This window comes from Carassius auratus, chromosome 22 (assembly GCF_003368295.1).
Source record: "Carassius auratus strain Wakin chromosome 22, ASM336829v1, whole genome shotgun sequence".
Classification (NCBI taxonomy): Eukaryota; Metazoa; Chordata; class Actinopteri; order Cypriniformes; family Cyprinidae; genus Carassius; species Carassius auratus.
The window spans coordinates 10,700,075-10,772,163 of NC_039264.1; the positions used below are offsets into that span (position 1 = coordinate 10,700,075).

The 72,089-nt window shown below is 37.3% G+C and overlaps 2 protein-coding genes across 10 annotated transcripts in view; both read left to right on the forward strand.

Moving 5' to 3' along the window:
• Positions 1-15,280: 15,280 nt before the first annotated feature.
• Positions 15,281-58,821, forward strand: LOC113039674 (fibroblast growth factor receptor 1-A). Of its 9 annotated transcripts, none has more exons than XM_026197674.1 (18): positions 15,281-15,838; positions 22,311-22,470; positions 38,438-38,695; positions 38,775-38,858; positions 39,303-39,475; positions 41,483-41,606; positions 43,163-43,353; positions 44,997-45,144; positions 49,908-50,104; positions 51,910-52,055; positions 52,158-52,279; positions 53,650-53,760; positions 54,899-55,089; positions 55,193-55,315; positions 55,593-55,663; positions 55,746-55,883; positions 55,967-56,072; positions 56,945-58,821. In XM_026197674.1, exons 2-18 carry the CDS (start codon positions 22,365-22,367, stop codon positions 57,122-57,124), a joined length of 2,469 nt encoding a protein of 822 aa, XP_026053459.1. In that variant the 5' UTR covers positions 15,281-15,838; positions 22,311-22,364; the 3' UTR covers positions 57,125-58,821. The 9 variants fall into 9 exon arrangements, with proteins under 9 accessions (XP_026053459.1, XP_026053464.1, XP_026053462.1 ...); XM_026197679.1 differs by having other exon boundaries at positions 49,908-50,098; XM_026197677.1 differs by having other exon boundaries at positions 49,911-50,104.
• A 6,978-nt stretch (positions 58,822-65,799) lies between these two features.
• The window catches only part of LOC113039675 (leucine-rich repeat LGI family member 3-like), a 10,717-nt gene continuing 4,427 nt past the window's right edge, over positions 65,800-72,089 (forward strand). The window contains exons 1-6 of the mRNA XM_026197684.1: positions 65,800-66,448; positions 68,214-68,285; positions 68,945-69,016; positions 70,657-70,728; positions 70,911-70,982; positions 71,113-71,282. Of these exons, the coding sequence (XP_026053469.1) occupies positions 66,237-66,448; positions 68,214-68,285; positions 68,945-69,016; positions 70,657-70,728; positions 70,911-70,982; positions 71,113-71,282 (670 nt within the window). The 5' untranslated portion in view covers positions 65,800-66,236. The remainder of the gene's footprint in view (positions 66,449-68,213; positions 68,286-68,944; positions 69,017-70,656; positions 70,729-70,910; positions 70,983-71,112; positions 71,283-72,089) is intronic.

The window sequence follows — 72,089 nt, forward strand, 5'->3', positions numbered from 1 at the left end:
TGTTTTTTTTTTTGCACTGTACATTCGCGCAGTATATTTAAATTCGAACACAAAATTTGGAGACAAACTTTGTTAGCTTAAGAAAGCCTATCTTAAAGTATGAAGTAATTCAAAAATCTTAAGGTTTTAGGTTTGAAGTAGTTTTAAAGCATTTTAAAAGAAACCTTTCTGTATATAGATACTAGAAAGGTTTTAGCATGTTGCTAACACATTTCAACACATTGCTATCATGTCTTAACATTTTGTTTTGATGTTTTAGCATATTACTCGAACGTTTATAGCATGTACATTGCTAGCATGATGTTGTTAGCATGTTGATATCATGTCTGAACAGTTTTAGCATGTTACTAGCATGTTTTTCCACACATTTTAACGTTTACACGTTTTAAAACTTTGCAATGATTCTAGCATGTTTAACATGTTTTATCGTTTATATTTAACATATCGCCGGGATGTCTGGCATTTTTTTAACACATAGCTAACATGATTTCATGTTTTAGCATGATAGCTTTCCTATGTAAGAGAAGTGCCCAAGCAAAGAATTCCACCAATTCCAATTCATGATGTCATAAAGGTCCATGTTAAAAACAAACAAACAAACAAACAAAATCTTTTGCAAACCCAGAAGGAGTGTCATTGGCACAGAAATACTCTGTCATACATCCAACTCGTTTTTGAAGCTTTCGTGATATTAAGCATGAGAATTCAACTATTTAACCATATAAATAACTCAGAATGCATGAAATATCCTTTTATATATATATATATATATATATATATATATATATATATATATATATATATATATATATATATATATATATATATATATTTTTTTTTTTTTTTTTTTTTTTTTTTACCTAAATACATTTTTGATCAGTTCAGTTATATCAGTTCAGTATAAATATACTTCCTCATATTTAGGAAAAAAAGGGTTAATTTTTTACAATAATGTTACATGTAGATTATTTGGCTAGCATGTAAAATGTATATTATTTATATCGAATATATTTAAAATATATATCAATACTAAATATTGTTGAACTACAATATTTCAACTTTTTGCACATCACCAAATAAAAGTGATATTAGAAAGCTGCACAATATTAGTTGATAGTTTATCTGAGCCAACTGTGGAATAGTGGGAGAGTTGTTTAAGGACTGAGTGTACAGCTGTATAGCTGTGGGCCTGTTCTAACATGTGAGGTATGTATGTGAATGACATACATTCATTGACTGTAGAATACCCTGTTAACCAGACAAAACACTTCCTTAGCCCTCTGACTTTGACAAATGAAGGAGGAGAAAGAAAACGTGAGAAAGAAACAATAGACCATAATATTTATGCCAGTGGTTGATGGTTCCATCTCATACATATGTCTTTCACAATGTTTTCCTGCTGTTGATACATACAGCACACTCTCACACATAACACTTGTTGTATTCCCACCGTAATCGTGAAAAAATCATTCAAACAAAACATTGCAGTGATTTGAGTTGACTGTCTTAAAATCCAACTGAAGAGCTCAAATGAGTCAGGAGAATCTCATGACAGCACTTGCGTGTTTTTACAGTTGGACTGGTTGAGAATCAGCATAAAAATGGCTTCTTTCAACCACCACTCCTTCTATTTTGGTCTGAATTCCTTGCTAACAAAAGATAGTTGATCCTTTGGCACTAACAGTTTACTGCCTGTTAAATTGAAGCATAAATCTGGGCTTATGTTCACACCCAGCCCCATCTTGTTTGTTTAAATGTCAGAAGAAAAAAACAAATGGGTCACGGAATAGAGAATTACATCACAGCAGAGAAAGAGACCAAACAACGTATTTCTCTTCATCAGCAGAACTTCCTTGTTATTCTAATTCCAAAGATACAATCTCAGGCTACAGAGTTTAGATGAAGTAATCAACTTGCAGATAATATAAAATTACTGAAATAAAAAGCCACTTAAAAGGCCTATTATACTTTAAAATAGGTTTTACTTTATTCTATTTATTCTGACTTACTAATGCCCATGTTAAGTATTAGTTTTATTGAATATTACAAATGTTAATAACCAATATTTTAACATTTCTAAGTTGCAATTCATGAAATGGAAGTGTCAATAGAATTTATATTAAAGTATATGAATAATGCATTTCAGTACATTCAACAATGCTCTTAACCATATTTCAAAGATGTTGAATTTTGATATTACACAGAAGATCTTCATAATTTAGTCATACTTAAGTGTGTCAATTTGAAGCATTCTAAAGTTCAATTGCATTTGAAAATGTACATTCTATCTGCATTTAATATAAATGTAAACTGTAATAATTTTTTATTAATAACCAGTAACTGTTAAACTGTATATGTATGTACCTTTTTACTGTAGCCTATATTTATTGTACCTTTTTAGTCGCTGTTTTCACAATATGCGTTCTTGCATTTAAAAACAAGAAGGATGGCCAAGCAAAGAAAGAACGCGAATACGTTTTGAGACTTTGAATCTTAACTTTTATTTTTTATTTGAAATTACATCTTAAACTATGCTAAACAGGTGCTCTTACCTGTTCAAAAGAACCGGAATGGATCACCAAAACGCTGTTTGAAGAGGCACTCACCATGCTGAATACAGGTTATATGCTTGAAAATGTTACTTTCTATCATATTGTTTATATGCAACTCAACCAACAGCTAAGGTTTGCCATAGCAGCTTGCAGACTGGACATAATTTGCATTGAGTTTTGGCACATCAGTATGTGCTTAACATCAGCATCTCTGAGCTCATTTCAGGTCACGAGAGAAGGACCATATCTCAGCACAGGAAAATGTAGTCCTGCCAAAAGAGATAACATCATGGCTTGGAGAGTAGAGTTATACACTTGGAAATCCCATGGGTACAGTTTTACAGTACAGTACATTTTTTGGTGTTGATGTGTTCATGATATTGATGCATGTTTACTTCATATCTTCACCTGTTTGGTTGGAGAGCGTGGGAATAGTTTGCATTTGCCTGTTGTTTTTGGCATATACTAATGGCTTACAATGATTTGCATTAATATTAAATGACCCATAAGGTGAGCATTATGAATTGTGCTCTTTGACAAAGAAATTTTTGCTCCTTAACAAAATGTGAAATATCGGCATGTTTTACTGGCCCAGACAACAATTTCAGGCTATTTATCTAAACACTAGACCTGCCACAGCATATCAAAGGGGTCATATGATGCAATTTAAAGTTACCCTTTCTCTTTGGAGTGTCACAAGCTGATTGTGCATATATAAAATCCCCTAAAGTTGCAAAGACCAAAGTCTCAAATCCAAAGAGATATTCTTTATAAAAGTTAAGACTCTCCCATGCCCCCCTAAAACGGCTCGTTCAGACACGCCCCCACATGTCTATGTCACTATGTGGAAATATTTGTGTAATGCAGCCCGAATGTTCACACAAAGAAAGAAGGGGTGGTTTCAGTAACTGCAGTTAGTGTTAAAGCAGTCATGTCAGGGAGATGCTGTATGTATCTAGGAGAAAGCAAAAGCACTTTATTTGGCCTTCAGAAAGTAGATGCATTTAGGAAACTTTAAGTTTACTTACAACAGAACAGCAACGCATTTTATGGACAACCATTTCATGAACCTTGGAGAGGAGGTCATTCTGACTTTGCTACTACAGTCTGGTGCTTCTGAATCATCTACTGGAAGTGTGCCTTGTTATTAGTTTAAGTTCTCTGTCACGTGACTCTCAGTTGGCCAATCAGAGCAGACTGCGCTTGTCAGAAGGAGGGACTCAGTAGAAAACAACCCATATGAGAGAGGAGGGGCATAGAGGACCTACAATAATGTACAATATTTAAAAAAGAATGTGTTTTTTGAAAATTAAAGCATGGCAACACATTCTGCTACACCAAATACACAAAATAACGATCTTTAAAAAGCATCATATGACCCCTTAAAGCCTGTTCAACAAAAACATACTGTTGCAACTGTGAAAAACTGATTTGTTGTCAAAAATATCCTAAGCTGGGTCACTGCCAGCTATCTGCTCATGCAAAAAAAAAAAAAAAACAATAATAATAATAAAAAAAAAAACACCAAACCCCTTTTAAAGCTTTTCATTTTCATCATCCTCCCAGTTTTAAAAATATTCTGTCCGGGGAATTGGTTTAAAGGCCTCCCCTGTCATTTTTCTCATGCTAAAACTGAATCTAGCAGCCCACACCCTGCACACTACTTTGTGATGTACGTATAAAAGCCTAACATCTAAAGTGTGAGATCAAGCTGATGGAATTACAATAAATCCTTTCAGGAGATTCAGATAAACTCCTGGCATTTGTTACTTTCTATTTCTTTCTCCTATTGCTAAATAAAGTTATTGATAAGGACATACCATAAACATCTCATGTTTTTAATTGCAAAAAGTTCATCATAAATATTGCACACTAATGCTAAATAAAACCATAACGTTATGCATTTTTTGGGGAACATTTACACAACACTGGGATGAATCCATGGGTTTATCATTTGCGTTTTTTGAAAATGTTCGTATTTTACACAGAGATAATAATGGTGTCGTTTTCAAAAAAACTTGCACTTTGAAACCCATTTTCAAAATGCCATTGTCAAGTAAACAAAACTTTTTTAATTTAAAGTTGAAATTTTTGTTGTGTAAATTCCCCCTTAGAATTAAAAAATACATTAAGTATATCATGACAATATTATTAATTTTTGAAATGAGAATGAAACCAAATGTTCCCAAAGGGAGTTTTTGTCCAATAATGAAACTCACTCCTGGTGACAAATCTGTTCTCAAACATTAGTTAAAAGTAACCCCCAACACACACACGCACACACACACACACGCACAATCACACTCATTGAGCTGCTCAATCTATCCCAAACAAAGACATGCCGGAAAGACACAGAAAGGCTGATGGAATGCACAATGCGGTGTTGACAGGTGCAGGAGCTTAATCACAAGTGGAGGTGGTTCCAACGTTGCTTTAGCACAAGTTACCTCATCCAAATCGCAATAACACCACCCGTGCCTACAAAACACATTTATGCAACCCTCATATTCTGTTCTCTATCCCTCTTTTGTATCATGAAGATGTTATCTTTTACAATAAGCCCATGTGACTTTTCATAAGTCTTATGAACTCACATAATATCTGTGTGTCGAGAGCATTTTGAAATGTAAACATTTTTATCAGTATTCACTGAAAGGCTTAACATCCCCTAGTGACAAAAATATACTTGAGCATAGTTCATATTTCATTTCATTATTATTTCTATTGTCTTTGAAATATGGTGAGAATGTACTGACAAATGTACCGACAAAATTCATGGTAAACCAAACTATAGTTTAATAGAATTTCTATTGAAACTTGTATGTCATGTATTGAAAAATATTTGTAATAATATACTAATTTTAGGGTTGTAATTGAGATTATTTAAAATGTAATAGTTTTTTTTTTTTTTTTTTTTTTTTACTTAATAACACTATAATTATTTTACTTCAAATTAAGTATTTCAAAAATAAATGTAGTTCTTTAAAACCTGACAAAATCTCATTAAAACAATTATTTAATTTGTACTTTAAAGTAAAAGTTTTTATTTGACATTATCAAAAAGTTTTTAAAAGTGTACTTTAGTCATTAATGCGTCCCTTTTACTTTTATTTAATTAATATTACAATATTTGTTTAAAATATAATTTTAATATTTCAAGTACACTAAAAGTGTGCATTCAATACAGTTAAGTGAACTTCTTTTTTTCCATTTTTGAGAAAAAGTCCCCAATAATTCACTGTTTGTGTTCCACAGAGGAAAGTTGGAACCAGATATAAATGACCGAGTCTTCATTTTCATCATTTTACTGTCCCTTCAAGTGTGTTTTTTTTAAAGATATTAAAAGAGTCTTGGCATCCAAACTAAATATGAGGGATAATAGTGATATCCAGTATTTTCTCAGCAAAAATCATCTTGGAAACGCAAATCGTTCAGGAAAAGGTGAGTGAGACTGTGGGAGCAGTTAGAGACTAAAAGCTGAGTATGAAAATCGGTATGCAAAAATAATCCCGTGGTCCCATTGTCCAGAGAGGGATCTTCTCCCTCTTAACTCCGGCTCATGAGACTGTGTGGTTTTCTCTTTTTTCATCTCCACGGATGAGAGGGTTTCTGTCTTTACTGGGGCCTGCAGAATTTCCTTATGCTGATAAAGGAGGGAGTGGGCATATAGGCATGGAGGACGGAGTCTTTGTGAAGCAAAGCAGAAGTCAACAGCCTGTGTTTTAATGGAAATAGTTGTATGGGTGTTTAGTGGCAGGTGTTTGTCTCTGAAAAGACAAAGACATCTTTCCTATTTGTCCTATGCAAAAAATGTGACTGTTGTATGGCCGAGATTCTGTGATTGGGTGAGGGCTGTTTCTGTTGTGTTTCTAAAACTACCAGGATATGCAGAGGTCCCAGGGAATGGTCAATCATTAAACGTCTGAGCAGAGTTTATATAAACCTCCGATAACACAAAGGCCTCTCTTTTATTGCCACTTTATGGGGGCTTGTGACTTGTGTGTGCGTGCTCTTCAGAGTTTCTTCTTGGGAGTTCCAGCTCACTTCCCAGCGGTCTGTTCAACTACATGCTACATACATGCACTGGATGGCCCTTTTTCCCCATCTCAACCACTTGCTCTGTTCCAAAACTTGTGCGCTTCCTAGCTAGACAGCATTTTGAGGGCAATTTTGTGCGTTTCATTCCATTGCAATCGTTTTTTGACCAGTGAGCAGAGTCTTGCTGCTTTCTCAGCATCACATTTTTAAGACTCAGTGTCAAGTTCAAAGAAGCTCAACTGCCCTGCATTCTTTTCTATTTTAAATGCACCTATATTTAATCCAGAGCTGCATCCAAAACCACATACTTTCTAGTATGTACTACATTTTGTTTGGACCTTACCGTTACCATTGAATATGGTTAGTATGAATACAATTTGGATGTACTACAACCATCGTGTTGTTGCTGTCACAAAACCTACTAGTGTCAGCTGAGTCACTGCTCCTCTCCTGTGGCTCAATGGCATAGTAAAGTATCAATTGAATGCTCACTTCAGAATCTCACTGGAAGTAAACATGCCTAGACAAATCGCCTACTTTTTTCAGGTACTTTAAATCTAGTGTTAGTCTTTTGGCCTACTCTGTTTTTTTTTTTTTTTTTGGCATGCTTAATATTCATATGAATTGATAAGTCTTCAGGGCCTCTACTAGAAACCTTCCGACAGGTGTGTTGGAGCAGTTGGAGCTAAACTTCCCCCAGGAGCAGAACTGGATTCCCTTGAGTTAGCTGTAGGTGTTTCTCAATGTCAAGGAAGGATCCTCGGAAGCCAGTATTTCGAGGATGCTACGTCATCGACATCCGTCGAAGGACTGTTCCAATGTGGCGGATCCTGGGAATTTCAACCAAGGACTGAGTCCTTCATTCGAAGAATTTCCCATACACAGGAAAGGATGCATATGTGTATCCTCCGCGCTCTTCGCGCTCTCAAATCACCCACAATCCTATGCGCGCAGCTTTGCTATCTAGTTCAAAAATTCAAAAATGTTGAACGTTAGCGTAGTTGGAGCGTTAACGTTTTTTATTTACGTTACCAAACATTTGTTATAACTGTAGTAAATATAAGTAAAGTTTGACATTTAAATGCCAGTACAAATTACTACCGTATTGATATTGAAAATTATACAAATACAAATGGTTAACTGAACCGGACCTGTCATTTAACAATTGGGTCATCGGCATTTATTTTATAAATAACTAGTTAAGTTGTCCAAAGTAATTTAATGATACCATTCAGAGTGTTATTCAAACGGACCTTTTCACTGACGTAATTATGCAATTACGAGCACTTGCTAGCCTGTTCCATTTACGTGTCCTCCAAATGCGAAGGAGTCTCGCCCAGCCTCTGAAGGAAGTGACTTGGAAGGATCAGTCCTGCCAAGGAAGTATCCTTGACATTGAGAAACGCCTTGTGTTTACTTCTACCCCTAATTAAATACACCTGAACCAGCTAATCAAGGTCTTTGGGTAGTAGCACACCAAATAACTAGCACTGAGGAAAGCAGACTGTGGTGTCCCTCCTCTTGCTTCGCATCGTCTGCATGGGCGCAAATAAAATTGCACTAGAACACACCAGACAGACAACTACTAGTGTATTCACCCTGCACTTGTGTAAGAGAACATTACTCTCCAAGACCAGCCGGTGGCAGTAGTCTGTATTTGGCATTTAAACAGGGAAACCAGAACAGTTAGAACTGTGCAATCAGAGTTCTGTTTCCTGCCAACGAGCACAGCTGATGGTGTCAGGCTAGAGCCAATGGTCCGAAACACACCGAAAAAACTAAGCCATTTGACGCTTAAAAACCACCAGACATTGACTGTCGGCTTGGTGTGTCCCGGATGATCACTAGGAACTTATAAGCAGGCATGTTGGGACTAAACTTTACAGGAAAATTGCCCTCCAAGAGCAGGATTGGACACTTCTGCTTTAAAGGCAGCTGATTATGTAGATATAGAGAGTAGGGTGGCTCCTTACGTTTTGGAACAGATCTATTTTCTCCATGGTCCCTCCTCCTGCTATAGGCGAAGATCTTCCATAAATTTCCACACTGTAAAAAAAGAATTTCAGACGTCTCCAACTCTATGGACTGATCACATCTAAAATTTTCAATTGGCCAAACTGAAATAGTGTACATTTCGTTTTAGAAATTCAATTAGGCCAACTAAAAAATGTAGATAACCAGTCACTAGAACTTTTTGAGGATTTTATTTTCTACAGTGCAGGAATACAGTGCCAGTTTATTGTATCTGATAGAAGCCCCATACTGTTAGCCCCCCATAATGTGCAATGTTACATCATTGTGTAGCCATTAAAATGTCGACCCTCCCCTAAACCCCAATGTTTTAGGAGATAGCAATTAATTTGAGGTGATTCTGACCAAAGAACTATCGCTGCATCTGCACTGAGGTTAAAAGTTTTAGCCTTGGCTATTGCTTCTGTTCCTCTAAATCAAACCCAGGGTGTTATACAGTGTTATACACAGATTCTAAATTATTGAGTTCAAAGACCAATGCATTGAGAGGACATTATCAGCAATCTTGAACATACTGCATATTTAACAGCCCCATTTTAACTACACAGATGGCGAAAAGGCTTGTATGATTCACCCACATACTGCACTTCGACATGCATTGTATATTTCATACAGTTAATCAGACAGAACTTGTGTGAGTGCTTAGCTTAAGAACTGAAGTGCAAATGTGTTCAATGTGCTTCCACAGAATGTCAGATGGTGAGGATGTTCTGAGGATCTGAAGAATGTCTCTAGGCCATCTGAAATGCCTTGTGGTTCTTGGCCTTGGTTATTGTCAAGATCCATTGCAGCTGGAAGCTATATGTTCTGCTGCATGGTCACTGTGTTTAGATTTCAATATGCTAATGGTGTTGGCTAAGCCAAGCATCACTTTCACAATTCATACAGTATGAGGGGTTAGCAAAGTATTAAACTTTGCATTTGATTTTAACCTGACAGAAGAGAAAACATCTGTAGATTTACGTTAAAGGAGATACTCAAGTCATAAAGTATTATAGAGACATGGGGGTGGACACTTTTGATTCGTAAGTAACCACCCAAAATATCTTAAAAGCCATCAACTGTATAGCAATGCACTGAAAATCACTCAACACACCTTAACAACCCTTTAATACCACCCTGGCAGTTGACTGTTCATCATGCAGCTAAGTCACATGGGTACACATATTTTGGAAGCTATCCAACCCCTGCTGCCAGGGCCACGAAAAGGGAGGGAAACTTGACCTCTTGTCCTGGGCAAGGCTTGAAGGGGCCAAGACGGGGTTAGAACAAGAGGTCAAGTTGTCCTCGCTTTTTGTCCTACAAGCACAGCACAGACTACAAAATCTGTATTTCATTGAAAATAGTTGTCTGTGCTTATCTATCACTCTAAACTGAAGGGCCTGGGACCCTACTGGTTGGCGCAACCTGCATGTGGTTAAAAACCTTGAGGCCTTAGTAGTCATCACATGGATGTGCAGTGGGGCCAAAAAGATCTAGTATTCAACACACATTATGTGTTAAGGGGGGTGGGAGCCCTAGTTGTCACTAAATGCACCAACAGTCCAAACTTGTATTTATTTTAGAAGTAACACCCAGAACACTTTAGAATTGTGGTAGAAAGTTCTGTGCATTTGTTCCATCTCCAGGCTCTCATGTGCAGCAGAACCTGATTTTACCTAGTGAGATATGTTCCTGGGACAACATCTTTGTTGTCCCTGGAACAACATTGTGATTAACCAATCAAACCAAGTTTATAGATTTTGTGAAGTTTACGCTTAAAATCACTGTTTGGTGCTTGCACATCAGTGTCATGCATCTATCATTTCCTCTGATTTTAGGGATTACTCATGGTTAAGGTTAGGATTAAGTGTAGGGATATGGTCAAGAATATATTTTTGGAGTAAAATTTTGTTCCAGGGTCAACAAAATATGTTCTATTCTAACATCCACATCTAACATCCACCCATCCAGTTTCCAGACATATGACCAGTTCATCGAAGAGCTAAAACTCACACCTATGCACAATTTATTGTCTCCAGTTGGCCAGTCTAACAGATAGAGTTTAATTAAGATAACATGCTAACACTCTCCCTGACTTTGTAAATCTCTTTGATTAAAAAGAGTCAGTAAATTATCATAGGGAAAAGAGGTGAGGTGAGAACAGACAACCTTTCCCTTTCTAATGAATTGTCTGGGGCTGCTGATCAATAAAAACAATTGATTTATGTCAAACAGCTGCGAAGCTACAATCCATTCAAAGGTTATCAAATATATGAACAATAAATACGTTGAAAGATGATTACCATTGTAGAGAAGAAGAATTTACACAACAAAGAGCAGTGAATAATACAAAGGGATCACACAGTTCTTTAAAGCATGTTTACTAAAGAGAGGATTTGCATTTAAACACAGCATCTCTTATTGACAGTCAAGATGATTTGCAGATTCTATTGAAGAAATGCCAGGATCATTTAGCAGGCAAATGTTGAACACACATGCCTTATCCAAGATGAAACCACAATGAGTTCATGTTGAGCATCAAAGGCACATATGGGGATACCAGAAATATATTACGGATAAACTAGATGATTGTAATATTACTTCCAGATATATCTTCTGTCTTTGTGTGCTATGTAGTTACAATAGTTTTTGAATAGCTTTACCCATTTAGTAATCTTTTACCTTTTGCAACTAGTTCTTTTACATTTTTCTGAAGAAAAACTTGCCTATGCAATATTTGCCTCTATAATGCTGTGTGGTTTCTGACTGTGCCAAGTCTTATCTACCCTCAAGTTATAAGTCTGTATAATATGATTCTGATCTATATTTGTGTCATGAAACTTTAATATACATGGAAATGTTAGTCTTTGGTCTTGGCGGAACAGATCTGCTACGGGAATATGCTACTGCCAATACATCCACAAACATGCTGCTTTGAGAATGTAAGAAATACTGCTGCACATATAACACATATCAAATCACCCCCGACATTAATAACATACATGGGATCACTCCATAGCAAATCTATACAGGTGGAGCTGGGGAAGGTGGTGGGTTTCTGAGGTACGCTGCAACTGCTACAGCTACGCACGTTGCTGAGTTAGATGTGTTCCTAGGTCAAAATATTTTGTTGACCATGGAACAACATTTTAATCCAAAAATGTAGTCTTGACCATACCCCTACACCTAAACCTAACATTAACCATTAGTATTCCCTAAATTCAGAGGAAATGATAGATGAATGGCACTGATGTACAAGCACCAAACACAGATTGCAAGCCTAAACTTCACAAAAACCATAAACTGGTTCTTCAAGTCTGCTTGGTTAATCACAAAGTTGCTCTAGGGTCAACAAAGATGTTGATCCAGGAAAATGTCTTACTTGGTAAAATCAGGTTCTGCGCTACAGCAAATACTAGTCAAATACTTGTATGTTGACCAACAAAGCTCATTGGATGCTGATGCAACTTCCATCTAAAGTTTAATGGCAGAGTTATGTATGTATGAACCGGGGCCCTCCTTCAGAGTAAATTTAAGACTGGATTCACACTAGCAAAGTTGATGTCAGAGTTCAGTTACTTTGGATGATATGACACTGTTTTTTAAGTTAGATGCGCACCTACGAACATTAGTTGTGAAATAGTGTGAGAGCAGTCATCATGCAGTAAACTGTAAAAGTGAAACACTATTGATTATGTATGATTTGGTCAAATTATGTTCCTGACAAGCGGGACCATGTTTATACCTGGTATTAGATCGTTTTTAGAGAACCAATCTATGTTGCATGGCTTATTAGTGAGCTCTCGGGATGAATAAGCCATAATCTACTTAGTTTCAAATACTTGTTTTGGTGTGCTTTCTCACAACATGTTCCTGAATAAACACATATTAAACGAGTGGGTGGCAAGTGGGCAGAGTGGTCCTGGTCATGTTTGGGACAGATGAGCCCTCACATGCTATCTGGTCTCATGCGTTTATAATGATTCTGATCACCAAATGTTTTAGACCTAGCATTTAGCATATTCAGAAACCTGTATTTAGCACTGACCACTTGTGATCCAATCACAAAAGTTGGATTTTACTGGCAGGTGTAAATAGTGACTCTGTTCATTAGAACTTTTGAAATAAGCTTGTGGAAAGAAAACCAAATTTTCAAAAACCAAAGTCCAAAACTAAGCATAGAAACACTATTTATTTTGCTGCCTTTTCGTGGGTTGTTGTTAACTAGCAGCATGTGTAAACAATTGCTGTTTCAAAGACACAAATCTACTTGGGTTCTGACCACTGACCTATATATAGCCCCTTTCACACTGCACATCGGACCCGCAATATTTCCGGAACATTGCCGGGTCACCTTCTGTGTGAAAGCAACCACGTCCCGGGACTTGGGTCGAACCCGGGTCGGGGACCTAGTAACATTGCAGGGTTCGACCCGGGACGAGCGCTGTGTGAACAAAAGCCAGATCTAATTCTGTGTCGAAGTGATGACGCGCGTTATTGCGCGACTCTTTTACCGGCTGTTTTGAAAGATCAACTTTCGCAATGAAAACATATGTGCAAACTGTAATGAAGCAGAGATCCGTTAGTTCCTCACTTTCCGCGCTGACGCAGATATCGTTTGTTTGCTTTAGTGAAAGTATAACGTGCCTAGGGTTTTCGACTCATACATTACACGTCACGCACTGATGTCACGTGTCGTTACGGGATCTTCAAGGGTTGTGTGTGAAAGCACGCACATATACCGGGTCATCACTGGCAGTGTGAAAGTGCAAAATCTATCGACCCGGGAACAATTGCAGAAACACTTTACCTGTGTATTTGCCGGAATGGCAGTGTGAAAGGGGCTTATGATCTATAATTCCATTGTGCCATTGTAAACAGAATCCAGCAGAGAGAGTAGATGGGGGGAGCAATCAAACTCGGATTCAGACCAAGCAATTTTACCAAATATGAAAGTGCTCTAAGAACATCTGGTGAAAATCATCTGTCCATTTAAAGAGCTAGCACAGTTGTTTCGGTAGCACAAATGGTGCAGGACGAGTTACGCAAAAAATGTACTACTTGTTCCCTCTTCATATCACAGACTGTCTGTTTGGACCCTCCCCCGCTTCTTTCCTTCAGTCTATCCCTCATTAGTCTCACTGAGGTTGGTTCACACCTCATTGCCACCTCCATTCATTGCTGAATTTGGTGATAAGCCCCCTTTAGTAGGTCAATGGGACCCTTTCAGATTCAAACAACTGCTTGCTTGCCAGAAGAACAAGAGGAGGTCTAAGAGACAATTAGTTAGATTTATTCCTAGACTTTGCCATTGTGGAAAATAAGCTGAGAGGAACACTTCCTCATTTCAGAGAATACATCGTTTGCGTCTTACCGGCATCTGGTCTCATAAGTGGAGTTAGGGATGACTAAACCATTTGATGGTTTAATGGGCAGTAGGGCTATATAGTTGTTTCTCTGTCGCTGGGAAAATAATAATGTTAAAGTAACTGATGTTTCAATAAAATGTGTCAAAAAAAAAAGGAAAACAGACAAGGAAACATTAGTTCTGGGGCCCTTTTGGAACATTGGTGGTGTGTCACACATTGCAGAGGCGTCTGCTGTCTCCTTCATGGACTTTGCTGTTGTTTGGAGAGCAAATTGGGTCAATAAAGGTTTTAGTAGAGAGAAAATTGCCACCTCAAGCACTCTGAGAAAACCTCACAATTGTAAACAGAACACTACTAAACAAATCAACAATGTTCAAATAGGAGTTTCAGAAGAAACTGCTTGGCTGTTTCTCAGAAAGGAATACATCAAACTTTTTCTGTTTTTACTTTTTGAGATTTTAATCATATCTTTTATTATAGCTTGACAAATGTGTCTTTGTTTGGATCCTTTGCAAAAGTTAACAAGGACAAACATTTTATGTTCTCTCCTGAGCTAGGATGTAATGCATAGGACCTTAGTGGGGCCCCTTCATTACAGAGCCAGGACAAGGGCCCCCAACAATGGCCATGCTGACACTTCAATGATCCATGGATCTCTTCTATACTATAGTACCTTCAAACTAATTGTAATTTGAATAAAACAGGAGATGTTATCTGGAGTTTGACCGAAGCTTTTCCTGCTGTTGAGATAATACATTTGAAAGCTCTTAACTTTGTTGTGGTGGTCATCTTTACTATGCAAACACAAACCGTGTCAGGGGTGTGTGGACATTGTTGTCACAAACACAAAGAATGAACGGAACAGCTTTATCTACGGAAGATAAAGAAAACTTATCAGTCATTTCATATATCTAACAATGGGTTTAAAGCATTTAGAATGTTATCATACTTATCTTAATGGGTTGTTCATGCAACTTGGACGTTATTATAATTTTAATTTACTTGGCTTAACCAGTCTGTGACTTATTTGTCTTTTTTTCTCAATATAATATAATATAATGATGTTGTAGCTACATTGAAAATATAGAATGATATTGTTTTTCTTTTGAGCTTGGTATTTTATAGGAGTTTTAAGAGGGGCTAGGTTTGACAGAAACTACAATCCCAGCATGCACTGGGTGAGCTGTTTGGTAGTCCTGAGGTGTTGGTGATGGAGGGGGAGTCAGGTCTTTCTGCTCACACTCCTCCATCCATGAGTGCGGACTCCTGCTGTGTCCTCTGAAGTGTTGGGGGAGGCCGACGTCACGGACTACAAACCTGTAAAAGATACAAAAGTAAAGTTAGTTTCCGGAGCGTAGACCAATTAATATAGAGGACTGCGACTTAAGTAAAATCGCATTAGAACGTTTTGATTAGATTTGACTTTGAGAAGACTGCCGAACGAAGTAGAGATTGGGCTAAAAGTTTTTTTTACTCTTAAGTTACCTTCTTTTCGCACGAGCTCGAACAAAACCCGCACGGGTGGCATTTTCAGAAGAAAAACAGACGAAGCCGGTCGGAAATCGCTTCGTTGTGTCTGTAAGTGATTCTTTAACGTTTTGATACTCGAACGAAATCTTGACGCGATCTTGAGGACGAGCACGCGTCTCTGCGGAGCATTTTCACTCATTTCAAACGATTCTCGGACGAGTCGAAATAAAAACTCAGTAACATCCGAGTGATTTAAGGAAGACCAAAGCCGCTACGACAGAGGAAGAAATGTGGAGATTGGTCCAGTGACTATTTTGGGGGTCTCTATTTTATGAACTTCTGAATCTGATCAGGGATTGACTCTTTACAGAAGGGATTTGTTCCAGAAAGGAAAGGGTGAGTGAAGCCTGTAAATGGATTCTAGCATGTTCGTCTGTAAAAAAATAAAATAAAAATCCATGTTTTGCTGTTTTATGGAATTATAATAATAGGCTACTACTTTTGATTGTATAAAAACGCTTGTACACGATAAAAAACCAATACGCTTTTTGAAGTTAGATTACAGTTTCATTAAACTTCCAGAAACTCACCTAATACTATTAGGTTGTTTACTTCAATTTCTTTTCTCTTATTGTCCGCTCACTATTTTGCACCGTGTCTTGTAGACTGCCACTTGTTATGTATTTTAACCAAAAGAGATTAATACAACAATAAACACTTATTATATATATTCATCATCAGATGGCTCCAAATCTCATGTTCATAGCAATTGATGCGCGTGTGTGTACTGCCATGCGCGCTCTCGCATAACATACCTGAAGTCATCCGGTAAAGTACAAAACAAAAATATTTTTCGGCAAGAGTAGCTGAAGCCACTTAACTCTCTCCTATAGATAAGGGTAAATAAGACCTTTCCTGTTTCACTTTGTAGCTTCTGTGCATAAGGTGGTTTGGTTTGCATATGCAACTCTGAGCTAATACATTTCTTTGTATATTTTACTAGCCAGAGATGGGACCCTGACAGTTACCTTTCATTTTGAATAGCACTATTTTATCGTATTTTTCTTTTTTTTTATTATTATTAAAGTGTATATTTTTTAATTATTGTTATTTTTTTAAATGCAGTATTGGCCCTCCATCTTTGAATTGCAGATTCCCTTTGCCAAAATAAATGCCTGCAGTTATCTTGATGCAAAAGGCAGGTTTGTTCCTGCAGTTGTTTATCTTCTCACAGCAAAGGACAAACAGCATAACTATACTGAAGCATGAGTTTGGATGGCACTGTGGCAGGAGGGTAATTCATAAAAAACCTTGTACAAATACATGAGATGCATTAAATCCTGGAAGCGTTTCAGTATTTTCAGTGATAGAAAAAGACTCTCCAGTTGAAAGACACATGTCTTTATTTGGGCAGCTGAAGAAATGTACCTTTCACATAGATTAATATATATTTTAATATTGTGTGTGTCTATATATATATATATATATATATATATATATATATATATCTATATCTCATTCAGCATTCTTGAATTTTGTTGTGCTTAAGATCTTATGTTTTGTCACTTTGTACAGCAAAGTAATTCTGCACCCACCTCACAGTGTCACTCCCTCTTTTCGTCCTCATCACTCACTAGATAATTTCAGAGTACTGCAGAGTAACCCCCTCTTCATTCTTGGACTGTGTAGTGCAATCATGAACTTTCTGCTCCATTGCTATAGCCTTTAGATTTACCCAGTTACATATACTACAGTTAGAAACATACTTACTTTCAGTCCAGCCTTTAAAAACTCTCTCTGCTATTAAGTGACCATTGTCATTTCAAAGAAACAGACATGCACAGATAGTTTCCACCTCTTCACCGGTGTGAAGAGCATGATGGAGGAACAGAGAGGTTTTTGAATGGCGACATGCTGGCTGGCGACGGCATGCGCTGACTTGACCTGGACTTGTTGCAAGACGGTGGAGAAATGTGAGCAAAATACAGTCAATTAGAGATGAACAGCTTTAGGCAGTGTGTGCAAGAAAGTCTGCTGAAAATAAGTTTCGTAATGAAGACGCATATAGCTTGAGTTGAGTTATCCGTTGGTTACGATGTGTTTATGTAATTTCATTCGAATCTTGAAACTAATTTACACAGAACATAAAGCTTAGTGTATGGTGCTTATGATGTTTTCAAGTCATGTCTGGTTCCTTTATTCATAAATCTCTTTTAGTGCTTTCTTTGAAAGTTTTTCGCTAGTTCTATTCGGCCACTGAAACACTGAAGAACTGTAAGCGACCTTGTGAAAATGTAGTTGTTTAAGTCCATAATTACATCAATTACTTAAATTAGAGGGGAAATCATTATGGCTGCTCGTCCCTTAGGATCTGACCAGTGATTTTACTGTTAGCCGCTCCAGACAGGTCATCCGTTCGTCTGGTTTGCAGTGAAGTTAGAGTATATTGCAAAGCATCATATTTGCATACAGGGTTATGGCTTTGAAAGTTTGAGTTGCATTAATCAAAATAAGTAAACATGTTTGTCTTGGAATACTTTGAGCTGCGATGAGGTAATGAATGTATTTGAGTCCGAGCGCAGTGAAGCCAGTGAGCCAGAATTTGTGTTTTGCATACGGTCACAAACAAGCGTTTTGGTTTGTTGTAAGTGATCTTGAAGCGGTTGCTTTACAGTGAAGTGCTCTGTCGTTTGAAAATGAAAGGAAGCCAGTTGATGAAGGAGAAAAGACGTGCTGTGCTGTGGGTGTTCTTCCGGTGGAAGTTTGTGTTGAGGGTTTGGAGAGAAGAGGAATTCTCTGCCCTGTAATTTACTGGGCTGGCAGGGCTGGGTTGGCACAGTAAACTATAGCCCAGCACTTTTAAAAAGAAAGTTACTGTTACACAACTGTCTGAGAGCTTTAGCGTGACACTTTAGGTGGAGTCTCTCAAAATGGAGAGATGTGTGCAATGCCTTATTCTGTGTACATAAACACATCTGTGAGTAAACAAAATGGATGACTTGGCCTCTGAATTCAGATTTTTTTTAAGGTTACGGTACAAGACAGGGCTGGGAAAAAAACCCCCGTTGCATTTGAATTTAAGGTGTGTGTTAAGAAAGGCATCCTTATCAGTGGCGCAATAGATGCGATGATGATGTGTTATTGCGTTTTAATGTTTTTTTTTTTTGTTGTTTTTTTTTAGCCTATCTAGTTGAGGCCACTAGATGCGGCGCTCCTGCATTGTTGATTATGAATATTGCAAGAAAACAGAGCATCAATGCGGAGAAGATCTTGTTTATGTTGAAACTGAAACTCGCGTCTCGCACAAGAGAACCGCATGTTTAGAAAGCCATGTGAAATTAATGCAAGTTCAACTTTGAAAAAACATATTCCCACCCCCCACCCCCACATCCCACTGCAAACCGTGTATTTAAATGAAAAAATGTACTCTGTGTGACTGGCTTTCAGACCTTTGTATTAAACTATGAATGCATACATGATGCTGTTTTGCTTTTATAGTTGTTTACGCAGCTTAAATAATTATAATTGGTTTACTGGTTTATAATTTGGTTTAAACATTATACACTTTTTTTTTTTCACACATATAGTCATGTTATCTTATGCTCAATGCGCCCTCTTGCAGCCTCAGGAGAAAAGCCAAATGCTTTTATTTACCCTAACTGAAATTATGCTTTTTAAATTCGAATATAATTAAAATTTTGAACATATTTACATTTAGCAGACACTTTTATCCAAAGCGACTTACAGTGCGTTCAAGCTATGCATTTTTTACCAGCATGTGTGTTCCCTGGGAATTGAACCCACAACCTTTTTTGCGCTGCAAATGCAATGCTCTACCACTGAGCCACAGCAACACTAAGCACATTTTAACAGCCCTAGTACAAGATGATGCCTTTATCGACACCAGATTCAGTATCGGTTGGGGGATCGTCTGGGTTTTTCAAGAGCACCTTTGATAGACTGAGACAGTGAGTTTAGAGGAGAATTTGAGTTTTGGCAGAGAACAGATAAAGGTGCAGGAAAGGGTTTTATAGGTAGGTAGTAAGTTCATCAGCCTGGTCCTAGTAGCCTCCCCGGGGAGTGGCAGTCTCTTGGTTTATTGGGCTGGCTATTGCTCTGGCTCCCACCGGTGCTGGAATGAGTGAGGTCAGGCGTCCCGTCTCCGACACAAACCAATGCTGTTCTCTGGAATGTTTCGCTCCAGTAGTAGGCAGCGGTAATGAGCTGGGCCTGCTGTACGCTCTCCCCATGTTCCCCTCCAATGATCAGAGGGAGAGAAAAACACGCTGGGGTACATTAATTAGTGCACTAACTTATCTTTCCTCTTGACTTGGTCTATTTCTTTTATTCCGTGGACTCTCTCTGTCGTCTGTCTGCACTATCAAAGTGAACGCTATGGAAAGAATTGAAATCTAACCAGCTGAATGTTTGGTCTGCTGTTTGTTTTACAAAACAACGTCACTTTTTTTTCAAAACACATTAAACATAATCTCAGGTAATTCGTTCGTACACCTTGTATTTTTTCCTGTTCCCTATTAATTAAATGTGATAACAGCTAAAACTAGTTTAGTCTTTCCAGCCAAGTTAACTTGACTTGTTGAATCATTATAAGACTAGACTAAAACAAAAGAGCAAAGATTTGCTAAAACGTAACACTTTTTATTAATAAAATATTGGAGGGGATCAGACATGATGGGATGAGAATGGAGAGCAAGAAATGGCTCAATCATGTTTCCCACATGCTTTTTCACACAGCTTTGAATATTAGAGCATGTGCACTAGCTGTATATACAGAGCATGTGCATTACTATAGCTCTGACAAAGATTTAGCATGCTTTATTTGAAAAAAATAAAAAGTAACCAGGAAAGTAAGATTTTGCTAACATGTTTGAATAATATTTTTTGCATCTCAGACACTGTCAGCTGTCCACTGTGTCTAGTTCCTCTTAGCTCACCTGCCCTGTAGGGAGTTTCCCATGGGCTGTGTTTGCCTTTTTTTTAATACTTCCTAAATGAATTTCAGATGAACTGTAGAGAAGTTAGGAATGTATATGAAAGTTTCCTTTATTGTAATATAAACTTGAGTTTTGTGTGCAAGATGGTGCTTAAATATCTTATTTACACCATGGCACCTTTTTTAATATAGTGAAAGCGCTCTGATTTTTGTCATAGGCTATGCCTCGTTATTGTTACACTTCAGTACATTATTTTTACACAAAGCATACTGATATTAGTAGGTCTTGCTGCCTGGATGTTTTTGGCCTGGGGATAAATATCGGTATGTTGTAAGTGTCTGGCAGGGGTTTGGAGTTGGCACAAGCTCAGAGTCTGTCACCTCTGTTTGACCGTTTGTCTCTCCATTTGTCTGTTCTTCTGGTTTGCACCAGCTGCAGACATGGCTTGGAAAATGAAACCCACACAAAATCTACGGGAACGATTTTATGTGTATCAAGTATCAATTCTTGGTGTTTGTCCAAATGTCTTGTCCTTATTAGAGCAGCTGTGAAGGTGAAAGGCTCTCATTGCATCTTATTGCATTATGTAAAATATTCGTCTCAAGGGCATTATGCACCCCCTTTTTACAGGGGAACTAGAAATTATGTTGGTGTAGAGATATGTTATTGTATAGTTACAGTTTTGGCTTAGCATGCAACTCGACCTAGTTTCTTAACCTTATATATATTCAAAAGTTTTGTTTTTCTTTTGAATTGTCACATATTTTAATCGATTTTCAAATGGCTTGCGGTTAATAGTTACAACCATATTACTAAGTCCAGTTTCATATTAGCTTTAACCGTAATAAGATTTCATTCCATTTATTTACATTTTGGGAAGACAAAATCCCAATTACAAACAAAGACATGCAAAATACCACAGCTAAACATTCTGAAATAATAACATCTGGGGAATTGTGAAGCACTGCTCTTTTCTGACTGATTTGCTCGTCGTGGGGGTGTGATGACATGTGTAAGTGATGAGTCCCGATAGTTAGGACAAATGGCATGTCGGGGTCATGCTGGGGTCTAAAACAGCATAGGGCTGACAGATATCTGTGAAGGGTTGGAGTTGTGTTTCTGTGTATTTTACTGCATGTGGTTGTAAGAGCAAACAGATGGAGTGACCCTGCATAGAACCGCTCCACAAAACTCCTCTTTACGTTCTAAAATAATGTACATCAAGGTTTATGCAATCTGCTTTCTACTTTGGCTTTGTCTTCTGTGCATTAATTTAACTAATATCAGAAAGTTCCACGTTCATTTGTTGTTCAGAGTTGATGCAAATTCAGAGACTCAGAAAGTTGCCTTCTGTTGTAGTGGAAACGTCTGCAGTTAAAATCCTTGAATTCTTAAAGGATGTACTGTTCCACTGTTGACCTTATACAGCAAAGTTATGTTTTCTTCAGCCTCATGGCTACTCCTAAAATTGATGGAGCATTTTATAAGACCTGTTTATGTCAGGGATGCTTTACTATTCTCAACTTTTGTCTACAATACAAACTAAGCTAAAAGATTTATATTGTCAGTAAATGTCCTTGGTGTGAATTTGTGCAATTCTTGAGTGCAAGTTACTCTGAAGAGATGATTAGCTGAATAGTTTAAGTATATTTTATGATTCTGAACAGATTGCTTTTACATTAACGGTCATGTGGGTGTAGAAAAATATTAACTAATAAAATCGTAGCATTTGTTTAACTTTTGTTAAATTTAGATGGTTACATTCAATGTTATGTCCAACTGAATCTTCAGTTTCAATCAAATTTTACATTATGAATGATTCATGTTGTCTTTAATCATTAGTTGTGAATATTCTTAATTGGTTTGCTTTCTTCTTTTATCTCTCCATCTCACTTCCTGTGCTGATGTCCTAGCTGTTTTTATGGAGAGCTGGGCTGGATGCATAGTTCAGATGTAGAGGATCCTTGATGATGATGATGATGACGATGACGATGAAGACTATGTTGCTGCTGATCTCAATACTGCTAACTCAGGCTCTTCAGTCCCAGGGCAGACCGGCCACCCAAGATGAGAGTAAGTCTTTTTTGTAGTACTCTTGTTGAATTGAGACTCAGTTGAAGATGTGTTAATAATAAATTATGTCTTAGACATGATGCAATTAAGCAACGGAAATAGTTTTTAAATTGGTCATATACTGCAGTTTTATTTTCAGTTTTTCCTCTTTAATCCACTTAAAGTTGTTTAAGGTTTCTTTCACCAAAAACAGGTGCGATTGTTTTCCACCCCCTGTCTGAGCTTGAATTAAACTCTCTTTATGTTGCAACAGTTCCATTAGGATTTCTTCATATATATGAACCAACATCAAGGTTTCACAATGACCTAAGGTTAAACTTATATTCAGTAAACTGTCCGCATAATACACAAAATAAATTTCTTCTTCATATATACTGTAAAGAAAATCAGAATCAGAATCAGAATCAGAAAGAGCTTTATTGCCAAGTATGTTTGCGCATACAAGGAATTTGTTTTAGTGACATAAGCTTCCAGTACACAGAGACACCAACACACAGACAAAAAAAAAAAAAATGTAGCCTAATAAATAAGTGTATAAACAATTGTGCTATAAATGAAATCAGTTTTCCAATTTCAGGTTCATTTTATGAGATTCAGCTAAAAAAAATGTAAGTCTCTTTAATATATAATTAAACTTTTACATCCAGTTTGATTATACGTAACATTTTCAAGTAGCAAGTAGGTGTTTTTTTGATTGTTTGTTTGTTTTTATTGTTTTAAAGAGTAAGTAAAATGCTGTTTTATACAATATCTCCCAGTTAAATTGAGTTAGATTTTTTTTAAATGGTACAATACGATTGTATGGCTGTCGTATGACCATATGCTTGTTCTCAAACCATGTTTGCATCTCCAATATGCTTTATGTCAGTGGTGTGCCGTGGGGAATCACATTCTACTCCTAGCTGTGGAAGTTTACACTTAGACACCATTTGTTCTCCGTTTGTTCTCTTCCACCTCATATTCAAAATAATTATTTAAACCCCTAAGGACTTTCATGCACTCAAGTCGTAGACAGAAAGTGAAAAAGGGAAACGGGTTGGGAAAAAAAAAACACCAGCTGAAATAAAACCCTGAAAAATGTGTCCTTTGGCAACATTCCAGATGAGCGAGTGCCTGTGGCTCTCACAGGCCCAAGTGTGCTTCCGTAGCTTCATCATCATCCTTTGGATTTCGGAAATCGGGTGTTCCCAGGAGACTTCTAAATGCCTTACATTACAGTGAGCACCATTATAAAGTGAGTGGTCACTTCTGCTCTGGCCGACTGTGGAGGCTTTAAATAAACACAGTAGTTATGAATTTACCCCAGAGCTGGAGGTGTGAAATAGCTGCCATCTGTACCCTCCGGCTGAGCCAAAATACCTTACTTTTCTCTTCCCCCTCTATCTCTCTTTCTCCCTCCCCGTTGTCTCACCATCCTCCTTTTGTAATGAAAAGGTATTTGTTGTCAAGAGTTGACTACCGGAGACGTTATAAATTACTGCTTTTAATAGAAGACACAGAAAGTACTCCGCCCAGCGTTGCTATTCCACAGTGGAGATCGTGTTTCTGGGAAAACGTTGCACGTTTTCTTGTGGTTGATTGCAGAGTTGTTAAGCGTAGACCTGTGGGTAGTACTCCTTATGAAAACCTGAATTGCATGAAAAAAGTTGGTAAATGTTAACAAGATTGCATATTTAATCATGTAGACTCACTGTGGGTTTAACTAATTGGGGGCTCGTCCGGGATACAAGTTAATTACTTCCTCTTGATTTTACTATTTTGGTCATTATATTTAAGTTTCTAGATATTAGTTTGAATACTTCCCTAAAATAGTCTGTTGTGACTATAGTGTAGAGAGGAAACCCCAACCAAAATGTGATGGATTACCTTTTACCCACTTAATGCTTGACAGCCAAATGGCCAGGCATGCTGATACCGTCTATGCATTTCCTCTACTCCTCCTGTCCTTTCTTCCTCCTGTCAGGACAGAGAGCACTTTTCTCTCTCTCCCCTCAGGCTTCCTGTGGTGTAAATGATAGTTTCAGCTGTTGATGAGTGACTGACACTCCAGCATTTGGTTACATTTTTTTTTTCCTAAGTGGGAATACAACCTGCACAAACAACAGGATTTCCTTAAGTAGTGTTTCAAATTTGTCTAAACTCTCTTAAATGGCTTGGGATCTGAAGACACTTTCGAAGGCTCAACATGTTTTTAATGGAAAGTGAAATAAAAATCTAAATCTAATTTAAATATGGAGTTATTTGCAAGTCATTTAAATATGTTCCATTTTCCTTTAGTTGAAATTAATGTTATGTTTTTATAACTATGGTAAATGATGATACAATATAGTTTTGTTTATATGCTAATATAGTATTGATTTTCCCTGAATTAGCCATTTTCCTGTTTAGTTTCACTGTGTGTGTGTGTGTGTGTGTGTGTGTGTGTATAATATTACATTTTTATTTGTTTTTTTATGTTTCTATTTAACTTTAGTACTTTAGTATTTTATTTCAGTTTTAGTTATTTTAAAACTTCAGCTAATTTTATTTCAGTTATTTGCCAGGGCAGAATTTCTAATTTTAAAGGTCCCGTTTTACGCGCTTTTTTGAAGCTTTGATTGTGTTTACACTGTGCAATATAACATGTGTTATAAAAACACAGTATTTTTCACACAATTCACCTATCTATATACCGCTGTTTTCACTGTCATAAAAACGGGCTGATGACTTCCTTGTTCTATAAAGTCCCTCCTTCAGAGAAACGTAACAAATTCTGATTGGGCCAGCGGTTCCTGTGTTGTGATTCGACAGCAGCTGAGAGCAGGCTGACCTCCTGGTAACGCTAGTTTTGGAGTAGTTTTGAGAAGCAAGAGGGCCGGAGCGTGGGGTGGAGATGTATTTATAGTCTCAGGAGCGTTTTTACTGAAGAGATGTGCATGAAAATCGCATTCATTTTTTTGCACAGCCCTAAAATCTAGTTAACAAAGCTAAACAGTGTTGCCCTTTGTGTAATAACTTACAGAAACTGTTAAACTCGCCAATTTAAAAAAATGGTCCATAAACAACACCTTCTCCAGACAAAGAGGGAACTGCTCCATCTTTCAAGAATAATATTTGTGCGAATCCGGCATTAAACTGATTGAGATAGAGAAAGTTGTCCTCAGCAAAATTTGCTGCACATAGTTTTACATGTGGATTATAATTTTCGGGAACCGAGTTAAACACAATTTGTAACCATTAATCTACAAGCGTCCCTGGGAAGCCCAAACAAAGATGACTGGACTCCGAGATGAAAATTAAAGTGTTTCAAACCAGGGGCGTAGATTACGCGGGGGACGTGTCCCCCCCCCCCCCCCCCAACACGGAACACGGAAATTCGTCCCCCGCACTTTTCCGGGCAGGTGTGTTCGTATAGAGGTTTTCAAGAGCTGGTGTGAATAAATTAAAATTTAAACTCAAAGGACAGGATAGTCTGCGCATGACCTGATGTTTTATTTGGACCTAGAAGGCGAGATGAACATCACAGAGCGCTAAACTCTCCTGCAGTGTGTTTCATTCATACTCGAAGCCAGAGGGCGCTTTCGCGCCGAAAAATCATACCAGGAAACTCCTAATATGGGCAACAGCGTCCAACTATCCTTGTATGAAAACAATTGTTTTCACAGAAAAATCTTTTATACAGCCTGTGAGAAAAACAGACACGATTGCTACAATATGTGTTTTTTTCAAGTCATCTCCAGCAGGTGATAAATAAAGTATATGAAAAATGCTATTATTACAGTATAAAAACTGTTCTACCTTATTATGTGATAAAATGGTGTTTGTAGTATATAAACAAATCATTATTATTTGTTATTGTCCAGCGGTTTAGATTTCTAAGCCAATTAAAAGCTAGAAATTAGAGAACAATTAAAGTTGCCTGTAGTATTCTACCAGTCAGAAGTTTTTGAAAAGTAAGCTTGTTAATGTTTTATAAAGAACTATCTTCTGTTCAACAAGCCTGCATTTATTTGATAAAGTACAGAAAAACAGTAAAATTTTGAAATATTTTTACTAGCCTATTTAAAATAACTTTTATATTTTAAATTACATTTTGAAATATATTATTGAGATTTCAAAGCTGATTTTTTTTTTTGCATCATTATTCCAGTCACACAAATTCTGATATTCTGCTAAAAAAAAAAAAAAAAAAACTTATTATGATAGTTAAAAACAGCTGAGTAGAATATTTTTAAGGTTTCTTTGAATAGAAAGTTCAGAAGATTTATCTGAAATATAAATATTTTGTAAAATAATGCCTTTATCATCACTTTTGTTCAATTGAATAATTATAAAAGTATTAATTTCTATAATTTATTTTCCCAAAAAAACTAAACAAAAAAAAATTATACTGACTCTAAGCTTTTGAATGGAATAGTGTATAATGTTGCGAAAGCTTTTTATTTCACATAAATGCTAATCTTTGGATACTTCTGTTCATCAAAGAATGCTGAAAAAAAATTTGCTCATCTGTTTTAAAAATTGATAATCAGCAAATCAGCATATGATAATTTTTTTCTGAAGGATGTTACACTGAAGACTGGAGTTATGATGCTGAAAATTCAGCTTACAATCATAGGAATAAATTACATTTTATTATTTTAATAGTAAAAATACTTTAAAGAAAGGCAAGGCTTGGTGAGCAGAAGAGACTTCTTTAAAAACATAAAAAAAATCTTACTGTTCAAAAACTTTTGACTGGTAGGCTTTATAGATAGAAACGTTATATTGTAATGATATATATATATATATATATATATATATATATATATATATATATATATGTGTGTGTGTGTGTGTGTGTGTGTGTGTGAGAGAGAGAGAGAGAGAGAGAGAGAGAGAGTCATTTCTGTCCCCCTCACTTCTGAAAAGATGGCTACGCCCCTGTTTCAAATGACATGGCGACAAACACAAACACAGCTCTTCCTTCTTCTCCGTCGAGCGCAACAACTTAGGATCACGAAGAAGGGGACCTTTAAGTTGACATTTTTCATCTAATATTTATAATTAATTATATTTAACTATATTCCAATTTCTTTCAAAAAAATATTTTCAATAGTTTAACGATATCCACACTTTTCCGTTAACTTCCAAAGAGCCAAGCGCGCACTACATGACAAAATCTCATTGTCTTTGTTTTATGACGACAGTATAACACTTTTATATAAGGTGCACTGAATGAATGCAATGACAGATTTCAAACCAGTTTCAAATCCGTATATTGAAAATTACTCAATGAGTAATGAGTTGTCACTCAATAGTGTTCCCAATATTCCTGTTATATTACTTTAAGGATATAGAAAATGTCTGATTTCTGTTATTCATGATTAATGTCCATTGATGCATTTTAATGTATGAATCTTTATTTATTCTTGCCACATCATTTTAACTCTCTTTTAAACAATCTGACTATATTGAAGGAGATGAATAAATACTTTGGGGAAACAATGGCTGTGATTCAGCATGCTGATCTCATTCCTGCCCCTTCTGCAGACCACGTGTGTGTGTGTACATGGCCACATTTGCGTGTAGGCAAGCAGTGATTATGTTTGTACAACGTGTCCATTGTGAACAAATGTCATTAGCATCCAAGACCTGATGTGGGCTATAATTGATGCAGGCTAGCATAAGACAAGGCAGGTTTATGCTTGGGGTCATGCTGCGCCAACACCTTCACTAATCACTGACTGCTAATCAGATTTGGACACAAATGCCGCGTTTCCTCTGAAATTACCCGGAACAATTGTACAAGCAATTGTAAATAAAATGCCGATTTGAGTTTTAAAAAACTACATTCTTGCCTGAAATTCTATTAAAACTACATTTCATGACACAGTAACCGTAATATTTTGAAGATTATCGGAATAAATGGTGTTTGAAATTACAATGCTGCGTGAACTCAACCAATCAGCATTCTCAGTGCTCAAGTCCCGCCCCCAAAAGTTCCGGACCTTTGAAAAAGTACTACCTCACCAGCAGGGGCTTTGTGAGGGGAATTATTTTAACCCAGAACTTTTAGATCCTGGTTCCTGTGGTGGAAACACATCGAGTACCAGCCCAAAGTCCCTAGTTCCTGGTTAAAGTTCCAGTGATGGAAACATGGCTAAAATGTTACATTTTTTTTAAATTTCAGTTTCTTTGAGACTGTGCACATTCCAGGCTGTTAATGAGACTAAACCTCTGATATCTCAGCTGCAGATCACTGGGATAAAGGAGTGGTCTTTTTTTTTTTTTTTTCTGTGACTAAGATGAACTTACATATTTTCCTCTTTTCTGTACTAGACCATCATTCTCTCTCATGAAAGGAAATCCCTGTGGTCATTCTCTTCTTGTATTGCTTCCTCTCTTGTATCCAGTCTCTCTCTGAAAGGCCCCTCTGCCCTTCCGGCACACTGCCTGAGCCTTACTCATTCGCCTCTCATTTTGTCCTTCGCCAAAAAATTTCTCTTTCACGATTTACCGCAATTAACTTGATTTTCAAGGATGTCAATCATTTTTTTGCAAAGGCTTGGAGCAGGACATAAAAAATGCAATGGATATTCCAGCTGGGTTTCTTTCCCAAAAATAAGGACTTTAATCCAAACTAATCTGGTCACAGAATCTGGAACATTAACAGCCTTGAGATTCCATGAAGAGTGACTTGGCACTGGGGTGCAGAAACCTGATTCTGGAATTATTTTATTGATTGGGTAGCATCTTAAAATAATTTTTTAACAACACATGGAGCTCAAATGTCTTAATTCTTTTCAACAGTTTAAGACCGTAACTGAACTATTTTGTTTTGTGAAAGTTCTAAAAGATTACTATTTTATATATATATATATATATATATATATATATATATATATATATATATATATATATATATTTTAGTACTTTTTTTCTATATATATATTCGTTTTTCAAACTTTGTGTTGCAGTGATGTATCGAAGTATAATGGGTTATTTTAGTGACATTGTGAGGTGTAAAATGTTTATCATATACAATTTCATTAAAATTTATTTTAAACAAATTGTCTTGAATTAGAATCCAAGAAATTTCTTAACAACGAAAAAAAAACTGCCTTTATCTATTTAAAAAGTGTAACTGAAGTAGGGACAGATCTTTTCTTACATAATGTGGCGTCATTAAACTGATTATTGAATAAAAAAAAAATAATGTAGTAGAGGGTTTTGGTTCTATGCATCAGTTATTTATTGGATGGAAGCAGATCTGAATTTGAGCTTGCAGTCAATTGTGAGAAGGGATCAGGTTTTAAACAGCCTAAATGATTGGAGAAGTTATGACATCTGTTACTGTAGCTCAAGTGGTAGAGCATTGGTTGGGGGTTCCAATCCCAGGAAACACATGTTAGGAGAAAATTGTTAGCCTGAATGCAATGTAAGTCGCTTTGGATAAAAGCGTCTGCTAAATGCTTTAATATAATATATAAATATATATATATATATATATATATATATATATATATATATATATATATATATATATATATATATATATATATATATATATATATATATATATATATATATACATACATACATACATATATTAAATTAATATTTTTAAATTAACGTTTTTTATTATTATTTTTTTCTAGTTAATATTCTCTATTCCCGCCAGTGCAGTAGTTGTGCCAGACGACATCTGGAGTCTATAGTGTGCACACTAAGCATGTCTTCAGCTTGTATTGCATGGTGTTTTGTTCTTTGAAGTGACTGATGGCTTGGTAACATGCCACTATTTAATATCCTGGAAGGAAGCATGTCGATTAATGACTATAAATCATAAAGCAGCTGTATAATGTTCTCCCTCTGTGATTCTTGCAGAATACTCTCACTCGATACCTCACAGTAAACCACTTCTCTGGTGACTGGTGCAAAATGTTTTCGGCAACTGCTCTGCTCAGTTAAATGTGCCAAGAGGAAATTACAACCTCACTGTCATGAACTTATGATCAGTCAGTGTGTCTAAAATATGAATTTCTCAGCAATTATAATTTGAAACATTTCTGGCTCACTGGCACTGAGGTCAAGTGAGGCTGTGCTGTTTTTAGGGTTGAACTGAGTGTCTTTGAATGGCCCCAGTGGACATAATGGAGACCAGGTTAGTTGTCGTAAGACTGGTTTTATGCCAGTAAACAATGTGTTTTCTCTAGCACAGTTTTGTTGTTGTTGTTGTTGTTGTTGATTTTATGTTGTTTTCAAACCCTCTTAAATTAGAATAATTTTTGTAAATTCTGTCCACCAATTACTCTATTTTTCATGTAGCTCTTGGGAGACTGGTGAACACAAAGAAATCACATTGGCATTCAGATGCAAGAGGCAGTTATATAGTGAAAGTTGATTTTAACTGAAAGATTGGTATTTTTCTTAAAGCTGCAGTAGGTAACTTTTATAAAAATATATTTTTTTACATATTTGTTAAATCTGTCATTATGTCCTGACAGTAGAATATGAGACAGATAATCTGTGAAAAAAATCAAGCTCCTCTGGCTCCTCCCAGTGTCCTATTGCCATTTGCAGAAATACATCGCTCCCGTTAAGAAACAACCAATCAGAGCTGCGGTCCGTAACTTTGTTTGTGTTCAAAATGTAGAAAAATGAACATAATAAGCAAGTACACCATGAATCCATTTTCCAAACCGTGTTTTTGGCTTGTCCTGAATCACTAGGGTACACCTATAATAAGTGTTTATATTCTGACTATTTTAGATTGCTTCGGGGGTACCGCAGCGGAGTAACCCAGTACCTTTGTGATTCTTCAGAGACATAAACAGAGAGAAGTAGTTCCGGCAACGATGTTCTTCTGCAAGACGCAAGCAGTTCTGTTTATTAACCGCTAGAGCGTCAAAAGTTGCCTACCGCAGCTTTAAATGTCAGATCGAGAATAAGTTTCCAGGTAATAAATATTTGAATAAATATAATAATTTGTTAATTATAGTTTTAGATGGCAAAAAAAACCCACCACAACAATTTCATGGTTTTTCATGTTACTTTTATGTTTATGTTTTGCAAACATTGAGGCAATTAATATAATGTTTCGTTTCATTGTAATGACTGTACATTTCTGCAGCTGTTATTATGTTTAAATGAAAATGAAAGGAGGCAGTGGTATTTGATATCCCATTTCCTTTTATTGTAAATATACAGTGAAGAAAATTGCAGGAGTCAAGGCGAGCTGACTGATGTTATCAAGTACGCTGCTGTTTGCAGAATTACCGGATTTGCGTCATAGCAGACATCACACTTCTGAGTTGATTGCACAAAGTCTGAACTACCGAGACTGGAAATCCGAAATTTGCGTACTTAAGATTGTATTGAGAAACGCGCGCAGACCTACGTCACCAGACTATTTGCCTAATTTTCAATCTTCATGGTACTTTAGACTGTGGTGGAAACGCAGAAAGCAACAGGCCTGGGGGAAAAAATAGTTCCTGGGGAAAAAAGTTCCTGGTACAATTGTTCCGGGGAATTTCGGTGAAAACATGGTATAAATTGGATGCCAAGGCTTTTTAGGTTGTGTAGAATCCGTGATATTTGATCCAGTTTGTTTGCTGGCTTCCATAGCTGCAGTAGACTGTGTGTTTCCAGCAACCTGTGGCCTGTTGTGTGAAGCTAGCTGAACAAACTCTGAATTTCAGAGTAGGTTTAAAGTTGACATAACCAAACAAATTCAGTCTGGTAGAGAGCTCATGAAGCTCTATATAAACATTCCCTGTTAATTTAGAGATTGGTCCAGAGTTTGAGATTAACTCCAAAGCACGTGCAGCAAACAGCTAATCACATGTAATGGCTCAAGTCATTTCTGTGTTGAAGATTAAGAGATGTTGTTATTAAAAATAGAATGAATTTAAATGCATTTACAAGGCAGGAATAAACTGCTGCTGCAGCAACATTTCTGCAGAAAATATTTGACTATGCAAAAGAATTAGCTGAATTTAATAATTTATATAGTTTCACAAAGACCTCAAAAGAAAATACAGGTTTAGTCATTTTAAAAGCTTTTTATATTAAAACTTATTTATAGGCAATGTATATATTTAAATTAATTCAAATGCAAGTTTAATATTAATTGCAAGTTTATGTAATAATTATTTTAATATATTATATAATTAAGAATAGTTATAATTCATATGATATGAATATAATAAATAATTAGCAGCTAAAAAAACAAATTCTTCCACTGTAAACTTTTATTTTGTAGCAAGAGATACAGGGGAAGTGGCTTATTGTGTTAGATTCATGTCCCTTTGTTCACAGCTGATTGGTCAAGTTTGGCTTTGTGATCTCTAACCCAGAAGAAACGCTGCTCTGGAGAAGGGTAGCCGTGTAGTGTAAGTTACCATGCCAAAGAAACGCGCTCAAATCCAATCCAAAGTAAACATACCTCGGTAAAAACCGAAAACAGCTTTGTGCAACAGGCCTGTGGGGTGTGAAAATAATACTGGTTAAATTGACAGCGGGTAGGATCACACAGACCAAAACAAAAACAGACTTTCTGACACAAAACACTTATTTCATGTAGAATAACTGGCTGCTGTAGCAATACGTAAAAATATTACGTATAACACCCTTGAATATTTTGCAGTAAGCGTGCCTCATTTGCCCCTTTTTATAACTTGTTTTCAGGGTATATTGACTTGCCAACCTTGAAAACTGCAACCTTGAAGTACGATATCTTGCCCTTTTGAAACTTCTTATTGTATCTAAATAAGACAAAGCTAGCTCATCTTCTTTTCTCCTTCCTTCATTCTTTTCTGCAGTATTTAAGTGGGGAAAGTTGATCCCTCCCTGGCCCCTGTTCCTGTCAGGATTAAGAGCCTGTTAGACACATGCGAAGCAGGAAATACCTTAACTAGACCCTACTGAGGTCACCATGGATACCAGCCCAAAAGCCTGCTGCGATAGGCCTCTCGCTCACTCGCCTTTATTAGCAGTTAATGGTTGTGATGGGAGGAGTTACTACAGCAGAACTAGTCAAGACGAAACCAGGCTTATGTTTGCACTCTGTTTTCTATTAAAAATGTGTCAGTAATAAGCATACCGGTAGCAGCAAAGCAGTTTTGTTTCTTAAAATCATTCTTCAATTAATGTTTTTTTCACAACCATAGACTTTGCCAGACTTTACAGAATACATTTTCTTTCCTTAACCCCTCTTTTACCGCACTGACTCAGTAGGATGTAGGCCATGCATTGTTTCTTTAGATTTACTCACATTTCCAAACAATGGTGTAAATGTCGTCTTCAGCGGGTTTGCAGGATTTCATGGAAATTTGACCTTTTTGAACAATCATCAAATCCCGATGCATCTTTGAAGGGATCTGAATGTTTTTTGTAAAAGTCAAATCCATTGTTATTGAAAGCTATTTAATCCAATTACCATTTGAATATGAAGCAGTCACCATTTGTTTTGTAAATGCGAAAATCTCACCTCCGTTTACAGATAGTAAAGAGTCACAATTAGCATATGGTGTCAGATTGTGCTTTTTGACATCCAAGTCTATTCTTTTAAAGAAGATCCCCAACAGGGATACCCCCCCCCCCCCCCCCAAAAAAAAAGGTGAAGGTGCAGACGCGTGACATAATGTTGATGGACAATGAATCAATGTTAATACATTTAGACCCCGCCCCCATCTCTTCTGGTCGTCAGGAGTGACGGGTGGGCTCAGGTGGCGGTGTCTGAGGCAATGCCCCAACCTTGCATCCTGTAATCAAATTTCAGCTCTATCTCAGAATTGGCCTGACAATTGGCCCTTGACTAATTCAAACATAGATTTGATTTCGGAGTGACTGAGGTGGGATCTTTGATAGATGTTTGAAGGTGTTTTCTCTCATCTGTAGGTTGCCAAACACTAATGTTTTGGGGCTTGATTACCATCTTTCTTTTCATGAAAGTTAGGAAGATAAATTCCAACATGTTCATATGAACATTACAGTCCTTTACAAAAACTCAATTAAATGGGAGGCTTTGGTGTTGTTTGTCTGATTGTACTGTTGAAAACTTGCTGATCAACTGTAAATGTAAAAACCACAAGGCTGTTGTTTTGCACTTCCTGCAGATTGCATAAAAATTACACACCACATAATTTGATAGGAGTGCGTAACTCAAGATGTAAAGTTTTAATACATTTATTTGAGAGATTCCTATTTGACTCATTTTGGTCGAGTTTTTCCTGAATTCAGCAAAAAGTTATATCAATCATAATCATGATTAGAATAGCCACATTTCCACTGTCGGGCCAGTGCGAGTCAGGGCTTGAAATTGGCCAGGCGGGGCTAATAGCCTCGGGCCAGTAGCGCGAGGCTAGAATAGCACTGCATTTCCACTGTCGAGCTTGAAGCTCCGCTGCACTTCACTATGACCCGCCCTTTACACACCTCTCAGGAACAATGTCGCAACCCCATCACTTCACCAACAAAGAGAAGTTATCAGAAAACTAAGAAATAAGTCACTGGAACTAGCACGATCACAAAACGAACATGATAAAAGCGGCTTTTTGTTTGCATACTTTGTTAAATATTTAAATTCAAAAGCATCAGTGTTTTACTATAGAATAAGTCATAAATTGATCATAATTAATTAACCAGGACTCAAAATTAGTCACACAGAAATAAATGTATTGATATTTTATTTATTTATTTTCTAACGCTTATGAAAATAGCCTGTTTATTCAGTCGAGTCTGTTTCTGTTTGTGTAGCCACAGTAGCCTATACGTCACATTTGGAATGATTGATAATATCTCTTTTTTTATATATATAAAAGCTCCCGAACGAAAACCATTATTATATTTTTATGATGGGCTACGTGGAGCTAAACTCTCAAGACAAGACTTATGACAGATAATATAAGTTACTAAATAAATACATGATTGTGATAGTAAACTGTGACCGTTTGAAGAAATCCGACGTCAGCTTATTCTCTGTTTACTATGGCAATGTTAATGCATAGCGTGCACAGTCTTTTGCATAGTTTATAAATATTTCTGCCTTGTATGGTGATTATAATCCACATCGGCTCAACTTATTTTAAACACTCATTGCTGACTGAAATTGAGTTTTGAGCTCAACTTATTTAAAAATGTTTTTAATTTTAATTTTGAATGTTGGTGTTATAGCTGTTAGCTTTCTGAAAAGATCCTCGGCGCTGACGCTCTATATTTTTATAAAAGCTCCTGAACAAAAACCATTATTATATTTTTATGACATGGGCTACGTGGAGCTAAACGCTAGGGACAAGACTTATGACAGCTAAAATACAGTGGGTACAGAAAGTATTCAGACCCCTTTAAATTTTTCACTTTGTTATATTGCAGCCATTTGCTAAAATCATTTAAGTAATTTTTTCCCTCATTAATTTACACATAGCACCCCATATTGACAGAAAAACAGAATTATTGACATTTTTGCACATTTATTAAAAAAACTGAAAATATCACAAGTAGGGCTTGCATAGACTAGTCGAGTGATCGACTACTTCAGCCACTAGTTGGCGCTGTCGAAAACATTCGACTAGTTTCTATGACCTTATCTATGTTGCATTTAAAATTAAAATATGTAATGTAATAATTAGGGGTGTGTCTGAAGCCGAATTCCTTATTCAGAATGGCACGGATAATGACTTCAAAACTGAATAACAGACAAATAAATACAGAAAGATTCTGCCTGAATATTCTGCTGAAGCTGGCACAGTCCGGGGTTTGCTAGATAATAGTTGAGTCAGGGGATCAGCGCAATATTGTACACAGACCTCTAAAGTCACGAGTGTGAAGTGAATGAATGTAAACTTTATGAATGAAAAGACCGCAAATCAAACACAGCATTTCTCTTGTCTCTCCATGCATCTCTCAGAAATCAGAGCTTTGCGAGAGTAATATCACCTATAATAATACGTCATACACATTCTATTATTTGTATATGTTTAAAAGGCAATGATTTAAACCTTAGGCTACGATATGATATGAATGAATAAATTAAGCACAGCGCGCTCACCAATCAAACAGCCGTGCTGCGCATCTCAGTCTCTCAGGGTGTACTCACACTAGCCAGTTTGAACCGTGCCGGTTCAGTTGGACTCGGGCGCGGTTCGCATGCAGTGTGAGCGCTAACCGTGCCGGAGCACGGAAAAGAATGCGTCACGGTTTTGCGACGCTCCAAAACCAACATGGCAGGGAAAGGGTCGCTTTGGTCTACGGCAGAGGTGCAAAACGCATTAAAACTCAAAACTGCAAAGTCCTTGCTGCACTTCAGCTGGTACCTTGAAAACATCCTCATACGAGCAGCACGATTATGTGAAAATTTTCGCGCCACTAAGGCGACACATCTGTTTAACAACAGGCTGTGAGAGGGCTGTGGACCAAACGACACAAAATTATCCACAAAGAAAACAGAGCGATGGACTCAATTGTGTTCAGAGAGCGCCGCTCTTCCTGTTTATCCCGAAACCGTCGCACCATAATGACGTAAGCGTGCTCCGGCATGAATGCTGAAACCCTATATGTGAGTGCAGGCCAGAGGGGGAGTGGGGAGGGGGGACAATCGTACTCGGGCCCGGTTCATGGCAACCGTGCCTAGTGTGAGTACACCCTCAAACACCAGTATACATTATCTACTTGTCCTACATGTTTGCATCTTTATCTTTTGCTGGTTTGCGCGGCACACTAAACATTAAGACTCCCTTAAAGTGTTTCTGCGTAATGAAAATGTGCACATTGAATTGATTCAGTCGTGTTCAGATGATCACTAAATGTTTGTCATGACATATTTCTGTTTGCATGATAAATGTTATTTTAGAAATTAATAATTATTTGTTTAACATGACATACTTGTTCAGTGATAACTATGAAAAATAAAACGTAGCTATAAAGGTCTTATCAACGTTGTATCCGAATGCAGATGCGAAAAATGTTGTGATTGTTACAGACACAAATACAGATACAAATACTGCCTGTTACATGAAAATGTAAATATGTAATGTCATAATTATAAAGTTTTGACAATAATTGTTGCATACGGCTATGAATTAATACGCGTTTATTGATAAAGAATAACTATTTAATGTCTTTTCATTTACAGTGGCATGAACCACAAGTAGTCAAGTAACTAGAGTATTTAAATAAAAAAAATTGACTAGTTGAAATCATCGTGCAACCCCTAGTCCTAAGTATTCAGACCCTTTGCTCTGTATTTAGTAGAAGCACCCTTTTGATCTAATACAGCCATGAGTCTTTTTCGGAAAGATGCAACAAGTTTTTCACACCTGGATTTAGGGATCCTCTGCCATTCCTCCTTGCAGATCCTCTCCAGTTCTGTCAGGTTGGATGGTAAACGTTGGTGGACAGCCATTTAGGTCTCTCCAGAGATGCTCAACTGGGTTTAAGTTAGGGCTCTGGCTGGGCCGTTCAAGAACAGTCACGGAGTTGTTCTGAAGCCACTCCTCTATATTTTAGCTGTGTTCTTAGGGTCATTGTCTTGTTGGAAGATGAACTTTCACACTGCTGCTTGAACGCAGGTGATAAAGCGATCTGTCATGTCACTTTTCAATGCGTCAAAATGGCATTTATTGTCTTATAGTATTATATGCGATTATTGAATGGGAGGTGTGCTACAAATAATGTTTGGGTGTAGAGAAAAACTACAGATTTTGCTGCTATTATATTTATTATATTATAATATAGTGTTAATGTGTGATTTTCACGTTAATAATGACAGCCTGTAAACTGAATGGAAATGCTTTATATATTAGAATATGTAAAGCATTTCACACAAGCATTCAGTTTCTAAAAATAAAATTGATTGATTTAAACAGGACAGTTAAATTAGTGCAATAAATTGAAGTTTTTTTCTTTCTTTTTTTTACATCAGTGAACACATTTTGCCCCAGGATCTCTATTAAATGTCCTTAATGAATTTTATTAAACTGAACAAATTTCTGCACCCTGTTCTTAGTGTTAGCCCTGATCGAGCCAACGGCGTACACTTTATATCCGGGGGACAAACTGGAGCTGAGCTGTAAAGCTATAGAGGAGATACAGGAAGTGACCTGGACTAAGGACCACGTTCCCCTGGCTGACGGAGAGCACACCCGCCTGCGCAACCATCAGATGGAGATCGAGACAGTAGAGCCGGCCGACTCTGGTCTGTATGCATGCTTTGCTCTGGGACCCAACAGCAACCACACAGATTACTTCAATATCAACGTTACAGGTGAGAAATTATGATTTGGGTTGATTTTCATATTGTTCACAACAACAACATTTTAACCAACATTTTTGTTCTCGATCAGATGGATTGGCTTCCTCAGAAGATGAAGAAGAAGATGAGTCTTCCTCAGAGGAGGCCAAGTTATCAAGTGATCAGAAACTGCTTCGTGAGTCGCCCTCCTCTCTTAGTCAATCTCTGCGTGCTCCAAACTCTGACTCAAATAGCTGCAAATGTCAATAACAGTATCAGTTTCTTGTGAAATTGTTAGGATGTTCCTTTAAAGCAGGAATTATAACAGGAAATGGTGCACATTTTTGTCTTATAAACCACAGCCGTCTTGTGGAATGTTCCTTTGTTCATTAGACTCAAAGTCTTTATTACTTTTGATGGATTACTCTTTAAGTCCCAAGGGCATTATCAAGCGAGTCAAAAGGAGCGAAACCAGCAGCCAACACCCAAATCTCACACACTTTGATCTGCCTCTTTGGATTATCATTTTAAAATAGTTATGGCCTTGGTGTTATTCACATTGTATTTTCTAAACAGAGGTTTAGAATTACCAGTCTAACTTTCTCAATCTTATTTTATGTGCTGTCTGTTCGTTGTTCAGCAATGGCGCCCGTCTGGGCTCAGCCTGATAAGATGGAGAAGAAGCTCCATGCTGTTCCAGCCAGCAAAACCGTCAAGTTCCGTTGCCAGGCCAATGGAAACCCTACACCAACACTGAAGTGGCTCAAGAATGGCAAAGAGTTCAAGAAAGACCAGAGAATAGGAGGCTATAAGGTGAGGGCAGTAGAATACAACCCATTAAAATCATGAAACATACAACGTCTTGGTTAGCTAACTCTGGTTTGGGGGTTAAAAGGGCACTCTGTCCTCAATAGATCTGTCTTCCAGACACCTCACTATAGCATGACAGAGACTGAATAGCCATGGCTTGAAGGCAGACACTGGAGCCGTGGGTTTCTGGTGGAGCCAGGTTACTCTTGCTTGGCTGTCCTCATTTTACACAACTGGTTGTGCTCAGACAGATGAGAATAAACTCCAGTGTACACCAATTCTTTCCTTTCACTCATTTGACCATGTTGATCAGGAATGTCAACAGACCCAAAGTAATTAAACTTTTCAATTGATTCTTTAGCAAAGTGTCATTCGTAGTAGTGCTTTGTTTGAGTTTCAGTTAACTTGTTTCACACTTGTGAAATGTTGTTCTAGTTATGCACATTAATGTTTTAATTTTAAAAATGTTCATGCATCGGTTGTCCACATAAAACAAATTATAGTAATTTCCTTTGCCCTAAAAAGACCAAAAACTAAATAAAATAGATATTTCACCAAAATTGAATGAAAATAAACTAAATTCAGAAGAACTGTGGCGACATTTCCAAGATTCTTGAAGAAACCTACCTGCAAAGCTAGAGTACAGTGAAAGGTTTTGGGCACTTGTGTAAAATGAGGATGCCTTTGAAAAATAATAAATAATAAATAGATTTTCGTTATCAATTAACTGCTATTAGCTAAATCAGTATTTGGTGTGGTAAACTGGCTGCTGTCAGACTCTGTGTGCATACAAAAATCTCACTGAATTATTCCAATTAATGGCAAAAAGAATGTTTGGAAACGTGAACTGAAACACTACAGCTGAAGATAGAAATTAATGGTGTAAAAAAATATTTTGTTTAATATAAATTCTAATGGCCTAAGACTTTTGCACAGTAATGTAAATATTAATTAATGAACAAAACTTGAGCACGTGAAAGATGGTCAACCTCTTTGGCTCTCGTGCATCATCAAGCAATCACAGTTAAGCTTCCGTTTGATATCCTTAAAGGGATACTCCTCCCCAAAATGAAAATGTTGTCATTAATGACAAAATTTTCATTTTGGTGTGAAGTATCCCTTTAAGGCCCGTTCCATGCCAAGAACGCTAACTATAAAGATAAGAAATCAAAATTTTGGGGTTGAAATATTTCTTTAATTACATTTTTCTTTCTTCATGCTACTTTCTTCTACATGAACATTAAAGTGATATTTTCGGCTGTTTTCTGTGTGTGTGTCATTGTAGACCTGTAGTGTCTGTGTTTCTCATCAAGGTGTTCTCCAGCTGGGAGACATTAGTCCTCTTCCTCTCCTCACCACATACACACTTTACCATCTGGAGTGTGTTTGAGCCCACTGCAATGCATAAACACATGCATGCGCACAGACAGTAACATGCATCAACATGGTTTAAACAAACTTTTGAATATAACTTAGCAAAATGCTCGCTTTTTTTTTTTTTTTAACGAGCCAAATCTTAGCGATTGTAATGCATACATTCATTCATCCAAATGTGTCTTTGAGCTCCAGGAGTTCGAGGGGCTTCCGTTAAGGGGCCCTGCAGCTTTTCGTAGCAACCTCCCCCGACACTCTTCTCAGTCTCTCGTGGTTTCTTTTGTTTAACAAGAGTCTGGCACAATTGTTCATTTACATTAAGTGACTGTGAAAAGGAAGTCAGGCAGACATCTGGGGTTCTGTAGGCCAAAAAGCCATAACCGGTTATTAATTTTGCCCAGCCTAAATCTCATTTAATCAAAAAGAGCTGTTAATGCAGAGAACACTTATTATGAAAACTTTCTACTTGTACATTGGGCTGTGAGAAGATTTTGTCTGTAGAATCCTGCAATTGAACTTTTTCTTAACGTGCACCCAAACAAACTATTTTTTTTCTAAATAGTTCCCACAGTATGTGCTAACTTTAATTGCATTTAGGTCTGCACACTTTTTTCATCTTCTGATTTTATTGCGCAGGTTCGAGAGCACATGTGGACCATCATAATGGAGTCGGTGGTACCGTCAGACAAAGGCAACTACACCTGCCTGGTGGAAAACAAACACGGCAGCATCAATCACACCTACCAGCTGGACGTAGTCGGTCAGTCATGGTTCTTTTTTCGTCTTCCCTCAACATTTAGAAATTTGGTTTAATTTAAATGTCATTTATCCCCCCAAGTCAAGATTTTGTCGTTCTTTGGATGTGAGCAAATTTGTGTTGGACTTCCCCTCCCCACTAGCACAGCTGCAGTGATTTATTGGTAAACCTCTGATTAAATCGATTCACGTTTTTTTTTTTTTTTTTTGCAAAGCACAGGAGATGGCAAATGATCCCCAAGGGAGGGTCGCAGAAGCACTGCAATGTTTACTCAAGTCAATCAGATGCAAATGGGTGTTGTTCACCATGCGGCTAATGGTCTGGTGCAGCACCACTAATGGTTACCATTACTTCTCTGAAATGAACCGAAATAACGTGTGGCTTTACACTTTGCGTGCAAGCGTCTGTGTGCTTGTCAAGGACAGGCACGTGGACTCCATTGATGGTGCGTGTTAATGATCCATTGCAAATATAAAGTGTTTACTTGATGCCATGGATGAGTTAGAGACGCGGTTGGTGCCTTACGATGAGATCAGAATATTTGGAATAAAGCAATTTAAACACTGATTGGCTGATGTGGATTTGATTGATGCCTTCGCTAAGTAGCAAATAAATCAGTGCTGCACCCATGTAGATGGAGCCCGCTGTGACATCATTTGCACCACCCATACACATTCATGAGAAGACTGTTTGAAATTGGCACACAGAAGACACTCACATATCTGTTCCTTATGAGTTAAGAGGTTGAAATTGTGATGTGATGTCATGGGATTGATTTTGATCAAAATTAAATGGCTGTGTTTTATTTTTTATCCTAGTACCACAAAATGAAGAGCAAAGAGTGCATGTTAATAGTGTAGTTGATTCTGAATATATTATTCTTGTGTGGCCACAGAGATTGCAAAATGTAGTTGTTTTAATTAGAAATTGTAGTTTTCAAATGTCAGATTTGCATACTATACCAACTACAACAAGATACCCGAACCAGGACCAGGCCATGATTGGCCCGATGTCCTTTGATTTGGCCTGCCATGTCATACCATAAAAGGAGGAAATGTAGGGAAAAAACTCGCAATCGAAGCATATCGTTTTTTCATGTAAATAAGTTTTACTAAGTGGAAGCTTGGATCGGATATTTGAGTTGATTTAACAACATTAAGGCAGCACAAATACTTTAAGTTAAAACAACTTTGTATTTTTTTTCTTTACAGTGTTGTAAATGTTGAACACCTCTGGACTCCACCATTGCTCACAGTGAGAGCCAGATTGTATATAGATTCAAACTTTTATTCAGAAGTCCTGAGACATGGGCTGTGGCTTAAAATAACATTTCCACTAATTTCCACCAAATTACAGCAATTATAATAAATGTTTAGCCTGCATCCTGCAGGCTATGTGACATTAATGTTCACTGAACATCTGTTGAATATCCCATTTGCTGTAATGCAGATTCCAATTTTAATTTCTTAAAAGGAGAAAAGAATTAAAAATAAGTTTTTAAAATTGGGATCATTTCCAAAATACTAACTGTGTACAGTGTGTTTGTGTGTTTTATTCAGAGCGTTCACCGCATAGACCGATTCTTCAGGCTGGGTTGCCTGCTAACCGTACAGTAGTGGTGGGGAGTGATGTGGAGTTTGAATGTAAAGTCTTCAGCGATCCTCAGCCTCACATCCAGTGGCTGAAGCACATCGTGGTCAACGGAAGTAGATTTGGCCCTGATGGACTGCCATATGTTCGGATCTTAAAGGTAAAAAAAACATTTAACCAGTCAACCAAAATATTTGATTGAAGTGCTTCAGTGTTGTCTATGTCAATTAATGATTTCCTCGCCATTAATGGACTTTTCCATTATTTGAATCTATGCTTCCCTCCATTAATGGAGTTTTCCATTATTTGAATCTAGGCTTCCCTCCATTAATGGAATTTTCCATAATTTGTCTTGAGGCTTCCCTCCATTAATGGAATTTTCCATAATTTGAGTCGAGGCTTCCCTCCATTAATGGAATTTTCCAGCTTTATACAGTAGGATGTGCCATTACACATCTTCTTAAAGAGTAAAGAATCTCTTGTTCATAACTCAATCAAAGCAGCAGACATATGCGATCACTTATATACATGTATAAAATGATGCAATCATCAAAAAGAAAAAGCCTATAAATCAATTCTGCCTAATGTTGCCAAATGAAATGTTGACCCAGGAAGTGGACTGTGTAAACTTTGGAGTGTTGGTGGACTTGATCTACTCCATCTATTTTCTGATTACCGGTCTGAATCCTATCTGGATGTAGTCTTTGACAAAGACATCATTCTCCCAGCTATTTGCCCTTTTAAAGCAGAGGCTGTTTTCTTTCTTTTAATATACAGCATTTTCAAATATTCATACAACTAAAGATTCTGGGGGCCATGAAAGTTGTGTGAAAATTTAAAAAATGCGGTGGCTGGCAGCTTTTTAAAAAATGGCGGTGGGGAATGAGTTAATAATAACATAGTTATTATGGTTGAGCGTTTACAATATTTAATCATCTGCAATGATTCAACCAATTCCAACTTACCCTACATCAGTGTTACTGAAGTATTATTTATATACTATAATAGTATTTTTAATAAAATGTTTATTTTTACGTTTTCAGGTTTTAATTGAATTTTAGTCTATTTAGCATTAATAAACTAATTTAGTTTTAGTATTTAAAAGCCTAGCAACTACAAATTATGGGATATCATTGCCAATTTAGATTATTATTATTATTTTTTTTATTTAGCTATATTTACATTTTTGGAAATAGCTTTTTAACATTTTTTTTTAGTCAACAATAACACTGCCATACAAATAAATGTGATGACACACTGCCAGTGGAAGTCTGAGCAAACGCAACCCAATTTTCATATATATTTATAAGTTTTTTATATATTTATGTATTTCTCTCAAATACTAAAATTTTCCCATAAACTTCCATGGTAAGTGCATATATACCTTTTTTGTCTTTTTCTTTTCTGTCCTTTTTTATTATTATTTGTAATTGATGTTGTCACCGATACTGCTGATATTGTTTTAACCTTGTTCTTTTACAAATATCAGAAATCTGTGTTGCCCAAAGATCTTAACTTTTTCTGTGCTGTTAAAAGTGTGTGTCCAAAATGGTTTGTCCATGTCTTTTTTTAAAGTAACTTCCACCATAGTACTTCACCTCTATGGACAGATCGATCACCTGAGCAAATGAAGCAAGACTAACAGCTTTGGGAGAAAATATGAGCCCTGTTCTTGGCAGACTGTCATAATGTATCTAATAAGAGCAGTAATGGAAAGTTTTGTCCTTCATTGACTTCTGGGATCTCAGTGACCTCAATGTTTGACTTTGAGCTTTACCTCTTACATATGTTTGGCCTCCACAGCACTCTGGGGTCAACAGCTCGGACACACAGGTCTTGACGCTGTACAACGTGACAGAAGAGGAAAGTGGGGAGTATATATGTAAAGTGGCCAACTATATAGGCCAAGCCAACCAATCAGCATGGCTCACCGTCGTTAAAAGCTCGCAAGGTAACACACGACCCCTGCTACAGAGATTCATCAGTGCAGAAAGAGGCAGACATACACAGTTAGACGGAGGTAGAGACAGCGGTTATCAGGCTTTTAGGTGACGGCGACTCATCTTCCCACTTCGTCGCTTCTTTTTGTTTTCTGTGGTGCCGTAAATAATGCCATGGAAAATCCCAGCAGGGCAACTGGAAGTATTTTGGCTTTTGTTTACACTGGACGTTTCCTTCTCTCCATCTCTGTGCTACACTTTGCCCTCCTAATAAGGTTGTGTTTCATGCCCTCTGAAGCTTATTTGCACTCTCTTGCACTTCAAAAGCATTTCAGTGGCACCTCGGGAATGTGCTGGTCTAAATTCTTTCAGCTCACTTGAGGTTGATTCTGTACCTGGCTTCTCTTTGCTATTGCTTTGTTTCCATAATTCTTTAATGAAAGTGACGTGTAACCAAGTGGTGTCCCGTATTCTGTTTTTCTTCTCTGCATTTAATCCATCCAAGTGCTCTCTCACACCTCGTTCAAACACATACAGACACACACCGTGAACATCCAGCTTTCACCTAAAAAGGGAAATTCTGTCATCATTTACTCACCCTGATGTCGTTCCAAACCTGTACAAGTTTTTTTTTTCTTCTGGTGAACACTAAAGAAGATATTTTGAAGAACGCTGGTAACTTAACAGTTGCTGGGTTCCATTGACTTCCATACCAATACCAATGTTTTTCAAAATATCTATCTTGTTTTCTGCGATTAATCGTGATTAAATCTTGTTAGGTGCAATTAATTTCCAAGGAGAGTAACATGCAGGGGGCAAAAGACCATAACTGGAAATCTGTGCTTCGTGGACTGGTGGATACCAGTAGAGAAAGTTACTCACAATTAACCTGAGCTTACAGGAAGTAAGGAAAACCCCTTTAAACAGTCCACATCAATCACCAAAATACATGGTATTTTTTTCCAGCCTTTGTGTAATAGTATATGGCCAACAGTACTCACTTCACAAAATGGCTCACATCAATATTTTCTTGAAGTATTGACAGCCCTTGGATAGCAAATTCAATAGGTACCATGGTATCGTTCCAGTACCTTTTGTGTCCTGACTCACACATATCTCTTTTGTCTGACATTCTTCAACAAACTTTTCTAATCCTCTAGTTTCTCCTCCCTGTCTGATTATCATCACTTCTTTTCTGAATGCGTGCGTATGTGAGAACAATACGGTACAGTCTCTGCTGGGTAATGTTCCATGTGGCCAGTCTTGTGCATGTCGAGATGGACTCTAAGGTGGCGAGGGGGTGGACATCGCCCTCATCTTCAGGTGTTGGGTCTCTGGCGGGTGGAGCCATGCACTCCATTCTCCAGCTAACCACAAATCTCTCAGCAGGGTCATCGAAGGATCCAATCAAGGAGCAGTCCTGATTCCTTAAGGGTGCTGAAGGGTGTTTCTCCAAGAACTTTCTCTTATGTTGTCAAGTCTTCACCGCTCTTTATCCAAAACCTCTCTATCTCTCTCATCTGGTGGGTTTTCCCGGAGCTCTCCGGCTTCATTCTGTGGTTCTTTTCTCTGTAGACGGCAGGCGTCAACACCACGGATAAGGAGATGGAGGTACTGCAGATCAGGAATGTGTCTTTAGAGGATGCTGGAGAGTACACCTGCTTGGCTGGGAACTCTATAGGCCACTCCCATCACTCTGCATGGTTGACTGTCTATAAAGGTATCTTGTGGTGCTTCTTTCGGTTGCTTGTTTCTTCTCCCTGTCTAATAGTGGCAGTTCACACTGTGGGTTGAATTTGGTCACATCACTGCGTTGTTTTTTCATAAAATCCATAACAATACCTTGTTCAAAGGTTTGGCTTAATGGAAAGCACAGAATATTGTTTTTAACCTTCATGTTCTGTTGAAATGAACTTTTTAGCACATAGTGGACATTCACTTATTGTAAGTATGACTCATGTCTATCATTGTTTAAATTTGGAATAAACACATTTGAGAATTTGCAATAAAATAAATACAGCATTATATGGGATATGTTAGCGAATCCTAGCATGTGAATGTCATAAATATTTTTGTAAGCTGTTAACTGGCCTCAGAGTCCCATAGTCATTGCCAGTAAACACTTCCTCTTGTGTTCACTTTCATTGCAAGCAATACAGTGGTTTTGTAGCAAATAACAATGCAAACGTATTCTATTATGAACTGCACCATTCTTCAACCCCTTTGTGTCTGCTTTGTGGTTTTGTCATTCATCTGGGTGTTGACTGTCACTCGAAATGTCAGTCGAAGCATGTCAAAATGACATGTTTCTGGTCTTTCTTTAGACAATGGATTCAGAGTGGAGCCAAACCTCCTACAATCTCAGAGTAAAACTGAACTTTACTGCTCAAAGCAAATATTTACTCAAAGATGGGAACAGTACTTTTGAAAAATCGCTTACACTAATGTAACGTTGAGATCACGTGACCACCCGAATACTACTTGCTTTATATCGGTAACCCCATAAAATAAAATAATCATGGCTCTCTGGCATTGATAAAGACTTGCATTTTCACAAGAAAGTACTAAGTAACACTACTAAGTTAACTACTTGGTCTTAATGTGGGTTAAGGTTAGTTTTAGTACATAGTTGTAGTTAGTACCAAGAAAAATAAGAGTATAAATACTGACCAGTGCAACGTGTATATATATACCTGTATATATTTTTCCACTGCTAACCTAATTAGAGATATCTGACAAAAATCTCTAATTATTCTCTCAATGTACTTCAGAAACTAATTCAACTGTAAAATTTGTTATGTAAAGATGATGACATATCATAGCTAGTGGTTTGGCAAAGCTTTGTTTCCATTATAAACTTTTATATTGTAAAACCCTTTTCCTAGTTTTTCAAGATTAACCTGTTTCCAATTAACATTTCTGTTTGCCTGAACACTTGACAAGCATCCCAAAGAGCATGATCTGAAGCATAAGCACTATTCTGACATCATTTCCTCTTTGGCTCAGGTTTGATAAATGACTCACTTAGAGAGTGAATCTGTTTAAATACATTTAAATGGATTCAGTTTATCAAGATGCTTGTCAGTCTAAGTCTTAAACTCATTCAACACAGAATGAAATTTCATTCTCATTGTTGAATGTTGATTTTCTTGCATTTGCATGTTGCAGTCAGCAAATTGTGGGCTTAAGTCTCATTATAATACCCATTTTGTAAATACAATAACTCTAGAATTGGAGCTCCATGTTTACACCACAATATTCATATGTGATTAGTTGATTTAGTTTTTAAAAGAGAAGGCAAAGAGAAGTGATATGTCAATGAGATGCATTTGCATGTGTATTGTTGTGTGCTGTGTGAAATGTATACATGACACAAAAGCATCTTTTGTGTGCATGAATTGTGTGAAAGAAACCCAGTATTGTGAACCAGAGCCTAGGGGCAGACAAACACCAACCGAATACCATAGGAAATATCTATATCAGCCTGACTTCTCATGTAATTTTAGCCCCATAACCTAGCTCTCTATTTATACTGAAATGCATACCCGCTCAGATTTTGTCTACCCACCCAGATAAGCCATTCCTCTCAATTTGCATTTGTATTTGTGTTGCAAATTTAATGTCTCGTAAGAGTTTACATAAGGCTATTTTTTGGCCTAATCTTGAAGCAAGAGCTGCCAAGTATCATGAGCTGTGGTTTCCTTCTCCTGCTAGTCACATAAGTAGAAGAATGTGCCATGAAACCCGATCCATGAAAGAAGTAATTATCATGCTACAATAGGAGTTTGTTTTCATTGCAATGCACCACTCACATCAACAACAGCATCTCCAGATTTGTTTAAGGGGAGTTTTGTTTTGCTTTGTGCATGTTGTGTGTGCATCAGTGTGTTTGTGCTTTTACAAAGAGTTGAATATGTACATTCAAGTTTATGTTTATAAAAAAACAATGCGTAGAAAAAAGAGGCCTCCTGCTAATATGATATACTTCAATCTTCTGAACCAGCAGATACTAGTATATCATACCTCTTAGACAGGCTGGTCATTATAGGCTACAGTTCACAGTATCCTCTCCAACTGACCTTTTGTTAAGTTCCATCCCACCTCTGTTTGCTATATTTAACAAACATGCAATAAATAAATAGTAATTTGCCATGCCAGAATAGTGAGAATCGTTCCAAAAATATGAAATTGTGCAAAAAGTAAAAAAAAAAAAACATTCTTCTTGAAAATCGAAATTGCAAGATATAAACTCAGAATTGTAAGAAATTGTGAGATAAAAAGTCTCAAAAAAGTTACTTTTATAATTGCAAAATTATTGGAAATCGACTTTCATTAATATTAAATGAATTTAGTTACTAAGATTAATTAACTTTGGAACATGTGTAGGTGTTTTTACTGACGTGTACATGATTATTTAGAAATTAGGGTTTTCGAATAGTTTAATCAAAAGCATCAATGTTTTATACATTTTGGCATATTTTATGGTTTCTTAAAGCTTGGAAAGAGCAAAAGCTTGTCCTATAATATGGCAGACTGACGTAGGATTTGTCAGTAATTAAAGCAGTACTTAGCGAAGGGTCAGTTGCAGATATTGTCAAAGATTCGAGGTCTGCTGGTACAGAATCCTGTGCTCTGTTTGCACCTGTATAGACTGCATTGCTCATTTTTAGCACAAAAAGGTAAATAAACACATAATTATCATCCCTTCAGCATTCAGCAAGCTCACTCCCTTCCCTTCTGCCACCTTGCATTGCCCCCTTCTTTCATAATCCAGCAGTTCCCCCAACTCAACTGCCAAACCAGACCTATTTGGAGGTGCTGATCTACTGCATTGGCTTCTTCCTCATCTGTGTGATGGTGGTGACCGCTGTGCTGGCCAAAATGCACAGCTCGGCCAAGAAAAGCGACTTCAACAGCCAGCTGGCTGTCCACAAGCTGGCCAAGAGCATCCCGCTGCGCAGACAGGTAACAGAAAGTAGATAGGGGGTTTGATCTCTTTACCACTAAACATAAACATCTCATTTCAACAGCTTCTTCTTATGTTAACAATACTGTGGGAGTGTTGTAGCATGTCATGTATACTAAGTGTTTCTAAAAAAAAAAATTTTCAGGTCACTTACGAAGGTCATCCAGGACAACAACAACAGTTTGACTATATTTAGCTATAATGTTGTTAAAGTGATAGTTTTGACGAAACATGGAAAATTAAATAAAACTTTAAAAATAATGTGTAATATAAAATCAGGCTTATTGTCATTTACATTTACATTTATTCGCAAATGCTTTTATCCAAAGTGACTTACAACTGAGGAATACAACAAGGTATTCATAATAAAGAGAATATATATATATATATATATATATATATATATATATATATATATATATATATATATATATATATATATTAGGATGTAGTCAAATGTTGTTGAAAGAGGTGAGTTTTCAGCTTTCGCTTAAATTGTCAGGGATTTAGCATTCCGGATTGGGGTGGGAAGAACATTCCACCAGCCAGGAATGGAGACTGAAAATGTTCTGGAAAGTGATTTTCTGCCTCTCTGTGATGGTACCACTTGTAGATCTCAAACTTCTGGAGGGGATGTAGATTTGTAAGAGTAAGTGGAAGTAGGAGGTTGCTGAGCCTGTGGCTTTTTGATATGCAAGCATCATTGTTTTGAACTTGATGCGAGCCGCAACCGGTATTCCAACAAGTCCAGCCAGAAGTGCATTGCAGTAGTCTAGCCTAAAGTCTAGCTCTGTTATGAAGGGCCTGACTTTTCTGATGTTGTGCAATGCAAACCTGCATGAACGAGCGATTTTTGCTATGTGGCCTTTGAAAGTTAGCAGGCCATCAAAAATTACACCAAGATTCCTGGTAATTGTTGATGAACCTAACTGGAAGGTGAAACTGATGTTAAGCAGGAGTGGCAGGGAAGAAAATAAGCTCAGTCTTTGCCAGGTTGAGCTGTAGGTGATGTTCCTTCATCCATGCAGAAGATATCCACCAATCAACCTGAGATCCATGCAGCTACTGTTGGAATACATATGGTTGAAATGAAACATAAAGCTGAGTCTTCAGCATAGCAATGGTAGGAGAAACCATGTGCCTGGATGATGGGTCCCAGTGATGGAGTGTGTATAAAGAAGATGAGGGGTCCGAGAACTGATCCCTGAGGAACCCCAGTGACCAGGTGATGTGCTTTGGATACCTCCCCTCCCCAAGCCACTCTGAAAGACCAACCTGTGAGATAAGATGAATACCAGCGAAATGGAGTCCCTGTGATGCCCAGTGATGAGAGGGTGGACAGAAGAATCAGATAATTTACAATATCGAAGGTAGCAGATAGATCCAGCATAGTGAGAACTGATGATTTGGAATCCGCTTTAGCAATCTGCAAGTCTTGAAGTTTTTTGTCAAAAGTCTAGCGACATATAAAGTCACTTTTAAACCAAGAAGGAACGAATCTGCTTGACCAACTTGAACCTGCTATGAAACCGGCATTGAAAAAAACCTAGCATCTCTGAATTTATGTGACAAACTTAAATATGTTGCGAAACCTGCATGAGGAAATCGTTTTCCCTCAAGGTTTTATGTTGGTCACAAATGGTAAACTTTGAATTTCTTGTTGAGCTGATTATTGAGTTTTAGGTTTTGGTATCTGCATCAGTGTCCTGTAGGTGCCTCTTGAGCAAGTAACTCACATACACACAAGTCTCCATTTGTGTATTTATCTTGCTGTGTTGTACGGAGAGTAATTGTAAGTGTTTTTGTACAGGTGTCTGTAGACTCCAGCTCATCTATGCACTCGGGTGGGATGCTGGTCCGGCCCTCGCGCCTGTCCTCCAGCGGCTCCCCTATGCTGTCAGGGGTCTCCGAATATGAACTGCCCCAGGATCCACGCTGGGAGGTGGCCAGAGACAGGTAACACACACATACATACACTGTACTCCTCATCTGTTGTCCATCTGATGTATGGCCTGGTGAAATTTTGGTTATTCACGTGATTAATATCGTGTGTGTCAGGCTGGTTCTCGGGAAGCCACTTGGCGAGGGCTGCTTTGGGCAGGTGATGATGGCTGAGGCTATTGGGATGGATAAAGACAAACCCAGTCGTGTCACCAAAGTAGCTGTCAAGATGCTCAAATGTAAGTGTTTTCTGCCGCTGTTGTTAGCCGACAGTTGTGTAAAATTGGAAATAATCCAGCAAACTCTATCTGGAATTCAGTATCTCATGAGGAAACTGATGGTCTGCTGAGCTTTCGCCTGTATTTCACCTTGACACTGAAGCATGTTAATCGAGCTCTTGTCTCTCATACCTTACCACAGCAGCTGTTTATTCTGCTGTTTCCCATCCCCTCCTCAGTGAGTGAATGCCTGCAAACTTTAGCAGACACTCTGACTCTTTGTGTGCTGATAATTTCTGAATTAGTATCATTTTAGTATTATTATTTGTATTTATTTATTTTTTATTTATATGCTATTGTAAAATAACTATTTTTTTTTAATATAGATATTATTATAATAATAATTTAGAATTAGCTTTTTATTTTTTATTTTATATTGTCAGTTTTCATTACATTTTTAGTAATCTTATGTGCTTTTGTTATTTTTTGTACATGGTTTTAATATGTTGTACATATTTAGATTTAATATTCTTTTAAAAAAAAGAAATATTTTCTAAAGTTTAAAATAAATTTAATGTTGGGTACTTTTTAGAATGATGTATTTGTTTGTTTTTAGTAATTGTATTACTTCAACTTAAAATGTTTTTATTTCAGTTACCAAGGCAATGTTTCTTTTTTTTTTTTTTTGGTTTTTATTCAAATTTTTACGTAATACTATAGCTTTATTTGCAGCTATATATATATATATAAAGTTTGTTAACAATAAAAACACTCCCCTGCATTGCTGAATATGCAGCACTACTGCATAATTAATCTGTCATATTTATGTTGGTTAATTCACAAATAAATTACTCTTATGAATTGATTCTTTAAGCTAAATTGGTGAAGCAGACTCACCAACAGACTTTGAAACTCTTATTTTCCATTTGATCCATTCAATTAATTAACATCTGACTCACTTACTGATCTGTAATGCATCACACAAAGACAGTCTTTTTCTCAACACAATCATAAATTGTAACAAACTAAATTAATCTGATAAAAATAATAAATGTCCCTGGATTTGGTGTACACAATTCATCATTTAATATTCTTTTATAAAAAAGGAAAAAAAAAAACTTAATAATATAGCCATATTTTTTTATATCCACTAAAATTAAGTCAGACTCTTGTCAGTGAGTTTCACTGAAAAATGCATCAGATTACACACATTAAATAAGCTGTATGCTATTAAGTTGATTTCAAGTCAACATCGGAAAAAAATGGAAAAGGAAAGCATAAATAAAATGACCCATGTGCACAGACTGTTTGCCCCTCACAGCTTAGAGGCTGAAGGCTTCGTGACCTGTCATACTAAGATATTTGTGTGTTCATCAATATTGTTTTTGTAGCCGACGCCACAGAGAAAGACCTGTCAGACCTCATCTCCGAGATGGAAATGATGAAGATTATTGGCAAACACAAGAACATCATCAACTTGCTGGGGGCCTGCACACAAGATGGTGAGTAAGGATGAGTCAAGGAGGGAGAGAGATGGGTGGGCCGAGGGAGACATTTAGGGATAATACAATACGGGTGTAAATCATTTCATATTTCAAAATCAATTTGTTAGGCATGCTGCGCTTTTTACTTCAAAAGGACAGGATGTTATCTTCAGTCCAACTATTGAGTTATCTTCAGTCCAACTATTGTACATGCTAGATAAATTAAACCCAGCTTTCTTATTGAATCACTTGTAAATCCTCGATTACAAACAGCGGTCTCTTTAAGACTACCTTGATATAAAATAAAATATTAATTTGTTTAAAAATATTTTGTGAGTTAAGTACACTACTATTTTTTTATTATTATTTTTTATGCACGATTATATTATTGGTTAAAATTTTATTTTGTTAGAGGTTTTTGTAATTTTTTTTATTAGTTACATATATAATATTTCAGTTTTAGTCAATTTAGTACTTAAACTAATTTATTTCAGTAAGTTACTAAGGCAACATTTCTTGTTATATTTGTAAAAAGTTTTTATATTTTATTTATTTTGGCTTTATATACAACTTTAAAATGAAAGAGATTTCTAATAGGTTTAGGCGATATCAACATGAACGCGGTTATTTTTTATTCTTTTAAACATCTTTTTATACGCAGCTAGACCATTTATCCACACGCAAACGCATCATCAGGTCACTGAAACCGAACATTTTTGAAAACGCTAGGGTGAATATTTTCAAAAACTCCTGTTGCAGTGTTATCGTGTAGAAAGCGTAACCCGAGTTTTTGGCTTGTGACGTCGGAGTCTGCACTATCTCCGCCTACAGGAAACTTTTTCAGGCTTCTGATTGGCCAACATGGCTTTACGGTTAAGATTATATCGCCACCTGTTGGTTTGGCATGCTCTTGACAGTGCGTCATAGCATACGTTTGCGTTTTCATGCGGACAGATTTTTTTTTAAACGAGAGAAGGAAAAACTGTTTATAAAGGATGCATTCAATTGATCAAAAGTGACTGCAAAGGCAGATTTTATACTGGCATTATAATAGCTTTAGCCATTGTAAAACTCGTTCAACTAGTAATTTTGATTAGTTGGGTTGTATTCCTACACGAATTATGTGACTGAAATATTGTTATATGTCCATTATCAGGTCCGCTCTACGTCATTGTGGAGTTTGCTTCAAAGGGCAATCTTCGGGAGTTTCTGCGTGCCCGTCGTCCTCCTGGGATGGAGTACTGCTACAACCCCGACCAGGTGCCTGAGGAGAACATGTCAGTCAAAGACCTGGTGTCCTGCGCCTACCAGGTGGCACGGGGCATGGAATACCTCGCATCCAGGAAGGTTGGCATCTCAAATGCTTCTGTTCTCATATCAGTCAACGTAACATATGACTTGGATTCATTATTTGCTTGATTGATATGCATGCATGTTTTCTCTGCTGTAGTGTATTCATAGAGACTTGGCTGCGCGTAATGTCCTGGTAACTGAAGATAACGTTATGAAGATCGCAGACTTCGGCCTGGCCAGAGACATCCATCATATTGATTACTACAAGAAGACCACCAATGTAAGATTTTGGTTGCTTGAGTAAACTGAGCCCACCCCCATGACTCTATGACATTGTGATCCAGAGTTATGTCTGATGCAGAATTCCTCTGCAAGTTACCATAGTAGGAAAAACTTGTGCTCAGTTCCTTCACATGTCTATGGGGCAACACTAATCGCAAGCACCACTAATAATTACAGTTTCCTCCCAGCAGGTTTTGAAAGCAGCATTTATATATCAGCTCTTTAATCCCAAACAGATGATGAGTAAATGAATGAAGGGCTTGTGTTTTCCACAGGGTCGTTTACCAGTGAAATGGATGGCGCCTGAAGCTCTGTTCGACCGCATTTACACCCATCAGAGTGACGTGTACGTCTGAATATATTCTCTCTAACTCACTCGGATACTAAATGCAGTTTTCTGTTAATAATGGTCATTCTTTGCATGTAAGGTGGTCTTTTGGGGTGTTGCTGTGGGAGATCTTTACTCTTGGTGGCTCACCGTACCCAGGTGTCCCTGTCGAGGAGCTCTTTAAACTGCTAAAGGAGGGCCACCGCATGGACCGCCCCTCCACGTGTACCCACGAACTGTAAGATCGTTTTAATGCTATACTTTCTGACATGATGCTAGAGCTTTCTTATTACAGTTTTTAAACCCGTGTTCCTTCTGCAGGTATATGATGATGAGAGATTGCTGGCATGCCGTCCCATCCCAGAGACCCACGTTCAAACATCTGGTGGAGGATCTAGACCGCACCCTCTCTATGACGTCCAATCAGGTGAGCCAGAACACTTTGATATCCACAAATCAGCTTTCAGTGCTTTACACGTCATTGAAACTGTGCTGCAGAAAAACGTATTTTTTAATCTAAATAATTTGAATTGTGACACTGAATAACAGCATAGAAATATCAAATAATTATGATACATTTTTATTATTCAGTGTTGTTGTTGAATTCCGTAGTTTATTACACGTCTTATTAACTTTGCGCGATTGCTTCTGGAATTCGCAGGTTGTAAAATCGCGTTGTATATCTCGTCCGTATGATTTTCAGATAAAATCACTCGTGCCGTGTGCGTGGACATACGATTTTCCAACCATCCGAATTCGCACCGTGTACGCCCGCCTTAATTAATAATTAGTTAATAATAATAGTTTAATCATCAATTATCATCATCAAGACGAATAAAAATAAATGATCCAATAATAAATATTATTATTATTGTAGCTGTTCATGGATTCATAGTAATGTCAATAATAATAAATAAGCAAATAATATTACCTTAATGACAAAATAACAACAAATATTATTAATAAATAATTTGTTGTTCTTTAGTAATAGTAGTAGAAGTAATTATTATTATTGTTGTAATGGTTCAAGAATTAATAATATTAATAGTCATTGATAATAAATTATGAAAAAATGCAATAACTATTATTATTATTATTATTATTATTATTATTATTATTAAATAATTACTACTAATAATCATCATCAACAATAATACAAATAAATTAACAAATAATAATAATAGCTATTATAATTATTCAATAATAATACATTTTAACAACAGCTAAATAATAATAATAATAATAGTTTTTGTATTAACAATAATAATACATTTTCTGTGTATTTTACATGTTTTTCAGGAGTATCTGGACCTGTCTGTGTCTCTGGACCAGTTTTCTCCCAATTTCCCCGACACACGCAGCTCGACGTGCTCCTCCGGTGAAGACTCGGTGTTCTCCCATGACCCCGGCGCTGATGAGCCCTGCCTGCCCAAACTGCCCCCTCATCCCAACCGCGGAGTGGCGTTTAAAAAGCGCTGAGCTCACTCACATTCAGTTCCTCTCCAGTGTGCTACCTGACTGGACTCACGAACTCTAGGAGACAATGCTTTGCCACATAGCACACTACAGAGCGGCCAAGAGCTGAAGAGCGGGGCATGACTTCACACGATGAGACGCTAGTTTCACACGATTGGGAAGAGAACAAACTGGGCCTTCACTGACCTGTTGTTGCTATAAAGCTATAGGGCGCTTGAGCAGAAAGTGTGTTTCTCAAGACTCGTCAATATAAAATATCCTCCTGCAATCTGTAGTAAAGAAAATCTTGAAGACGTTACCATCATCGAATGAGGAACCGATTGATGGATGCTGGGAGTGTTTAGATAAAAACAGAGACCTTCCTTTTGACCAAATTCATTAGAAAATCTTTTCCACTAAATGCTCTGCCCGAATGTATTTTAACAACGGGCACACAGTTGATCTGACTGACAGCCTTTCTTGTAAATACATCTAGAAATGTATAAATATGAATATATATTTACACTCTACCCTTATTTTTATTATACTATTTGAATTGTGTTGCTTTTTGTACCAGGATGCGTTTATGTAGAACTTTTGGAAGTGTAGCTTTTTTTCAGAAAGGGACGGTGAGAAATGTCCAAGAGAATTGTAGATGAATTGATATTATTAAGAGCTGATAGATGGCCAGTTTTGTTACTTAATGTTGTCCTCCTCCACCGTTGATGCAGCGTGGGCAGAAGTGGCTCAAAACCGCTGCAATCTTCCTGATGGTACGGAGTACAGCGTCAGACTTAAGCTATAATATATGAATTGAAAAGGTTCTCTTCTTCGTGTCTTAAGCACCTCCGTAGCAAATCAATGATTTTTATCGAAAGATTGAAGGAAAAAATGAAATTCCCGATGAACACAAATATATAAATCACATAAAATGTACCTCAGAGAGATGCTATAAACGTTTAGCTTCATGTAATGAGATGACCCTACATTACAGCAATGGTCGAATATGGTTGAGATCAACAGATCGCTTGTGTTACTCCACTAAATTTACATCCAATAAAATGCTGTTGACGAACGAATCGCAAAACCTTTCATACCGCATAAAGAACCTTGTAAATATCACTCTAGGTGATGAGTTTACAACATCAATTATGTTTACACTGAAACTGACTCTCTCATTTGCCACAGGTTAGCAGGGCTGATTAAAAATTATAATGCACAGCTTACAGTGTAAAAGCCGTTAGCGTTTTATTTATAGCTTCACGAGGTGCTATGCTACAAACGCATCAGACGGCAGACACTGTTACCGTGGAGATTGGCTCCCTGCCAGCGGCTGATGCATCACTTCCACCACACGTACTTAGCGACGCACACTTGCTTCAGCCAAATGAACCCTGATGCCCAGCTCACGCTGCTACAGCCAAGACAAAAGTACCAGCTTTGATTTATACGGCTGAAAATATAGTTGAAGGTTGCAGAGTATACAGCAGTTTAAATTTAATGCGGTTTGTCATGTTTATGGGACAGTGGCAGTAAATTTTAATTTGTGGAACATTGTTTTGTTCTGAGAGACACACCGCGGGTCAGCGGATATGGACTGGCACGTCTGTGTTCTCCAAAGGCATGCATTATGATTGCTATTGGTGCATTGCAGTTTAGTCAACACCAAATTTATAGCTTTAATGCATCAATAAATGTATCCGCTTTTGTTTTACATGCAACAGTTTGTGTTGATGTCTTATTTCGGAGTTGAAAAGGAAACACTCCATGGAATGGTTTGTATCAATGTAAAATGCTGTCATTGTTTACTCGCCTTCATATCGTTTCAAAGTTTCGTTGAAGAAGCAGCTGTTAAAAACGCTGTCAATTGTCCTTTCTGTACAGTGAATGGTGACCACAGTGTGTGTGTGTGTGTGTGTGTGTGTGTGTGTGTGTGTGTGTGTGTGTGTGTGTGTGTGTGTGTGTGTATATATATATATATATATATATATATATATATATATATTAAATTTTAAATTTTAAATTAAATTACATTTATGCATTCAGCAGACACTTTTATCAAAAACGACTTACAGTGCATTTAGGCTATCAATTTTTACCTATCATGTGTTCCCGGGGTATTGAACCCCCTACCTTGCACTTGATAGATGTGTGTGTGTGTGTGTGTGTGTGTGTGTATATATATATATATATGTGTGTATATCACATTAAATGTAAGTTGGCCACAATTATTGGCACCCCTAGAAATTCTTGAGCAAAATATCTCTGAAGTGTATTCCCAAACATTTGTTTAAAATTATAATATATAGATTTATTATAAATATAATGATTGTAAATATGAGGAACACAAAGACCAAATGCCCTTAATGATCCATCACAAAGAGTCAAATCAAACAATTTAGCTCTGATGAGCAGAACAAGATTGTTGAGCTTCACAAAACAGAAAGTGGCTGTAAGAACCATTTCTACCATCAGGGCAATCATTAAGAAGTTCCAATCAACTAGAGATAATATAAATCTGCCTGGAAGAGGACGTGTGTCTATCGTCCTTATTCATGATTGAGTGGACAAAGACTCTCCAAGGGCCACAGCTGGAGAACTGCAGGTTAGTGGAGTCTTGAAGTCAGAAAGCCTAATAAAATATCAGACAGCCCCTACATCACCGCTAGTGGAGGGCACTGTATGTATATATGGAAAGGGAGGAGGATGTTAAGTGAATTGTATTATGAGATTGGGCAGATGCCGGGAAGTGTCAGCAGGACAGCTGTGTTATGTGTTAACTCAACGACGTCAGCAGAATTCAGCCTTCAGCACACAAAGTTGAACGCAATCCAATGTAAGCCCTGTACTTCCCAGCATCACAGATAGGGCAAGTGCACAGTGTTGTGCCAAACTAATCTGAGCAGCCAACAAAATCAGAGGATCCTAATAGTTGTGTAGTGTTTCAGTGCAGTTATTGTTTTCTTAGTTGTGTATTCATTGGTTTATTCACTGTAAGGCTGTTTTAAATGCAACATGCAGTGAGTCAGTGAAAGGATGTTTTCTGTTCAGTTTATATGTGACTTAATGTTTTTTAACCCTTAACCAACATGTTTAGATACATTTTAGAACTTTGATTTGTTTTTTGAGTATTAAATTATATTTAAAAAAATAATAATAATAATAAAAAAAAATATATATATATATATATATTATTTAAAAATAATAAGTTTATAAAATTGTAGAATGGTTAGGGTTACGAGAAGGGACTAGTTTGGGATCAAATATTGGTTTGTAGTTATAATAAACTTTTCTATTAAACTTCAGTATTTTCCAGAAATATATATTTGTTCAGTTTTTTGAGCACGTGTAACAAAACTTGGTCAGTACTACAACTGTCTCAATGCCTCTCATACTCCATCATTCTCTCAGTCAGACAAAGACACTCAAACCTTGTCAGCAGTTGTGATTTCTGTATTCAATGTGTTGTTCTGAGTAGAAGCAGCAGAACTAAATAAGCAGCTCTCCTCTACTGAGGCCATGTAAGCACCTGTCCACGGAGCGTCTGCTATCTCTGACTGAAACCGAGCGTCTTTAGTGGAGTGCATGCTCTGATATCATCACTCTCTGGAAAGGGAAATGTAGGAATTTGGAGATAAAGAGGGTATTTAGGCATCTCCAATCTTCAAAGAGCTTCAGATCGCAGTCTCAATGAAGAGAGATTTGTTTATTCACCGAATACTTTAGATGAGTTCAAACCTACACATATGTACTGTTTCTGCACGAGTTCTGAATGAATAGAGCATGCACAATGTTTGTGGTCTATAGTGACAGATAGATCATATGAAAAAGCAGATGAGTTCCCTTTTTGAGGTCAATTATTTATTAGGTTTATAATATGATATAAAAACAAATTGAAGCATTTAAACTGATAGCATAGAACTGGAGGTTACACTTTAATTCACTATATGGGGTAAGTTGTCCACTACATTTCTATAGAACAATGTCTTGTTACAGCACTTTTTGACCTTTATCCATGGGTGGGCCCTGTTTCGGGTCAGTGACCCCTGAGTAAGGCATGAGTGTCACTGCTGCAGAGATGACAGAAGGCCAAACAGGGCACTCAACCTGTCAATCAATCTGAAATCCTGCAATGTTTGTTACTTCCTGTTCCTGCATTCCCTTCAGAATAAAGTGGATAAAGAACCAACGGAAATCTGACAAAGAAATCAACAAAAGATCGTAAGGAAAAACTGAGAATTTAAATTATGAAAAATATATATATATATTAGGGTCCCTAATCCATAATTAGTGAAAAACTCCACTCGCATCATAATCCTCACATTATTTGTATAATCTGTAAAACTGATTTAGACTTGTAAACAATGCTTGATCTGCTCATATTACTCTCCTGATTCAGACAAGACAGCTTTTTCACAAGAGAGACCAATATTATGCACTGAGGAGTTAAAAAAAACAAAAAAAAAAACATATTTTTGCTTCACAAGACATTAACCGATGGACTGCAGTGGAGTGGATTACTTGTGAATTATTGCGAGGTTTTTATCAGCTGTTTGGACTCTCATTCTGACGGCACCCATTCACTGCAGGGCACCCATCAGTGAGCAAGTGATGCAATGCTATGTTTCTCCAAATCTGCTCTGAAACAAACTCATCTATATCTTGGATGGCCTGAAGGTGAATGGCCCTTTTAATCAAAGAATTACTGTTCTAGAAAATGTCTTTTGTAATGATCCCTTTCATTCCAAGTCACATTAAACAGACTCCTTTTTTCTCCTCCATTTTAATTGCTGTACTTTGGGTGGAAAGGAGCGTTAGATTGCTCTAGACATGTCTTCTCCCATAATGCACCTGTTCCCCCGAGGCTGTGCTCTGCCCCGCTCACACTGGATCAGATTTCCGCTGTCGTAATATACTCATTGTACACAATCTACTCCTGTAGTATGCACTAGGTGGGGCGCTATGATCTTGACTGGTCAGCTTGTTATACAGCTTTAGTCCTTCAGCTAAACTTCTTCTTCCTGTCTGAACAGACAAAAAGATACCTAGGAGAGAAAAATACACTATATCATTTTACAAATGTATGGAATGAGGCTCATTCTAAATTTTAAATTTCAGAATCTTAAATAGATGAATAATGTAGGTTGTGACCTCGTGGCAATGTTAAAATTATTATATATATATATATATTTTTTTTTAATCATTTTACTGCTATAGAGTACTTTGCATTGGACAATATAAAATATTGACACCTACTTATTAATAACTGGAGCCGTTTATCTTTTGCTTCAATCTTAAGATTGAGGATCAGAGTAAATGAGGGCAGTTTTGATAGGTTAGTTGAATCTGGGTCTCATGTTTTGTGGAAGGAAGGGAGAAATGACTGAATGATGTCTGCCTCAATCTCTCTAATCATATCACCGAACCTTGAAGCTTATGTCTTTGTATTCTCCTAATTGAATTGGGCTTAGATGAAATTGCATGACAGAACTCCTATTGTTTAGCTTCAAAATGGGACACAATTCTTCCTCGGTAAGACTGTAGGGCTGAATGAAATGCATAAATCAGTTGTTCTCTCTTCCTCTCTCCTCGTTCTCCTCAAGTAAAGAACATGTGCTTTACTGAGCAGATTTTGTATTTTTATTTTTATGTAAACCTTTCAAGGTTTCTTCTTCGTGGCACTCGAGGTTCAGCTTGACCAGTTTTCTCTGCTGCATGTTAAGGTAACTTCCACTTAACGGGATAGTTCACCCAAAAATGAAAATTCTGTCATCATGTAATCACCCTCATGTCGTTCCCAACCTGTATGAGTTGCTTTCCTATGCTGAACACAAGAGAAGATATTTTGAAGATTGCTGGTAATCAAACAGTTGGTGGTTCCCATTGACTTCCATAGTATTTTTTTCCCCATGGAAGTCAATGAAAACCACCGACTGTTTGATTACCAGCAATCTTCAAAACATAAGAAAGCAACTCATACGGGTTTGGAACAACATGAGGGTGAGTAAAAGATGAGAGGGTGAACTATCCCTTTTAGTCCATTTGTTCAGTCCAGAACATTGAAGCTATTGATTCATAGCATATACTAGAGAAGCCAAAAACGACCGCATGGACGTTCCTGCTCAAGCCTTACACATCGGCCAAACTTCTAAAGACGGAGAAACTCCAACAGATGTGCGAGGGAAACACACACAGAGGCTCTTTCAAGAGACCTGGCAGAAGAACTGCTTCAGGAAATGGGTTTGGGACACAAACTCAATAGTGTGTTTATCTGCCGTTATTCTGTTATGAATCAGCATGGCAGTGATTCACGGTGGGCCACGGCTTTCCAAACAGAACAGCATAAAGCCAAGACAGGTTACTGCTCCAAAGAACGGTAGTCGTGACTCATGATGATTAATGAAAGCACACACAGGCCCGAATGACAGGGGATATAGATTACAGATAGATAGATAGATAGATAGATAGATAGATAGATAGATAGATAGATAGATAGATAGATAGATAGATAGATAGATAGATAGATAGATAGATAGATAGATCCGATATGGTGAAGGAAAGGCCCTGCTCCAGAAGCACAGCTGGTAATGCTATGCCGATGGGAAAACTGCTGACGGTGCAGTGTGAGAAAGAGAGGGCCATAAAACATGTGTTAGACTCCAAATCTCTGGCCAAGGGCTGTGTGAGTGTCCTTGTATCTCCACAACTCATCCTGGGCTTCTCGGAAGTGAGAACATGAGTCACTGTGGTGTGTGTACCTGTGACGTGGACCGGCTGAATAGAGTCGGAGTGTGTGTCGGCTGGTGACAGCCGTGCCCGCCGCCGCAGTACCACCCGGCCAAGAACAGTGACCGCGAGGACAGGAAGTGCAGGGGAAAAGAAGAAGAGGCCAGTTCTTCATTCAGCAGACAAACCTTAAACTGATGCTCTAGAGCCCTCTTGTGTTCACACATCATAATAATCCCTCTGAACACTATCCCGCAAACATGTTCTTTGAAACACACTGTGTTCACTCATATAAATGGACAATGATTTTAGCCAACGTCAAGTAATCTCGTTTGCTGAGGTGAGCATCTGTATTATCATTGCTCCTAGTCTTTTAAGTTACATTACAATGCACGCTGAGATTTAATATGTTCTACAGATTTGACAGAATTGTGAGTGGAATTGTCAGTAGATTTATACTGTCCTGATTGAACAGCTCTTCTCTTCTCAGTATGTTTACAGGAGAAATTATATTATTAATATTAATAATATATGAATAGTATATTCATAATAGCCAGCTATTTAGGGTTCGGTGAAAAATGCATACACTCTGGATTTGGATATGCTTGTCCTTTCGGGGATACTAAATGTGAAGGAATGCTTGATATCTCGAATGGTATCACAATCTTCAGCAGTTTGTTCATGAGGCAGATCTATTAGGAGTCAAAGTTATAGCACCACCAACTGGCAGCAGGAAGGGTTGAAATCAGCCTCTTCTTTTTAATCGATTTTCTACATCAGAATAATGTTAAAACATGGCAGATGTAAAACTGCTAAAGGATTCCTGATCTATTAAGGTGAGACACTGCAGGCAAAAACACTTTTTTTTTTTTTTTGCAAGCACCTGTCAATTTTGAGATTTTGGGCTTTTTGGTTTTTCATAAAGTGCTTTTTCAAACTAGTGGAAGGAAAACATCCAAAAGACAGTGTTAAGTTTTTCTTTTATAGCACTTTATCTGTTTGTGTCAATACATATTTTTAAAGGCCGTTTTCTCAAAATGAGTTTTTTTTTTCAACACTGAGCCATAAATCTCCACTTCAGTAGCACTTACACACACCAAACTTGACATTTTTATTCCTGTCTATATTCTGAAGTTTTTACAGAGGGATTTGTTCATATATATTTTCCTTGATTATATACAACATTTTATTCCCCCCAAAATTGTGAAAATATATTGTTTTCTGGCTGTTCAAAGTATTTTCTGAATTATGGAGTGACAAAAAAAAGATAACCAGAATTCCCTCTGTAAAAACATTTGACTCTAATATGTCATAAAAATTAAACAAAAATGAAGTCTAGTGTTCAGATTTTTGTACTAGACATTTATGCAAATTAGCACATATTTCATTAAATAATACCTCATTTGCATATTTAAACATAACATTTTTTAAAACTTGTAATACAAAAAATGTTTGCAATAATCAATGTAATCAATCAACTGGGTAAGTAAGGTGATAACTATTAGTTTTTTTTTTTTTTTTGCCCTATTCACCTGCAGTGTCTCGCCTTAAATACTATATTAGTGTCAAATACTTTTCAGGTGCTTTAAGGCACTTATCATGCTTATAATTACATGACACTCAACACACACATCAGTATTAATGATAGGTAGACACTGGCAAAAGCTCATAAATGGGCGCTCTATGGCGCCACAAAAGTGTGTGTGTGTGTGTGTGGCGGTGGGGAGTGGGTGAGGGGCTACATATATTGTTTTCATCAAGCCGGAAAACTTTCGAATTCACAGTCATTAGCTACGACCAACAGGAACTAGCCACCACAAATATAAAATATAGTATAATATAAATCTAAAAGGTGCTTTTTCAAGCGTGTGCACTGACTTCTATAAGATGTGATGCCTGAGTATAAACAAGAGGCTTGTAGTTCATTATTTAGTATAACCTCCACTGACCGGTCCATCACCCCTTTCTCTTTATCTTGGTTCAAGCTCCCCGTCTCACTACTTTCTCTGCTGTGTCCCCTGCTGCAGCACATTAGTCCATGTGATTTTTAATAAGTCAGTGTCAGCTCTGCTGCACTCTGGTCTGAGTCTGAGCGTGTGCAGAGCAGCGCTGGCTGATACACTCCTGCAGTCTGTGCTCTGACAGCTGCGCCACAGTGAAAGAGAGAGAGAGAGAGAGAGAGAGACGACTGCAGAGAACACTGGGAAAATCCAATACACCCTCATACTCTCGCCCAGGGAACAGCAGCAGTCTATCTGTGTCCCTCTCTGAGTCTAACACCTCCCCACGTCTCTCATTCACACCCTGGATCTTCTTCTCTTGCAGCTTCTTTAATAGGGACGGATAGAAACCAGGATCATCCAGCCATCTGTGTTTCTTGACACCCAAGCTGGAGAAGAGAAGGTGGAAGATGGTGCAAGCGAGGCCAGGACGGACCCTGCGATGGCCGGACTGGCAGCTGTCTGTTTGCGTGCTGCTTTTGTGTATGTTTGGGATGGCGGTGGGCCACAGAGCTCCCAAAACCCCACGATGTCCCGCCACCTGCTCCTGCACTAAAGACAGTGCCTTCTGTGTGGACACCAAGGCCATTCCCAAGAGCTTCCCACCAGGAATTATCTCCCTGTGAGTACTGGAAAGACCACATGTACCTGTCTCTTCTCTTATTTTTGTCGACTATATTCAAAAAGGGGAAAGTCGCACATGTAAACTGACTATTATCAGTTTATTAGCAGCATAACATGGACTGTCTAGAGTAAAGTATTAGGAAATTAAGCTGGCCATTACGTCACCTGTCAAGTGACTTCATTCCTTTAGAATGGTGACACAAGGTTTATGATTATAATACAATCATAAAGATAAAAAATAGAGCTCATATAGTGTCACATATAGTGGCCTGTAAAGTGTTTTGACTCCATAACCTTATATTTATTAGAGTCTGTTTATCACACAGATCTGTTTCATGGCTTGAGAAGACTGTCGTGTGTATATAGTGCATGTTGTGTAATGTAGAGTACTTTCTGAGTTTCATATGGTGGTGAACTATTCCTTTACACTGACTCAGAAAGTACTTTTGCTGAGCTGACAGAAAGTGTGGTGAAATCTAAATGAAGTCAGCTCACGTCTGCTGTAGAGACATAACCACAAGATTACAGAGGGTTCAAGTAAATTTCATTTAATAATATTTGGAGACAAGTCATTATTTTACGAAGACTTATGAAACCAGGGTTTTTAACTGAGTTTACTCGTATTCCTGTCTGTAATCTGAAGAATTTTCTCAAACTATGATCTCATGTTAGCTGAGTAATATAGAGTTGTGCGCTCTATAATGGTGTCCTTATTTTCAGACCGAGAATATGAAGAGGGAAGGAAGATCTCTGTCCTACTTTCTAATAATTACATATTGAGATCCTTTCAGGTGTGCAGAGCAACTGTTTAAGAAAAAAGGCCAAGCATTACTGCTCCAAAATGAATTTTAACTATATGTATATATATATATATATATATATATATATATATATATATATATATATATATATATATATATATATATATATATATATATATATATACACATAGACACACACACACACACACATTGGGAACACGTGGTGCTTCTCCTAAATTATTCATCATAATGCTAATGGTATGCTATTATATGTAAGTATTAAATATTAAATACATACTCATCGCATATGCACTCAAATGATGTCTCAAATCATGAAACTTGTATTAGTTTAATTACTCTTTCAAGTAGCTGGACTCCGACTAATGAAATCGAATTCATGTAATGAAAATTAAACACCCCGAATCCCAAACACATCCCATATATTTAAATTCATAAAGACATAATCAATCCAATGCTTTGTAATTATTTGTGAAATTTAATTTCTCAGTTTCTGAGTGAAAATTGTTCATCTACACCATTTTCTACAAAGAGACTTGAGGATGGACTTTTCATGATAGCAGAACACCACTGAAACTACATATCAACATCACATATAGTGCCTAGCAACCACAAAGAGATTCCTTAGCAACCATAAACATCTTAGCATTGTGGTGGTTTTGCACAGGAGAGCATCATGCATAATGTTTAGAATATGTGAAAATCTAGTTTTGTTTATAAATGTTCACTTGGGGCAAGGTTTTAGAGACTTAAAGTTATTACTTTAAGATGACTGTAACAGCAACTATATTTGTGATGGTGATGATGATGATGGTGATGATGATGATGATGGTGATGATGATGATGATGATGGTGATGATGATGATGATGATGATGATGATGATGGTGATGATGATGATGATGATGGTGATGATGACGGGGATGATGGTGATGATGATGATGATGGTGGTGGTGATGATGGCGGTGTTTCTGCTATTCTCCCAGGACTATGGTGAACGCTGCTTTCACAGAGATCCCCAAAGGAGCTTTTTCCCACATGCTCCTCCTGCAGTTCCTGTAGGTACCAAATGCACGATGATCATCCTGCGCATTGTCTTATTATGGTCTGTGTTTGTCTGAAAGTGGATAAAAGAGTGAGGATTGTAACGTCTGAGCAGTGTGTAGTGTGGTGTGTATCGGTGACAGAGCCTCCATTTACAGACTGGCCACACTCACACAACAACAGTGTTTCTGTGTGTGAGAAAGACAAGAGAGAAGTGTGTGTTCAAATGACAGCATGCCAGTTCTTCAGTCTCGGAGACGTAACATGATGTCCTGTTATATCACACATGCAATGCCTTGTTTAGAAACATCTTTCAATACACTCAAGTGGCCTTTTATTTCAGTAGCTAATATTATATTATTTGCAATAAAAACATATTCTTACACTACAATTTGACGTTTTTAGTTCAGACCATAAATAAAGATGCTGGTTTACTGGACTCATTTTTCATTTTAAGGACTATAGAGGACTATGAGTGGAGTACACAATGTGCTTATAATGCTTCGGAGCTCACGATTTGGCCATCTTTGTTATTTCAGAGGGCTAACATTTTAACAGAGGCAGTTTATTTGTCATCTATATAGTACCCGTGTCTAAAACAATATGTGAGAAATGTTCAGCTGAATGGAAGTGCACAGTCTTTTCTTAGTCTCTTTCTCTTCGCTCTGTGCAGGCTGTTGAACTCAAACACATTCTCTCTGATTTCTGACGATGCTTTCGCTGGTCTTGGACATCTGCAGTACCTGTAAGTATCTGACCATGCTGATTAATGGATGGATGGATGGATGGAGGAGTGGGTTGGTTGGTTGGTGGGTGGGTGGATTGATCACTCGCCCAACAGATGGACAGATTAGATGTTGCATTTTCAGTGAGATTTGTGCTGATATTTTTAGACACTGGCTTTTGCTCACAGAAATGAAATGAGCTACAATTATGGTTTTAGCCGTTTCTTTTAGCATTCATTTTCTGCACAAAGAAATATAAAACAAGAGAAAGCATCAGATATATATATAAAGTTCCAAAGCAAGTGTTTAGAACAGGTCAGGGATCATTTGCACAGCCGTTGACAATGATTATCCTATAAAACATTTCTTGATATGAGACAATGTGGCACAATATGAGCTTTCCCAACAGAAACATTAGTCTTGTCTTCTCTGGAACTGTGCTGAGTTCCTCTCGTTTTCTTCCAGTCTTCCTCTGTCTCTCGTTCTTTCTACAAGTCTTTCAGTTTCCTCTCAATTAGGACTTGATGACCCTCTTCTGTGTTTTAGATGAGCCTCCTGTTAGAGGACGTGCCAAATTCATATTGATTCACCAAAGAGATTTTGGTTGTCTATAAATGAGATAAAACTACCTTCTTTTACAGAATATTGAAAGGTCATTGGGTAGATGCCAAAAACTCCATTAATTACTGCTCAAAATTAATGTGCATTCTAACTAAAAATGTTTTAACCCAACATTAAATTTGATCAGTGGGGAAACGTAATCAGATTACTAGTAAAGTAATGTATTACTTTTGTATTTACAACAAAATACAAAATAAACAGTCTTTACAGTTGCCAGAAATATAACTTTTTTTTGTTTTCTTATTAATAAACAAATAAGCAAGCCTAGCCCAGGTGATAAAAAGTGACGTTCACAAAGAGTAACTAAAGAAACGCAATTAGTTACTTTTCGATGGAGTAAATCAATTTTGTAGTGCATTACTTTCCTCACCACTGCGTTTCTTTATATAACTTCAGATGTGACACCTCTTAAAAAATGTACATTGAAATCTAATACTTTTTGAAAGCCACTGAGGTGAATGGGAATATGAATAGCTTTCACCAGGTTTAAAAAGACATCTTCGAGCGATACTGTGCTCTCTTGTCATGCAGCTTGTGCAGTTTCTTCCGAGTCCTTCTTTAGATTCAGTGAGCGTTGTCTTCCAGATGAAAGCATTGGCAGCTCATTGACTGCAGAAAGAGAGTGAATGAGATAAAAGAGAGAGAGAGGGGGGAAGGACTTGCAGTTGCAGAAAGCTTTTAGCATTAATGAAAACGCCCACAACCTCAGTGTCATTAAACTAAAAGCATTAAGAAAGCAAATGTGGCAAGGTTTGCAGAAGTCTACTTGAATGCTGTGACACATGAATCCATCAGGGAGCAGGCGCCATGCTTTCACATCCTTAGCGTTTATTACAATGAATATAATGGGAGAAAATATGCATTTGATTAATATCCCTGTCCTAATCTCTGATCTTTCTCTCTGAAATGGCACACAGTACCTAAATCGTATCTACAAATATTGAATGTGTTGTTGGCTGAATTGATTTACATTGCCTTTAATGGTTCATTTAATTCTCATATTCTTTTTTCTTTCTTTTTTAACCATGTTTCCTTACAGATTTATTGAGAACAACAACATCCAAGCCCTGTCAAAGCACACATTCAGAGGACTGAAGTCTCTGACACATCTGTATGTATTGATCTGCCTATAAAAATAATCAGTTATTAGTGTAACGATTAAAAAAATCAATAAAAATTGATTAAATCCCTTTAACTGACAGTTAGTTATTGTACCTTATAGATTCAAATGAAGAATGTTAAATTTGCAATCCAACATGATAAATGGATTCTGTTATGTCTCTCCATTATCAGGTCTCTGTCCAACAACAACCTGCAGGTGCTTCCCCGAGATCTCTTCAAGCACCTGGACATCCTCACTGACCTGTATGTACCAGACATTCCCCTGTGACGGGCTCTTACAAAAATAACCCAGAACCCTAACTCATTTATTCTGCATGTCAAATAGAAACAGGTGAAAATGAGTGTGTTTTTTCACCTCTTGTCTCCGATGCAGAGACCTGCGAGGGAACTCGTTCCGTTGTGACTGTAAGATCAAATGGCTGGTTGACTGGATGGAGAAGACCAACACCTCGGTTCCCGCCATTTACTGCGACAGTCCTTTTGAGTTCCAGGGCCGACGCATCCATGACCTCACACCACGTGACTTCAACTGCCTCAGCGCAGGTAACCAAGTTCAGATCTCTACAAATGGCATTTCATCCTGGACTCTGGAAGTAACTTATGTACTATACATTGATAAAAGTATGTGGACGTCCTCTTTACTATGATCACGTGACAGCGTCAGCACCATTAAGCTTTCAAATTTTTTTTTTTTTTTTTTACATTTTCTGGAAAGTTTTAATTAGAGTAGTTTGCAGGAGTGTGATTTTAAACACAATGATCTGTGAAAGTGGACTAGTGAGTACGTGTTCGGCATTATAGCCCTCGATCTCTGTATTTCCATTAAGCTTCCTGAGATTACCTTGAGCTTATATTAAAGGTGTAGTAAGTGATTTTTGCAACCAATGTTGATATTTGAAAGCACCCAAACAAACACGCCCATACCCCAATAGGACCTTGCCCCTATTTTGATAACTCCGCCCCACATGTACGTACACAACCCTGGCGGCGATGATGGCGGTTTCTTCTAAGCGTGCCGGCTACAGCTTATTCAAGCTAAAACCAACGCAGAAAAGTTGTGTAAAAAGTTAAATCAGCCTAACTCACCGATCAAGAAGAACCAAAGCAACCTCGGCATCTGATTCCTTGAGTTTCTTCACCGCTGAAATTTTAATTAAGTGAAACGATACAAATACCAATATTTGAATCTTGACCGTTGTGTTCACTTTGTGTGGTTTCTGAAGTGCTCGTGTCCCCTTGCTTTATCTGGACTAAAAATCTTTGCTTTTGTGAAGAAAGAAAGTCAAAAACATCTAGGATGACAGAGGTTCAGTAAATGGTGAGAGAATTTAAATTTTTGGGTGAACTATC

Excerpts from the sequence above, each read along its gene's own strand:
- LOC113039674 (XM_026197674.1), top strand. The coding sequence starts at position 22,365 with ATGATGATGATGATGACGATGACGATGAAGACTATGTTGCTGCTGATC. Across the intron at positions 41,607-43,162 it reads CTACCAGCTGGACGTAGTCG|AGCGTTCACCGCATAGACCG; the intron begins GTCAGTCATGGT and ends TGTTTTATTCAG. Across the intron at positions 55,090-55,192 it reads AATACCTCGCATCCAGGAAG|TGTATTCATAGAGACTTGGC; the intron begins GTTGGCATCTCA and ends TCTCTGCTGTAG.